General features: G+C 35.3%; 1 long non-coding RNA gene and 2 pseudogenes across 1 annotated transcript; all 3 read right to left on the minus strand.

The window, feature by feature from the left end:
• Positions 1-8,172: 8,172 nt before the first annotated feature.
• On the minus strand, positions 8,173-20,622 carry LOC118546174 (uncharacterized). The gene is made up of 3 exons (XR_004922476.2): positions 20,472-20,622; positions 8,661-8,714; positions 8,173-8,551 (listed from the first exon to the last, which is right to left on the minus strand). It is a non-coding gene; the product is annotated as an uncharacterized LOC118546174 (long non-coding RNA).
• Positions 20,623-40,683: 20,061 nt separating this feature from the next.
• Positions 40,684-41,388, minus strand: LOC118546167 (small nuclear ribonucleoprotein-associated protein N pseudogene; annotated as a pseudogene).
• A 182-nt stretch (positions 41,389-41,570) lies between these two features.
• LOC118546168 (SNRPN upstream reading frame protein pseudogene) lies at positions 41,571-41,789 on the minus strand (annotated as a pseudogene).
• Positions 41,790-72,089: the final 30,300 nt, after the last annotated feature.

The following is a 72,089-nucleotide window of genomic DNA, read 5'->3' on the forward strand; positions in this document are numbered from 1 at the left end:
TTTCCCATTGCATATTTTTGCCTCCTTTGTTGAAGATTAATTGACCATATAATCATGGTTTATTTCTGGAGTCTCTATTCTATTTCATTGTTCTATATGTCTATTTTTGTACCAATTCCGTACTGTTTTGATTACTACAGCTTTCTAGTATAACTTGAAATTTGGATTGTGATGCCTCCAGCTTTGTCTTTCTTTTGCAAGATCGTTTTGGCTATTTGGGGTCTCTTGTGGTTCCAGACAAATTTTACAATTGTTCTAATTCTGTGAAAAATGCTGTTTGTTGGTATTTTGATATAGATTGCATTAAATCTGTAGATTTCTTTGGGTAGTATGGACATTTTAATAATATTTGTCCTCCCTATATGTGAACATGAGATATCTTTCTATTTGTTAGCGTGATCTTTAATTTTTTTCCATCAGTGTTTTATAGTTTGCAGAGGACAGGTCTTTTAGCTCCTTGGTTAAGTTTAATTCCAGGTATTTTATTATTTTTGGTGCATTTGTAAATGAGATTATATTCTTAATTTCTCTTTCTGATGCTTCATTATTAGTGTACAGAAAGGCATTGGGTTTCTGTATATTGATTTCATGTCCTGTCACTTTACTGAATTCATTTATTCAGTTCTAGTAGTTTTTTGGTGGAGTTTTTTTTGGTTTTCTATATTGAATATCATGTCATCTGCAAAGAGTGACAGTTTAACTTCTTCCTTACTGATTTGGATGCATTTTATTTCTTTTTGTTTTCTGATCGCTGTGTCTAGGACTTCCAGTACCATGTTGAATACAAGTGGTGAAAGTGGACATTCTTGTCTTGTTTCTGACCTTTGGGGGAAAGCTTTCAGTTTTTCACCATTGAGTATGATGTTAGCTGTGGGGTTTTCCATATATGACCTTTTATTATATTGAGGTATGTTCTCTCTAAATCTATTTTGTTGAGGGTTTTTATCATGAATTGATGTTTTACCTTGGCAAATGCTTTCTCTGCATCAATTGAAATGATCATATGGCTTTTATCCTTTCCTTGTTGAGTGATGTTCAATATTCACAAATCAATCAGCATGATACAACCCTGCATCCCTGGAATAAATCCCACTCGATTGTGGTGAATTCAGTTTGCTAATATTTTGTTGAGGATTTTTACATTTATGTTCATTAGAGATTTTGGCATATAGTTCTCTTTTTTGTAATGTCTTAATCTGATTTGGGTATCAGGATAAGGCTGGCCTCATAGTGTGAATTTGGAAGCTTTCCTTCCTCTTCTATTTTTTGGAATAGTTTTGTGCTATGTTGTTTTGAAGTGGTTAGCCCAAACAACAAATACTGGTTATTTTTATAGCTTAATAGGAATTACTGATTTTTCAGCATGTATAGTGCTTTTGGAAATACTATTTAAGATCTTACAGCAAATGCTGCTAGTTTAACTCTAGCATTGTCAAGATGAAGCTTGAGATAATTTTGTAGATTAGTAATCTCTTTCTGATTTGATTTATATCCACCTTTTTCTGCTTTTGAAACTTGTTTTAGGCTTACTGTATATTCAGTTTACTGGAATGGTATCTTTACATTTTATTTAAAATTAAAAATTTAGTTAAATGTTAGTGAAGTTTCATACAGCCTCATACCTATATAATACAGTACTAGAAGCTTAAGAATGCATTGTGGTAAGAAACATATAGATTGGCTTTTTTTGAATGAACTAAGATGGACTACAAATTGAATATTAATAAAGAATAATGAATGTAAATGATTATATTTTTCATAATTGAATGGAATTAAAATATATTATTTAAATTAAAATTTAGATAGTTTGGATTTGGTTCTGAACAGATACAGATTAGAATAGACCAAATTTGGACAAAATTTCTAGATTATTTCTATTGGACTCTGTGATTCTAAGGTTGAGTATTTCTCATGACGCTGTGAATAGAACTGTGCTAGTAAATAGTAATAGCAAATATCATTTATTAAATGTATACAACTTACAGATTTGTACTCAGTGCTTTGCATAAGACATTTTGAAGTAGTTCAAGCAATGTTTAAGGAATGAATCTCTCTTTCTTTTTTTTTTTTAAAGAGAGAGTGAGAGTGCAAACAGAGAGGGGGGAGGGGCAGAAGGAAAGGGATAGAGAATCTCAAGTAGGCTCCATACCCAGCATGGTGCCCAACGTGGGGCCCAATCTGAGGACCCTGAGATCATGACCTGAGCTGAAATCAAGAGTCAGATGCTTAACTGAGCCACCCGGGTACCCTGGAATGAATCTCATTTTTATTGTCTTATTATTGAACTTCAAAATAACCGTGCCTGGGGCCTGAGGTATATGTATCTTTTCTAAACTTCTTAATTTCTTTTTGCAAGTAAAACCTTGCCAAGAATTTGTTTCAACTTTTGTTTTTGTTATATGGAAGGGTTTTTTTTTTCTTCTCATCCTAGATCACCACAGATATTTTTTATTATTTCTGTATATCAGTTGCTAAAAGTCATTTTAGCTTGAAGAATATTCTGCAGGCAAGAATATGCTGTACAATGGTGCTTATACTTTACTGTGTCTTACAGTTACCTGGAGGACTTGTTAAAACACAGACGTCTGGGCATTAACTTGAGAGCTTGTGATTTAGCAGGTGTGAGGTGAAATTTTTAGTTTCTCAGGTAATATGGATGCTGGTGGCCGAGGTTCCATACTTTGAGAACCTCTGCTTTATGAGTATCTAAAATGAATACAGAGGGAGGATTATGGCATCCTTAGCACTGTTAATTTTATTTCAGTGAGTTTTTGTAACATAGCTAAGTTATAGTTATGCATAATTTTAAACTATTAGGGACTTAAATGTTACAAGCACTTTACATGTATTAGCTCATCTATTCCTCATTATAAAACCAACATAGGTACTATTAGGAGCACAACTGAGGATGGAAGGGCACAGATGGCTAAGTAACTTGTCCAAAGTCACACTAATTAGAAGAACTGGAGCCAGGAATCAAACTCAGGTAATCTGACTCCAGAAACCATATTCTTAACCACTTATACCATGTCCCTATATCTAATATAAGAATTATCACAACAGGGTGGGGGGATGTGTTAGCCTGGTGATGGGTATTAAAGGGGGCACGTACTGAATGGAGCACTGGGTGTTATATACAAACAATCATGGAACACTACATCAAAAACTATTGATGTATGGTGATTAACATAACATAATAAAATTTAAAAAAAAAGAATTATCACAACATGTGGTCTAAGAGAAGATGAGGCCATGTGTTATACTTCCTCATACCTGATATAAGTAAGCACAGTGATTAGCCAAGATGGGTCGTGCCTTCACCTCTCCCTCATGTATAAAGCATCAATGTCACATATTCTATTAAATTCACATGTTAGGGCTAGCTGGAAAATGTCTCCAAGTCGTTTTCTGCTCTTTAGGGGAAAAGATACTATTTTTAATCACCAGTTAGTCATTTCCAGATGTCACATCAAGGTTTTCCATATTTATGACTCTTTGAAAATCAGCAGCTGGGAAGTGACACTAATTAAAAAGCTACTCTTGAAGAAACTATATGCTATGTGGTATAACTCTTGAGCTATTTCTCCTTTTTTGAGACACTGCCTAGAAAATGATTTCTGAGTTTTAAATAGGATTCCTTGGATTTATTTTAACAGATATTTTGGAAAATCATGTTCATATCATATATAGAATATATGCTAGAATGCTTCCTTTTTATTCAACTCTTAGAGTCTTCCAAGAATATTAAAAACCATGAATTAAAAAATTGATTTTTTTGTTGTTGATGAAAGTACAAATTGGAATCAAATAAGGATATTTGGTGAAATACATGGATGGATAATCACAGAGGTAAACCTATTTGTTAAATTACCAAGGTTTATAGAATACTCTCAGAACGTTAAGAAGGAGCAGGGAAATAAGTACTAATATGTGGATAAATTAAAAAACAATCTGTGGCTATTAAAAAAATAAGAATAATGTAGGCTGTATTAGCTAATTTTAATATATTCTTACATATAAATTTTTTATAGCTTAATGGACAAATATATAGGATATCAAAAAAAGAAATACATGTGATTTTGGTCAATTCTGAGGATATATGCGAAGATGCAATGTTGAAATGATGTGGCAATTTTTATCCTTTAATATTTAGTTCCTTTCCATTTAAATACAATGATTTTTTCCACGTTTCTCTTTCTTTTTTTTTATTATGTTCAGTTAGCCACTGTATAGTACACCATTAGTTTTTGATGTAGTGCTCAGTGATTCATTAGTTATGTATAACATCCAGTGCTCATCACAACACGTGCCCTCCTTAATACCCATCACCCTGTTACCCCCTCCCCCCACTTCCCTCCCCTCTGAAACCCTCAGTTTGTTTTCCAGGGTCCATAGTCTCTTATGGTTTGTCTCCCTCTCTGATTCCCCCCCCTTCAGATTTCCCTCCCTTCCCCTATGGTCTTCTGTGCTATCGCTTATGTGCCACATATGAGTGAAACCATTGTTTCTTTTGTCTTTCTCTGCTTGACTTATTTCACTTAGCATAATCCCCTCTAGTTCCATCCATGTAGATGCAAATGGTGGGTATTCATCCTTTCTGATGGCTGAATAATATTCCATTGTATATATGTACCACATCTTCTTTATCCATTCATCTGTTGAAGGGCATCTCGGCTCCTTCCACATGTTTCTCTCTCTCTTTTTTTAATTTTGTTATTGTTATGTTAATCACCACACATTACATCATTAGTTTTTGATGTAGTGTTCCATGATTCATTGCTTGTGCATAACACCCAGTGGTCCATGCAGAACGTGCCCTCTTTAATACCCATCACTAGGCTAACCCATCCTCCCACCCCCCCCCCAGAACCCTCAGTTTGGTTTTCAGAGCCCATCGTCTCTCATGGTTCGTCTCCCCCTCCGATTTCCCCCCCTTCATTCTTCCCCTCCTGCTATCTTCTTCTTTTTTCACATGTTTCTCTTTCTTAATGGGAGATGGGATCCTTGCGCTTCCTTCCTACACTGGGTGACTCTGAAATGTGGTGTGAAAGCTTCCAGAGACCTCTGTGGGATCTGACACAAAGTTACCCTCTGTGAGACTTTGCTTGCCATTGCAAAATGGCTTTGTCTCTCTTTTCCTGCCTGACCCCTCACTTCTTTACCAGTAGTTCCTTGGACTATATCTTAATACTGTAATATTCACAACAATCCTGTACTCAGAATCTTCCTATACTATGACATAGGTAGATGACAGGTTGCTCTTTAGAATGAGCTGATTAGAATTTAGCAGGTAATTTTGGAACCCTTCTCACCATTAATGGAATTTTGAGCTATTTTTAGGTAGACAATACAACATGGCATCCAAGAATATAAAACTTAAAATGTATAATTATCTAGCTCCTAGTATTATGTTCTAAGTCTCACAAAAATGCCGACTCAAAAATTTTTTAATATCCATGTTAATCATGTCTCAGGTTCTGAGAAATTACAAATTTACCCAAACTGGTCACAAGCAATCAAATTATAAACAGAAGGAAGCTAAATATATTGATCTCTACAAAGTAGTACATGTATGAAATTCTTAGGGCTATTACTCTATGGACAGATAGAAAGACAGGAATATATCCTATGATATAAAATTAAGTGAAATTAAAAAAAATGAATCTTCATTTCTCAGAAATTGGCCTCTGTCAGAAAATATGACCTTTAGAATTAGAAATGAAAAGTCATCTATATTAGAACTAAAATAGTGGATGGTAGTTTGGCTATTGAAACAAAGCAATTGCATTTCTTCCTAAAAAAATGAGAAGGAAAGAAAAAATAACAAAAGATAAGCAATCAAAAGGAAAGCAACCAGGAGTATAATGTAATATGTGATTGAGAAAAATGAATGCTAAAATGACCAAGAGACCAAAATCACATTTCATGAAGAGCAATAATACTTAACGTTTGGATAACCACCAATTTCTCTCTGAAGAGGTATTTTCTGAATAATTAAAGATAACCTAAAATAGGGTGAAATCAGGTTCAAATTCCTCCTTTTCACACCTGATGCTTTTCTCGACAGGCTGAAGCAGAGTACGCTAAAAATATTTGTTGGTAACATTTTGAAAAAGCTATAGTCTCTCACAAAATACAAAGGCAACTTCTTTAGAAGACCTTTTTTTTCCAGCTTTATTGACCTATTACTAACATATACTTATGTCAATTTAAGATGTACAATGTGATGATTTGATACATGGATATATTGTGAAATGATGACCACAGTAAGGTTAAATGCCTCCATCCCCTCACATAATTGCTATTCGTTTGTGTGTGCTGATAACATTTAGTCTTTTAACAACTTTCAAGTATATAATACAGTACTCATAATCACAGTCACCATGCTATACATTAGATCTCCAGAATTTATTAATCTTACAGATGGAAGTTTATACTCTTTGACAAATATCTCTCCATTTTTCCCAACCACTGGCAACCACCATTCCATTCTCTTTTTCTAGAAGTTCAACTGTTTTAGATTCCACATAGAAGTGAGAACATAAAGTATTTATCTTTGTCTGACTTATTTGACTTAGTCTAATGCCTTCAGGGTCCATCCATGTTGTCACAAAAGGCAAAATTTCCTTTTTTACGACTGCATAATATTCGTGTGTGTGTGTGTGTGTGTGTGTGTGTGTGTGACATCTTCATCCATTCATTCCTGGATGGACACTTGGCTGTTTCCATGGCTGGGCTATTGTAAATAAAACTGCAATGAACATGGAGGTGTAAATATCTCTTTGAGGTAGATTTTATTACCTTTAGAAGACATTTTAATATTAATTTTGGCAAAGTAACTATGTAAGTTGCAGAATTTCCTCTTTGAAGTTCATATTTTCTTCTACCTAGAGTGACATAGAAATTATGTTCTCAGGAAATTCTAGCTTTACATGCTTATGATATGTTGCATCATTTGGGTCAAATCATGGAAGACAACATACTATAATAATTAGAAATGAGACCTCTGGAGCCAGACTTCCAATGCCTACTACTAAACGACTCTGTGCCTCTGTGTACTACTTTTTTGATCTGTAGTATTGGAAAAATAATAGTAATTACCATATAAGAAGTTGTGAGGATTGAATGAGCTGATTAATATAAAGTGCTTCAAACATTACCCAGCATGTATTGAGTAGTCTGTAATTCTTGGCTGTTGTAATAGTAACAGTTTTCCAGTGGCAGAAATGGACTTTTTCAATGTTCTTTCTGAGTTCAAAACCTCATATACTTTATCTGAAAATAAAAGTTCATTCTTCTAGCATAGAACCTTATATTATCTATGTACATAATATAGTTTGTTTATTGTCCTCAATTAGAAATACAATCACCTGACTTATCTCAGGCATTTCACTAAATAGTTTATATTCTTTATTACTAATATGGCAATAGCTCTGCCAGGTGAATATTAATATTTCCATTTTACTGATACAGAAACAGATTCAGAAAACTTGCCTAAAAGCTAAAATTCACACATCTAATACATATCGAAACCAAAATTTAAGCAAAGTTTGAGCTCATGTTGTTTCCTTATACTGTTTTGTGCAATAGAAAGAATAAAGAGGTCATTGTTAGATGGGAATCAGCCTTGCTTGATGGATAATCTGTCTTTTTTACTCTGAGGAACACAGGGGACAGTGCATTTAGCTTCTCAGACCTTTCATTTTCATGATGTCATTTTGACCTGGAAATTTTAAATGCAAAACAACCAATTTCTTTCCTGAACTACATGTATATGATGTTGTGTTTTCAAATTCTCCTTAAGCAGATTGAAAACATACCCATAGCTATGAATGTGACTAATCACCCACTGCTTATTTAATCACCAGACCCTTACAATTTTTATTCCACTTTCAGTGTTTGCATTGACCTTGCCAACATTTAATTGACGCCAATCCACATGAATGCTTAAACTTGAATCACCTAATTGCTAGAGATTTCTCTTACTTAAAGGAAATCCAGAGCACATTTATTGACAACATTAAAGTTCTTACTAATTTCCTGCTTAGAGAATAGTATGAAAGAGCTGCTTCATCTAGGAGAATATTAACTTAGAAACTTTAAGATGAGAGAAGTATGATTTAGAAGTAATGAGAAATAAAACCAAAATTCACAGATTATATTTATGCTTGCTATTTTATTTCTATCTACTTAGACTTTTTATTAAGGATGTTGGTAGGATTTTATCCAGTATCTTCCGGAACCTCTATGAATAAACAGTTCTGGTTTTCTTCTTTAACTTGATATAAATTACAGTTGTATTTTTTTCTAAGCTTTATTTGATTTTTGTTTTCTTGTCTTATTCTTTTTTTGTCTTAAAATATAGCACTTCTATCATGTTTTATATATAGCAGAGGAAATTGCTGACTTCATGGAATCCAAAGTATAATAAGATATTTAATGTGATGATGGTGAAGATTGAGGGTCCATCCAGTTGAAAAAGAAATGCTGTGTATATTATTAGACTTGCTGAATGATTTCCAAATCCTCTTCTTCCCTTCTGTCATTATCACTGGTTTCAATAGGAAAACAATGTATGAAGACAATTTTTAAGGGAATTTTCTGACCTTAAGTCAAATAAGGGACACTTGGATTTGAGGTTACCGTGAACATAGCTTTACCTGAGGGTCTGGAGTTGGAAATTCACACAGGCCAGTGTTCAACTCCCCAGGCCCCTGTAGAAAACAGAGTGAAAGAATGATGGCTTTGCCTTTGATGTTAAAGCAAGGAGGGAGGGTGGTCATGGAAACAGATTTGCATGATCACTTGTGGTGGGGAAAGGGTGTGTATTTCCATGGGCCAAGCCTAAACTGTAGGTTGGAACTGAGAGGTACTTGCAAGTGGATTGGCAGGGCCAGGTATCAGTGCAATGCAGAAGCTTCCAGCGTATTGTGCATTGCTCAGATCTCCTCTTCTGGACCATGATACTTATTTCCCCCACTGCTTGGAGTATTGCTTGCTAACAACCAATAGCCGAGTTCCTCACTAGGAACTGCCATGGCCAAAAGGAGCAGCATTTCTTAAGGGTAATGCCTCCTGGCTGTCAGCAGTTTGCATTCAATAACTGGTCTGTGTTGGGGCATAAAAATCGAGCCTTCTTACATCAAATGAAAATATGTCCAAAGGGCATCCCAGTATCAAGATTTCCCTGTGAGACTGGCTGAAGCCTCATTGCAGCTGCATCACAATTCAGCTTCTTCTTTGTCCTATCCTGCTGCCGTCACATCCTTACACACAGTGTTCCTGAGATCACATCCCTTCTCCTCCTCTTCCCATCTCTGCAATCATCTGCAAATTTCCATCTCAGAATCTCCGGGAATCCAACCTATGGCAGATGCTGCTGAGAATGTTCCTAGGAGCAAAGTCTAAGAACTCTAAAATAGGATTTTGGAGCTGAACTACATGTTGGCTGGCCATGAGATGGAGTACTAATAGCCCTGGCATAGGGTGGTCATGTCATTGTTCAAACTGTCACAGGCCTTTGAGAGGTACCAGGGAAGTTGTAATTATAACAACTGATTCTCTTCTTAAGCCCTCACAGCCAGCTGAATACACCTTCCCTGTCCCTGAGAAGAAAGGTTTGTTCTCAAGATAAGAGTAAGTTTCTTGGTTTGGATACCAGCATGGGGGAGAATAGTTCGATTGTGCTTCACTTAAATCATGAGGATTAAATAAAAGTTTCTGTAAAGTAGAATGAGTTCAGTCTCCCTCACCATTATCATACAAAATTCTTCTGCTAGGCTGCTGCTTGGCTTCTAGAATGTTGGGTAACTTCCTTATGTCACCCAGACAGGAAAGTAGAATATTTCTTTCTGGAGAAACTATCTGTCCCAGGGAAAGGATCTATAAATACTGACATTTAACAAAACAGCCATCTTGTATCAGGTACACTATAGAGAATTCTACCAGTCCATATAGTCCATATATGACACAATTGCTTTTTTTAAAAAAAAAAAAAAGATTATTTATTTGAGAGAAAGTGAGGGAGAGAGAGAGAGAAGGAGCAGGGGGAGGGGCAGAGGGAGAGGGAGAAGCAGACTCCCCGCTGATCAGGAAGCCCAATGTGGGGCTCCATTCCAGGACTCTGGGATCATGACCTGAGCTGAAGACAGACGCTTAACTGACTGAGCCACCCAGGCGCCCCAGCACAATTTCTAAACCAGGCTTTGTAGAGTTTCATTCAAATATGAACAAACAGAAGTTAGCAGAAGAGTTCTAATTTAAGAATTCACCAAAATACAGCAATAACATAAAGTACCTTGGAGAAATCCATGATCGTACAGGAAGTAAAACAAACCATTTAATTAATATCCTTAGAGAATTAAGAGAAAGTAGTGCATCCATGACACAATAAGATGCTGAGGGGAAATTATATTCAACTAAGAATTATAAACACAGGCAAACTCCCAATAAAGTGTGAGAGTAGAATAAATTTTGTTTTCAAAAATATACATTCTTTTTTAGGAAAGCTACTGCTCTCCCAGAACAAGGTTATAGGGCAAAACAATTAAAGATGGGTACCTGGAAACCAAATCTCAAAAGAGGCTGAGAATGCCCAGGAAAATGGTAAAGAGCTATCCCAGGATAGTGTCTATGTTACAGATCTAGAGAGCGATTAGTCCTCATTAGAGCAGGACACAAGGCATTTTGCATACAAAAATAGGAAAATTCCCATAGGTATTTCTCAAAAATAGTAAGTGGATCAATGTGTTTGACCTTATTTAGAGGTGTTTTAGAGTTATGCCAGACAAAGTAAGGAGGAACAATAATAGATGCATAGAAAGCTAACAAAAATTAGAACAAGGCAGTTTATTAACCCAGGTAACAAACAAAAACCCCACAAGTAAAATTATAGTATACTCTGTGAGCCTCTAAGCATCAGTATTTACATACTCAAAGTATTGGTTTCGATATTTGATATGCCTACAGTATATTGAGAGTGAGGATGAGGGTAGTATAGGCATGTGAATGGTAAAAGAATAAAATTGTTCTTTGCAGGAGGTCAATAATGACTGAAATTTAAAAAAGCAAAATAGCTTGCACCTATTAAAAACATAGAGGTAACTACTAGAAGAAATACCTTCAATAGTTGCTTTTGGCTAAAGGTCTTGGAAAATGAAATGGAGCTTACATTATCTTTATAAACTGAGTAGTACTTTTTAAGTTTCTAAATTATGTGCAAATATTCTTTGATAAGAGAGTAAACCTATCTATTTGAAAGATGAAATTGTGCTTTAGAACTATTGCAAATAGTACTCCAGGCTGATTTGCCTTGGCTGTAATCAGATTATAGCAATGGAACTAAGCATTAAACACACTTAAAATATGATCCTCATTACAACAAAGACTGGTTTAGCTTTGATATCTATATGGCAGAGATCCCAAACCCAGCATGGTTCATAATATTATATCAAAACAAATTAAACATGTTTAAAGATGCAATTAATTTGTAAGCATATATAATCATGTTTGATTATAATACATGCATCATCCATCTGAATATATTAAATAATGTCAGCTAAGATGCAGTGTATAGACGTTATGTATAAGGCAATCATTAAATACTAACAAATCTAATGAAGTAATTGCAAGTGTTTTAATATGATGTATTTTGAACATAATCATTTTTACTTTTCATGAAATTAAGTTAGAATAACCATTTTTTTCCTGACAAAATAAGGAACTAAAATATATCTTGAAATTGGTATACTGGTAAACTTCATTAGACTTTTGACATTACACTTGTAGTGGAATTTAGATATTGTTTTGGTATAGTAATTTATGGATGCAGTTTAGGAAGGTTTTCAAGTATATGATTTTAAGTAACATTTAGTTCTAGTTAAAACACTGTGAATTCTAAAGTGTTTGGCATTATATATTCATTGCAGTTAACTGCTTTTCCCTAGGAGACCACATGCCCTGGTTTGCCTGAGACTTTCCCACTCACTGCCTTCCTGTTTTCCTATCCTAATTATTAATATCATCTCCTTTAACTGACAACATAGTGCTAGTTCAAATGGGAAATTATATTGTCACCTTACTTCTCTGGCACTTAGGGAATTATTCAAAAGGCCAAAAAGGAATTCAAATTCTAAAATACCAATTTCGATTTTTTTAGTATTACTTACTGTGATAAAGTATTGATGAGTATACACTTTTGTGTCCTTTTCCTTTCTCCATGTGGTAAGACACTTAAGTCAGAAAGTGTGACTCATACTCTGTAGGTGAACTAATGTGTACCTCCATAAAAGACTTCATGTTCTGGACAACCTTGACCTTATACCATGAATTTCTTAGTGCTGTTGTCACTCTATAGTGCATTTGCATTTGTTTATGGATATGTGTTTTTATTATAATGCAAGCTCTTTGCAAAGTCTAGTGTCTTCCACTGGAGACCAGTAATGTCTAAGTGCCTGAATATAGTTATTCCAAACTGAAGCCAGATTATTAAGACATTTTAACATCAGCTGGATGAATTATCTATTTAATGTGAAGTAAATGGTTTGAATAGTTTCTCACTAACCTGGTAATCCTGTTTATTTCTGTTCTCTATACATCTCGTCTAACGGAGCTATAACTATAGGTTCTTCAGGTCCTAGTTTAGGTAGGACGTCCTCTGGGAAGCATTTCCTAACTTCCCAAAACTTCTCTAGTACTGTCACATGATCTAGTGAATTCCTGTTTAGTAATCTGTATCCCCTGATAACCGATAAATGCTACCACGGTCCACGGCTCTCGTGCTGAGTGCTGGTTTATTGAGTGAATTGATTTATGTGGCCACATCAGAACGTATAGTGTAATTTTGAATTCTACAGAGAGAAGTCTTATCCATTTGGTAAATTCACTTTGAACTGCAGTACAGGTTTTGATGTGGAAGGCAGAACAAGAGAGCCTGGCAGGAACAGTGGTTCATCTGGTAGTTGATGCACCAGTGGAATGTTCAAAGTAGCTTGCCAGAGTGAGTCTCTAAACCAGCAGACATGTCCGTTCCACAGATATCACTGCTGCTTTATCCCTGTGCAAATCAGGGAGTATAGGAAGACTGGGTATATGTATCTCTGTAGCTTTCCTTGGTTTATAAATCTAATTTTCCTTTGTTTATAAATTCGAATTAAGACTCAAAATGAGATAAGAGAAATGCCTATCTCTTAAGTGCAAGGAATGATTAAGGCCTGCTCTCAAAGGAAGCTACCTGCTCAGAATGGCACAAAATCTCCTCTTCCTTTTGTCTCATGGTTTTCCTCACCATGCTTCTGTGCCTTTGTGCATTGTGATCCTTTCACTTAGACTGTCTTTACCCTCTTTAGCTACCTGTCATATTCCTATTCATCCTCCAAGACTCAGTTTAATTGTTTTGGAGTCTCCCTACAATCCCTATCAAGTTTGAGACTCTCTCTTCTGTTTTTCTCTTGCTCTTTTATTCATATACTTTTTAAAATTCACAATGTATTGTGAACTTGTATTTTAGTTTGTTGGCTTCTATAACTCTACTGTGAACTTATGTAAGGCAGGAGAATGTCTTTTTCTTCCTTTTTTCTCTCCATTTATATAAATAGCTCATAAAATGCCTCCTAATTTGTGAATAGATTCAAACCCACCAGTGGAAATAATTTAAAAATGTAGAAGTATTGGAAATTGAAGAGACACCTACTTGAATTCTATGACCTTGACATTAAAATCCTTGCCATGAGAAACTCTTCTTAAAGATTTGGATATCTAATCATTTTTATAATACAAAAGGTATTGGGGAGAATTGAGACTGAGAAAAATATATGTGTTCATTTGACAAATGAAAATTTAAATTAACATCAGGAATTTTTAAAATAGTGAAATTTTGAGGGGATTGGTAGTATAAATAGTGACTGTTGCATGCAATAAATATAAAAATTAAAAAAATGAATCTTGTCATATTTCAGCAAGACATTTCACTTCCTTTTATTGAAAAACTTGGAACTTTTATGTTGCATTTCAATTATACATTTAAGTACAACAGTAGAATATGGAATTGTGACCTGAGAATTGGCCTCTGAAATTTGTATTGCCTCCTTCAGGTGGTTGCTTTGAAATATCAAAAGATAGCTCTTGTATAGAAGAAATGCTTATCTGGTTCAAATATTATTCAGTAGTCACATACTGAGCAGAATTCACGGCAAAAAAAAAAAAAATTACAAAGATGAACATGACCATGTCTTTGCTTTCACTGAGCTCATGATCTAGTGAGAAAGAGAAATAAACCAGAAAGTTATAACTCAGTGATTTAGGTGCTTGATATAGGAGATGAGGTGACTATCGTGCTTTGGGGGACTATGTTGGTGGCTTATTTCCATTCTTCCTTTGACCCTGTGCATGATTGCAGAAGTTGTAACCTAATTTCTTCTTTCATTAGTACGCCCATAGCTTCAATTCAAACTCTCAGTTTACCATTTACTAGCTTTGTGATCTTGGGCAAGCTACTTAATCCTCTGAGTCTTAGGTTCCTCATTTATTAAATAGGAAAGTTTCTTTGTTAAATAAGAATGATCTCTGTCTTGCAATGTTGTTATAACTATTAATTGAAATACTTAAACTACTTAGCATGGTCTTAGCATATAGCAATTCTCAACTATATATATATATATATATATATTTTTTTTTTTTTTACCTTCTTCACTATTTTATCACTGGGATGGAAGAGAAAGCTTTAGGCTATTTGTATGCTTACACTACAGTTTGCACTGGAAAACATTCTATGATCCCTTTCTCCATCTCATTCTGTTCATGCCATGATGCCATGAGTGACTCCAGGGTAAGCATTGTGGTTTCCCTCATTTTGTAGTCACAGAGCCTAGTCCTGTGTTCAATTTAAGTGCTCAGTAATTTGTTCAGGGATTGGATAATTCCTGAATTCTATTTATTTATTTATTTATTTAATTTTTTATTGTTATGTTAATCCCCATACATTACATCATTAGTTTTAGATGTAGTGTTCCATGATTCATTGTTTGTGCATAACACCCGGTGCTCCATGCCAAACGTGCCCTCCTCAATACCCATCACCAGGCTAACCCATCCTCCCACCCCCCTCCCCTCTAGAACCCTCAATTTGCTTTTCAGAGTCCATCGTCTCTCATGGTTCATCTACCCCTCTGATTTCCCCCCCTTCATTCTTCCCCTCCTGCTTCTTTTTTTTTTTTTTTCCTTAACATATATTGCATTATTTGTTTCAGAGGTACAGATCTGAGATTCAACAGTCTTGCACAATTCACAGCACTCACCATAGCACATACCCTCCCCAATGTCTATCACCCAGCCACCCCATCTCTCCCACCCCCACCACTCCAGCAACCCTAAGTTTGTTTCCTGAGTTTAAGAATTCCTCATATCAGTGAGATCATATGATACATGTCTTTCTTTCTTTGACTTATTTCGCTCAGCATAACTGAGCAAAGCCGTGGATGATATCATAATCTAAGCAGTATAAGATCCATATAGTTTCAGTTTCTGATTCCTCCAATTGCAGTTTACTGACAATTATTACCGATAATTGCCATTGTGTCAGTCAGTATCAGCACATGGTGGCAAAATAGGCTCCGATTTGATTTAATCAATAGCGGGATTACTGAGAGGCTCTGATCCTAGAAGCTTTCAAGTGGTGCAGTGATACAGAGAAAACTCAATTTAATTACCAGAAACTAGGTCAAGGAGGAAAAAAAAAAAACATACTTCTGGAGGGCAAGTGCAATAAAAGAGACAATAATAATGGATATATGAGCAACATGGATAACACAGCATTTTTTTAGAAACTCTAAATCATTTTTGAACATTCTGAGTAAGGGCCAGTCTGCCCTGGTCAGTAGTGGATTTTAATTTTTTCTGTGTGAACCAAAGTTCATCCATTTGCTTGAGTGTGGCTTACAAATGTCTTTATAAGTGATTGGTATGGTTATTTAATAAATAGGATTTAAAATAGGGAAATGTTGCAGACATCCTTATTCATCAGAAATGGATTGGTAAAAGCCAACCAAAACTTCATCCTATTACCTTAAAAAAAAGCTAATGCTATACACTGAAAACCATTTTCTCTGAAAAAGAAACTTGAGACTTCTAAGTGTTGCTCTTTTATCAAGATAAATATTAACAGACTGAAAAAATATGCCTATCTTCTTTGCTTCAACAGAACATTTTACAGCCTCTTAATAAAAATGGTTATTTTTTTTTTTTGTGGTATATAGATAAAAGTTATTGAGTGTTTAGTCTATTCTAACTACCATGATAATTGTTATATATTTTATGTTAATATTTTCATGTTAAAGGAGATTAGCTATTTGGCCTTTTACAGGACTTCAAGAGGTTAAATAACTTTTTCTAGCTTGTCAGTTATAGATCCAGAGGACTTGAATCCAAATCTATTTGATATCATTATAGAGACTATGGGTGGGAAAGTCCATGCACCCCCAACCTGCAGTAAAAATTTTAGTTTTTTTTTTTAAAGATTGTATTTATTTGACAGAGAGAGAGCAAGAGCACAAGCACAACAGAGGGAGCCGCAGAGGGAAAGGGAGAAGCAGGATACCCTCAGAGCAGGGGGAGCCCAGTGTGGGGCTCGATCCCAGGATCCCGGGATCATGACCTGAACCAAAGGCAGTCGCCCAACCAACTGAGCCACCCAGGCACCTGTAAAAATTTTAGTCTTATAAGTAAACTCAAATTCTCTCTGATTCATACACCCACAAAATAATAACTAAAGGAACTTAATAGATGTTAAGACCTGTCTTACTGACTGATTTAACAGACTTTAAGTCCAGCTGGTTTTGCCAAAAGTTTAGATAGATATTTGGAAATCTTTTTTTTTTTTTTTTTAATTTTATTTATTTATTTGAGTGAGAGAGAGAGAGCAAGAGAGAGCAAGCACAAGCAGGGTGAGGGGCAGAGGAGGAAGCAGACTCCCTGCTGAGCAGGGATCCTGATGCAGGGCTCAATCCCAGGACTCTGGGATCATGACCTGAGCCAAAGGCAGAGGTTTAACTGACTGAGCCACCCAGGCACCCCAACATTTGGAAACAGGGGTGCAGAATTTACTGTTAATGGAGAAGTTGGATAAAACTAGGTAAGTGCAGAAGCGACAAATTTATATTTTTAAATTAAAAATATTTTAAAAGATATATCATTTTCTGTTAATGCATTGAGTTTCTGTATTTCAGAATAAGACTCTGCTTAGGAGGCTCATATATTAAAACTGTGGCAATCTCCAAAGTCATCCCTCAGAATGTGCATTTGGGTGAGTGAAAAGCCTACTTTTTATAGGTCAGTCAGTATTTGAAGACCAATCTATAAAATCCAAATTTTAATAAGCCTATAATGGGGCTAACACTCATTACACAGCAGCTGACAGATAACATTCAATTTCTATTCACATGCAAAACATCTTGATTTCTTCTCAAGTATTACTGTGAATTAATTACATTTTTATGCTTGATGTTTCTCCTGAGTTCATATCAATGACATTTCAATTATAAATGCCTTCCATGTACATGAAACAGAGCAAAATACTTTTTTAAAATATTCTTTATGTGTAATGGTGGATGAAATGTAATGGTGAATTTTTATTGTCTGCCTTGACCAGTGATTGCTTTTGAAGCTATCTCCCCTACACATACACCCCAGTGGTTCAAATTGATTAAAGTCAGGATGTGATGAAAGAAAAATGGAGAAGTATGCAGAAAAATTGAACACTTGATTTCACTGTCAATTTAATCTCCTTTTGTGTTTTAACTTTATTTTTAAAAAACAAACATGCATTTATTATAAAAATTTAGGAAAAACACATAAGCAAAAGTAAGAGTATATATATATCACTGATATCTCTGACACAGAAAAAATTACTGCTAACACAGTGATTTTTAACTTCCATTTTGCTTTTACTCGCATATGCGGGACACTTAAAAATATTCATAAATGTAGACAACAGTTAATATTAATTGGTGAGAAAATTACTTTTTCTTCCTCCCCTACTATTCTGGGGGGGGGGGAACAGAAGTGTACCCTTTTGAACTAATTAGTGCTGTTAACCAGATAATTTTGGTTCTCCTCACTTCTAAGCTTATGGGAGTATTTCACTTTATCTTTAGTCGGATGGGGTCATGTGTGAGAAAGTCTGAACAATTAGTTATGATTAGAAGTGATGCATGTCATTATGGAGTCAAATCATTTATTTGTATATGAGTGAGTTCCTTTCTCAACCTACTCAGTAAACCATAGCTTTCAAAATATGGCTGGGCCATTGGCTTGAGTAAGTAAGACCAACAGAGCCCCCTCCTGACCAGAAAAGGATCTATACCATGACCAAGAAATAAACCTGTTACTTTAAGCCATTAGGATTTTGAGGTTTGTTACCACAGCATAATTTAACATGTCATGACAAATATACAACCCAATTCTCATCTGTCACCAAAGGACTTCAATTTATCCTCAGGAAGGGAGGAAATCTGAGCCAAAGCTTATGGGAAATAATATACTTTTAGGTCAAAGCATGCAAATTTTATTAAAAATTATCTTTAAGGCAAATTTTTCAGTTGTAAGGAATATGTTATGTGAGTTAATAAAGTTTCAGTAAGGAATTTCAGTAAGGAATTTCTCCTTGTTTTATTACAAAAAACAGTGATAATATCTTTGTAGCAATGAAAATCTAGGAAACCAAGGGCTGTTCTCATGCAAATGATAAAATAGCAGTGTGTACATAAATATGTCCCTAAGAACAGGCAGAGTTGTATTGATAAAGAAAATTTAAAAAGCTGAAAAGTAAATAACATTAGTAAACCACTCATAAGACTCATGAAAAAGACCAGATACCAGTTACAAATATCTGGAAGGAAAAGGAAGACAACTGCAAAACCTATAGAGTTTAGATTAATACAAGAAGTTATTATAACAGTTTTTTTCCAATACATTTAAGTAGAAAATTCCCAAAATATGTATAAACCATCCATACAAATAAAGCTCACATAAGGACAAAATCTGAATTCTCTAGCAATTATTTTAAAAATCCAAAATTAAAAACTTTCCTAAGAATATGATTCAAAGGTCCTACTGAGAATTATACCAAACATTTAAGAAAGACCTAATAACCATACACAAAGCTTTCCTTCAAGAACCCAAGAACACTTGCAGGGTACACCCTTTCTATTCAATAATGCACTGATGATCTAACCAGCACAATAAATAAAAATAAAGGAATGATATACAAAAAGGAAGAAATAAAATTAGTATTCAAAGAAATGATTTTGTACATAAACTAATCTACACAATAACTTATTATATATGCATTCTTTAAGTTTAGCAAGATTATTTAGTACAAGGTCAACATGCAAAAAATTCATTGTATTTTGACATGCCAATGACAAATATTTAAGAAACACACTATTACAATATTTTTAAAAATATCAATTTCCTACTACTTGAGAGAAAGTTGACCTATGTAAATTGAAGAATATTTATGGGTTGGAACATTCAATCGTCTAAATATGTTAATCTGAAATTGAGCAATGGGTCTGCTGTGGTCCTATACACACACACACACACACACACACACACACACACACACACAATGGAATATTATGCAGCCATCAAAAAAAATGAAATCTTGCCATTTGCAATGATGTGGATGGAGCTAGAGGGTTTATGCTAAGTGAAATAAGTCAATCAGAGAAAGACAAGTATCATATGATTTCACTGATATGAGGAATTTGAGAAACAAGACAGAGGATCATAGGGGAAGGGAGGGAAAAAATGAAACAAGATGAAACCAGAGAGGGAGACAAACCATAAGAGACTCTTAATCTCAGGAAACAAACTGAGGGTTGCTGGAGTGGAGGGGGATGAGAGGGATAGGTGGCTGGGTGATGGACATTGGGGAGGGTATGTGCTATGGTGAGCGCTGTGAATTGTATAAGACTGATGAATCACAGACCTGTACCTCTGAAACAAATAATACATTATATGTTTAAAAAAAATTAAAAATGCTAATAGTAGATTCAGCAGAATTGGGAAAGCAACTGAACAAAAAGATTTGGGTAGAATTAAAGTGTGTGGAGTCAGTGATTTCAAGGGACATGGGCAAGTTACCAGGACCTTATAAAAACAGGCAAAATAAGAAGACTCTGCAGATTGTCTGCATTCTTACAAGGGTGGAACTAACCAACACAGTTGGAGTTTGATCTAAAAGAGTTAGAAGGTCCAACTCTGTGACTTTAACCATAGAATTCATTTTCATAATAAATATAGAATGTGAAAATGAAAGTCATTTGAGGCAAGTACAGATGTCTAGTGATATCTCTCTTGGATGAAGTTCTGGAGAGGTTCATGGGAAGGGTTTATGTAACAAAGAATGAGGTAATTAAAAGATTTTTAGTTAAGAATAAAAGGATTAAATCGAGGCTAGGCTCTTAAGAACTTACAGATTTCGGGGCATCTGGGTGGCTCAGTCCTTAAGCGTCTGCCTTCGGCTCAGGTCATGATCCCAGGGTCCTGGGATCGAGCCCCGCATCGGGCTCCCTGCTCAGCGGGAAGCCTGCTTCTCCCTCTCCCACTCCCCCTGCTTGTGTTCCCTCTCTCGCTGTCTCTCTCTCTGTCAAATAAATAAAATCTTAAAAAAAAAAAAAAGAACTTATTGATTACCATATTGCAGACCTGTTTTATCATTTGTGAAATTTGGACCTAGATAATCTAGAAAAGAGATTAAATATTTACTTATCCACTTTGCCTTCTCTGTGCTGATCGATTGTTTCATGGAAGGAAATACTTTGTGTGTGAGAGCGTGCGTGAGCCTGTGCAAGCGCACATGGAAGGGGAGGGGCAAAGGGAGAGGGAGAGAATTTTTAGCAGGCTCTACCCCCAGCACAGAGCCCAACATGGGGCTCTACCTCACCACCCTGAGATCATGGCCTGAGCTGAAATCAAGAGTTGGGCACTTAAAGGACTGAGCCACCCAGGCACCCCTCATGGAAGGAAATCTTAAAGAGTAGATTTTAAATAAAACCTAACATTTATCATATTAAAAAAGTAGTTGTCTAAAGTAATACAACTTACTTTTTTTCTTTTATGGATCATGTTTTTGGTGTTGAATCCAAGAAATCTTTGGCAAACCAAAGTCACAAAAATTTTCTCCTATGTTAAAACATTTTTAAAGTTTTAATTTTTACATTTAGGTCTATGATCCATTTTGAGTTACTTTTTATATTTGGTGCTAGGTATCAAAGTGAATTTTTTGCATATGGATATCTAATTTTTAAACACAATTTGTTAAAAAGAGCATTATTTCTCCACAGAATTTTATTTGTACTTTGGTAAAAAAAATTAGTTGAACTTATATTTGTCAGTTTATTTTCTCTGTTTCATTGATCAACTTATCTGTGTTATATCAATACCACATTGTCTCAATTACTGTAGATTTATTATATCTTGAAATTGGATAGTATTAGTCCTTCAACTTTGTTCTTAAAGTTATTTTGGTCATATTAGGTCTTTTGTATTTCCAAATGAATTTTAGAATCACTTTGTGATTCTAAAAGTGCTTGCTGGGTTTTTTTGGGGTTTTTTGTTTGTTTGTTTTAGGATTGAGTTGATTATATAGATAAATTTAGGGACAGTTGACATCTTCACAATATTAATTCATGAATGTAGTACATCTCTCCATTTAAGTATTTTATCATTTCTTTTTAACAATGTTTCGTGGGTTTGGGTGTGCATATATTGTACATCTTATCAGATCTATTCCTAAGTATTTCACATTTCTCAATGTTATTATGCATGATGTTTCTCAAATTTCAATTTCTAGTTATTTGTTGGTAGTGATAGAAATAAAATGGATTTTTGTATAGAATTGCTGTTTACACCTTATAAACATGCTAATTAGCTTTAGTAGCTTATTTGTAGATTCCATTGGATTTTCTATATATCCAGTCATGTTGTCAGTAAATAGTTTCTTTCCAATATGAGTATCTTTTTTCCTTTGTCTTGCCTAATTGCACTGACCATATCTTCTAGTACAGTGTTGAATAGAACTTGCCTTGTTCTGATATTAGGGGGGCAACTTTCAATCTGTAACATTAACTGTTAACATTAAGTGATGAGAGTATTTCATTTGAGAAACTTGTGTTCCTAGTTTGCTGAGAATTTTTTTAAAAAATTTGGGATAGGTAGTGGATTTTATCAAATGCCTTTTCTGTTAAGATGATTATATGGCTTTTCTTTCAAAATTTGTTTCTATGGCAAACTACATTGATTTTCAATGTTAAACCATTCCTTAGATAAACCCCATTTGGTCATTTGGATGAAATGCTCTTTTTGTACATTGATGAGTTTGATACACTAAATATTATTAAATTTTTGTATTTATGGTCATGATTGATATTACTCTATAGTTGTCTTTGCGTGTAATTACTTTGTCTAATTTTGGTATTAGCATTATAAAAGCTGACCTCACGAATGCGTTGGGAAGTATGACCTCCTCTTTATTTTTGGAATGAGTTTTTGCAGATTTGGTTTTATTTCCTTCTTGAACATTTGGTAGAAATCACCAGTGAAGTCATCTGAAGTTTTCTCTGTGGGGATGTTTCTAAGTACAAATTTAATTTTGTAGTTATATAGGATTATTTAGGTTATCTGTATCTTCTTGTTTAAGCTCTGGTAGTTTGTCTTCCAAGGAATTTTCCTGTTTTATCTAAGCTGTCAGATTTACTGTCATTAAGTTTTCATAATAATTATATGTTTAACATCTGTAGAATGTATAATGATGTCACCTCTTAGTCTTGATATTGTGATTTTTGCCTTTTTTCTCCTTATCTTTGTGGCTAGAAGTTTATGAATTTATTGATCTTTACAAGCCAGCATTTGATTTCAGTGATTTTTCTCTATTTTCTCCTGTCTTTTAATTTTTATCAATTACTGCTCTTTTATTTTCTTTCTTCTGCTTACTTTGGGTTTAATTTGTTTCCCCTTTCCATTTTTTTAAATAGAAGCTTTTACCATTTTAGATCTTCTTTTCTAATAATATAAGCATTTAATGCAATAGTTTTACCTCTGATCATTGCTTTTAGAGCATCTGACAACTTCCGTTAGACTTTAAAAAAAATTAGGTCTCTCCAAAATATATTTTATTTTCTCCTATGATTTCTTTTTTGACTCGTGGATTATTTAGAATTATGTCATTTAATTTCTAAATATTGGAGAAATGTTCTAAATGCCTTTCTTACTGATTTCTAGTTTAATTCTGCTGTATCTAAGAACATTACTTTTAGTTTGAAATTTATTGAGAATTCTTTTATGGCTTAGAATATGTTGTGTCAGGGTACCTGGGTGGAACAGCTGGTTAAGTGGTCCAGCTTGATTTCAGCTTAGGTCATGATCTCGGGGCTGTGAGGTTGAGCCCTGTGTTGGGCTCTGGGCTCTGCACTAGGCATGGAGCCTGCTTAAGATTCTTGTTCTCCCTCTGCCTGCTGGCCTCTCTCTCTCTCTCAGAAGAATGTGTTGTATTTTAGTAAATGTTTTGTGTATTGTTGAAAATATGTGTTTTGCTGGATCAAGTATTCTATAATTAGTAATCAGATCAAGCTTTTTGATAGTATTATTCATGAAAATAAGATTTCTATTGTCTTCCTTATGTTTGTATCCCTGTACCTAGTATGCCTACCACCCCTTGGCTGCTTTTGAGATTTTCAAATTTTCACTGTTGTTCAGTAATTTAGGAAGTACTTCAATGTGATTTTCTCTGTGTTTATTCTGCTTATGGTTTGCTGACCACTTTGACCAGGGGGTTTATCCTTTTCATAAAGTTTGAAACAATTTTTGGAAATTATTTTTTCAAATATTTGTCTTGTCCCCTAACCTCTCCTCCTGGATTCCATTTGTACTATATTGTCAAACATCACTGAGTACTGTTCATTTTCTCTTTTTCCTAGTTGTGCTGCATTTTGGATGGTTTCTGTCACTATACATTCAAGTTGAATGATAGTTTTCCTGGTGTTATTAATTCCACACAATATATTTTTTTATTTCAGATTTTTTTTCATTCCTTGAAATTCTATTTGTGCCCTTTAAAAAATATTTTTCCTATGTCTTTCTTTATCATGTTGATATTTCCTCCACCTTCCTAAATATTTGGAGTATATTTTTCAAAGAATTGTCAGTGTACTTTTCTTATTTTTCTTTGCTCTTTTTTTTTTGTTTATAATAAATGATAAATATCAATTCAAAGATTAGGACAGAGCTAAGGGTCAAGTGTCCTACCAATCTCATCCTTCTCTTCTGACTTCTGACTCCTTTTTGATGTTGTTTTTTGTTTATTTCTTAAATTGTGGTAAAAAGCATAGCATGAAATATAATCCCTTAACAAATTTTAAGTATACAGTACACTTACCTGTATTATTACTTATGAGCACAATTATGTGCAGCAGAATTTTTTCATATAGCACAACTGAAATTTTATTTATGTTGAAGAGCAACTCCCCATTTCTCCCTCTCCCAGACTCTGGCAACCAACATTCTACTTTTGGGCTTCTACGAGTTTGACTACTTTAGCTATCTCATATAAGTGGAATCATGTAGTATTTGTTTTTCTGGGACTGGTTTATTTTACTTAGTATAATGTTCAAACATTTAATCCACGTTGTTGCATATGATATGATTTTCTTCCTTTATAAGGCTGAAGGATATTCCATTGTATGTATACACCACATTTTCTTTATCCATTCATCTGTCAATGGACATTTAAATTGCTTTGCACATCTTGACTATTGTTAATAATGCTGTAGTGAACACAAGAGTATAGATACCACCTTGGCATCCTGATTTAAATTATTTTGTACAAATACCCAGAGGTACGATTTCTGGCTCATGCAATAGTTCTATTTTTAATTTTTGAGGAAATTCCATACTATTTTCCATAGCAACCACAACTTTTTCATTCCCACCAACAGTGCACCACGGTCCCAATTTTTCCAAATTATTGCCAACATTTGTTATGTATTTAATGTTTTTGATACCGTCTATTCTAATTGGTAACTGAGGGGATATCTCATTGTAGTTTTGATTTGCATTTCTCTGATGATTAGTGATATCAAGCATCATTTTAGATACCTATTGGCTATTTGTATGTTTTCTTTGTATGCCTATTCAAGTCCTTTGCCTATTTTTAAATCAGGATGTTAGTTTTTTGCTTTGTTTTTTTCCTACTGTTGAGTTGTAGAAGTTTCTTAAGTATTTTGGATACCACCTTACTAGATAATGGTTTACAATTATTTTCTCCCATTATGTAGGTTGCCTTTTCACTCTTTTGATTGTTTCCTTTGCTGTGCATTTTTTTGAGACAAAATAATTATGGAATTTACCTCACAGATTCCTATGGAAAGCATCATTACCTGTTGTATATATTTTTAAAGGTTTTATTTATTAGAGAGAGAGAGAGAGAGCACAAGCAGGGGTAGCAGCAGAGGGAGAGGGAGAAGCAGACTTCCTGCTGAGCAGGGAACCTAATGCGGGGCTCAATCCCAGGACCTTTGGATCATGACCCAACCCAAAGGCAGACACTTGACCAACTGAACCACCCAGGCGCCCCTCCTGTTGTGTATTCTTATTTTTAAGACACATAGAACACAAGTGTGACAATAATAATACAAAAACTGTAAGGATCATCATTGTTCTTTGGTCACCAACAGTAACCAAACCAGTACTCAAAGTGTGGTCTGTGGTGCCAGTTTGTAGATTATTAGTTCCCAGCCCATGGCAAGGGAAGTATAGAAATTGAACATAAGCATTTACAAACTTTTATGGAAATTTGACTTGGCTGTGAAATATAAGTATCTGATTGTTTTTTCTAGAAATTTGTATTTATTGTATTTTACAAAAGTATTGATCTTAAAAGATTAAAAATTAAACTGGTCCTTCATTAAAAATAGTTTAAGAATTACTTATCTCTATCAGTTAATGTGGAGCTAATAATCTTACTTTGAAATCAATTACTAATATTTTCAGAGTATTTTTGAAAAAAATTATATTGCTCTAGATTGAAATTAATTACTAATATTTGCATTATTTTCAGAGTATTTTTGAAAAAATTATATTGCTCTAGAATTACATGATATTCTTAAACTATTCTCGAAGCCCTTTATCAAAGCGATGCCCCTTTCATCTACATAGATACTTCGATACTAGACGTTCTGGTGATATAGCCAACATAGCCAACATTTATTTAAATATTCATGTGATTATAATATTGAAGACTCAAAGGACCATGATTAAATAAGGAAACTAAAAGGAATCTATTATCATGAAGTTTCTTTTTTTCTCTGAATTGTTTGGGCAAAACTCTTGAATAACAATTATATTGCCTCAACTTTAGGCCACAGTTTTCTATTTTTGAATTTCTGATATAAAGATGTAACCTTTGATATCAAAAGGAGTCTCCAGACACTTGGCAAAGGAGTTCATTTGGCATAGTTGTCATTGCATAATATGAACAATTGTAATCTTAGTTATTTGCATTAAATTTTTGTCATATATTTAAATGTGAACCTCTAATTTTTGCTTGAAATGTCTTTACAAATTATTCTCTGATGCAAAGAAATGAAAATATTGTGTATAAAAAGATTGCTTTTCACAGAAAGTGCAATTAAAGACAGTGAAATTTGTCAAATCTATTGGAAAAAAGTCCCAGAATTTTCTATATCATTCAGTATACCTTGGAATTATGCTATCAGCTTGAATAGTACTAAAACAGGAGCATAGATTACAAAAATGTTATTTCAGAAGTTATTCAGAGTTATAATATTCAGAAATTATACTGTAAGTAGCCAGTCCACAACTGGTTGTTAGTGGTTTGCAAAATTATAAGAAGCTTGCACTAGAACATAAATCATCACCCTGCTTAGTTCAAGAAAGTCTTGCTATGACAAACCAACATGCTTAGGGATATAGATGATTTACATTCTGACACAAACTTATTATTTCATTACAAATCAATTAAATTTTAAACAGAACAGATTTAGATTCTTGTATTTGCTAAGACTGTTTTCAGCTCTAACAGACTGATTAATTTTGGTTTCATTGAATAGGCTTTTTTGTTTTTTTAATCTGCTTCCGCAAATAACAAGAAATCCAGAGGTTAGCATTTGCTTGCTGACATTGGTAAAACTACTCAACAGATCCAAACTCCTTTCCTTCTCTGCCCTCTGCCATCCTTTGCATGCTGATCTTTTGTCCTCATATTGTCATCTATGGTAAAAGGATGTTTACAATCAAGTCAGTAAAATGCAGAACCAGCTGCATCTGAGCTTTTTATAAGGAAAGTAAAAGTTTTCCCAGAAGCGTTCTATAGCTACTCTTTTAGCTTTCACTGGACAGAACCTTGACACTTAGCATAACTAGCTGCAGGAGTAGATATGAGAAGTTTAATGTATGGCAGAAGTAAAAGTGTTTTCAGGATTGGTAGCATATAAAAGATAAGCCGGGTTATAGTGAGTTAGCATATGACTCCAAATTCTCAGTAGCTTGACATAAGTTTATTTGTTGCTTACATAAAATATGTGAGTCTGCGTGATTACTAGTGTAGCTCTCTTCTATGTGGTGACTTCACTCTCCAGGCTGCTCTGATTTTATGGTTGATGGAGAGAGGGTAACCCTCTAGTGTGCTGATGGTTTCCTGCTCTTTTAGCTGCTTATCAAAATCAGTGTGTTCACACCCAAAACTGTTTATGCTGCTTATATTTTTATGCGTCTGGTAATTTACTTAAAATCCCTTGTAATCTGATACTATATAAAAAGGGTGATTTTATTGAAACTCAGTTGAATGCTTTGGGAAGTGATAAGGTGGAGTCACTAAAATTTGGTATAAGAAACCAAGGAAATCTAAAAGGATTCTGAACTCATGTTGTTTTGTAGGTGTCCAATTTCTTGCTCCACTTAAAAAAAAAAATGAAATTGGAAATTATAGACAACATATTATGAGGATCAACTATTCAAGAAAGACAGATCAGCATGGATCTCCAATCAGAGAAATTAGGTGTAAGGAAACTGCTGTGGGCTTATATCTAAAGACAAGAGGATCTCTATTGTATCTGTCAAATATTCATCACAATTTATGGTTTTGACCTTTTTCATTGAATAGTCTGTTTTCAATCTTTGTACTGTTTTGGGTTTTTTAAAAAAGATTTTATTTTATTTCATTTTATTATTTATTTATTTATTTATTTGAGAGAGAGAGAGCGCGCACACACACAGAACGAGAGGGAGAAGCAGATCCTCGCTGAGCCAGGAGCCGGATGCGGGCTCGATCCCAGGACCCTGGGATATTGACCTGAACTGAAGGCAGATGCTTAACTGACTGGGGAGTCACAGAGACGCCCCCTTTGTACTGATTTTGAATGGTTTAATAATGGAATGGAATAGAAACAGCTTTTACCTGCTATTGTTAACTGAATCCCTTGCTGCCTTTTAAAGGAACTTTAAAAAACAAAAGTCAAACTGACTCTGAACCTGATTTGCTTTTCTCTAAGACATAGAAAGTCAGAATGAGAATTGAGGCTGAAATCAATTATTGCAAAAACTAAAGAAAATTACAATAAATCATAGCTACCATTTTCTAGTATCATTATTTTTTCCCTCTTTATCACTTACATTCACTATATTCAATATGTTATCTGAATATCCAAGACTTGATGTTTGGATACCATAGTCTTGAATTCTGGTCTCTTGGCTATTCTAGGACATTTTCAGAATCATATTGAACTCCATGTACCTTCCTCTTAATGCCTAGCTCAAGAAAGTTTGCCATAGGGAATACATAATCAAAAACTTTGAGATAGATATTAACTTTGAACACTGTAAACCCCTTATTTATTGCCTAGAATATCTCTTTAGGTCAAAGCCATTTGGTTGCTTTCTTCTGCCTGTTTTGTTCACAAAGACATACTATATTTCTTTGATTCCTGCCCTCTGCTACAAGTTAATATTTCTTTGACTATCTTTCTCAGCTTCTGGGTGAGATTACTATCTTCAGATATCTCTCACACTAACATTCATTTTTGTCCTATCAAAATGTAGTTTGTCAACTTTTTTTCAAATGCTCTTGTTTTCCTATGACCAGAACTCTATTTCTTCATTCATTCTTTCCTATAGTTTTCCATTAGAGATCCAGGAATGCTTAAGATTGGCTTTGAGATAAATGTTTGTGGTTCATATCATGTATGTTTCTTTGCAGCTAGTAAACACTCTTACATCAACATTTCATTTATTCTTCACATGGTGCATTATTATCACCATATTTTTTTAATGGAAACTGAAGGCCAGAAAGTAACAGTTATATACTCAAGGATATGAAGAGTAAGCAGAAGAATTGGGACTAAAAGCTATTCTCCTGCTTTCTCCACATTGTTACACCTGAACACCAGACTAACATGTATATAACAAGTCTCCAAAGCTCCAAAGATTTTGGGGTGGGTCATGCAAAAGGAATAAAAGCAAGACTCATCCCAGTGTTGCAGTTTGGATCCTCCATGACGAACCCCTTGGCTCACTATATTTTGCATACTTCACTCTTTTCCCTGTGACCACTTCATTCCTATTAAAAGACTCTTTTCTTGGTTAATCACTAATTTCTCTTGCATCTTTTCTATCTCTCTGTTTCCTATGTTCTTTTATTTCCTTCTCTGGCCATTTTCTAGCAATGGATAGAGAAATTTCAGATTAGGTTTTATATATGAAGCAGACAACTTGTAGAATTATGGCAGAATCTGCCAGACATACTTTTGGAAGTGAAGCTTACCCAGACAGGTCATATTAACTTACTATTTAGATCAGACAACTGTTTATTGGAATATAAAAATTCACATAATGAAGAGTGGTCTGGCCATAGTTGTCAGTAAGTTTCACATTTTCAATATTTGGTTATTAGTTGATGAAGTGAATTCCTCTTAGATCCTCTTCATGAAAACCATTGTCATGAGATTTCCTGATTAAAGATCCTCGGGTTGTTTTTTTTTAAGATTTTATTTATTTGACAGAGAGAGAGAGAATGAGCTGGGGAAGGGGCAGAGGGAGAGAGAGAAGCACATTCCCTGTTGAGTGGGGAGCCCGACATGGGGCTAGATCCCAGGACCCTGAGATCAAGACCTGAGCCGAAGGCAGATGCTTAACCAACAGCCACCCAGGTGCCCCTCATTTTTTTGTTTGTTTGTTTGCTTGTTTATTTGTTTTAAGATTTCTAGATTGAGTTTTTCAGGATTCACTTCTCATTCTATGACTCCTGAAGGTGTGATCAGTTTAGAGGTCCCATTTACTTAAGACACCCTGTCATTGTTAAGAATAATGCTATTGGAATGAGATCAACAGTCAGTGGTGGGGAATAGAAAGTAGCTCTCAGCAACTCCTTGTTAATGTTCTGTTCAAATGTGTTTTTGGTCTTTTTAAAATCTAGTCTATGGCAATCCTTCTCTTCCAGTGGTTCAGGCCAATTGGACCCTACTCTTTCCCCCATAAATCTAATCCCTCAACAAATTTTGTAGACTCAGTCTCCAAAATGTCCAGAATCTGCCCATTTATTGCCATTTCCACTGCTACCATCTTGGTTCTAACCTCCATCCTATCTTCTATGTATCACTGCAACAGCCTCTTAGGTGGAGGCTTCCCCTTTAGATTATTCCTGGTACAGCAGCCAGAGTGTAAAATGTGAGTCAAAACATGTTCTACTCAAAACATTTTAATGGCTTATAAGGGTCTACAGACTCTGGCCTCCACTCTGAGTTTATCTTCTATCATTCTCCCCTTGCTCAATCCATTCAAGCCATATTGGCCTACCTGTTCCCTCTTTAAGATATTATATATACTGGAGTACTTTTTCCATCCATATCCATCTAGCTGGCTCCCTCATCTTCTGCATTTCTTTACTCATACTTAGTCATCTCAGTGAGACTTTGTTTGACTGTTCAATTCAGAATTAAAACTCCTTCTCCTACACTCCCTTTCTTTGCTTTGACTTTCCAGATAGCCCTTATCACCACTAACATATTTTTTCTGTGTGTCTACTTACTGGTTTATTGTCTGTTTCCCTTACTAAAATATAAGCCATGAGAGCAAGGATTTTTGTCAGTTTCATTCACTCTCATTCCCCCCAGAACTTAAAACAGTTCTTATAAAATAATGGGCACTCAAAACAAACTAAAAAAGACAAAAACATTGGACATAGTCAATGAACATAAGAATATAATAAAGATGCACTTATTTTTGTGGTACTCTGGGATATTTTAAGTAAATGGAAAAATATTAAAAGCAAACTTATGTAGGAATGATATGCCTTCTTTATCTTTCCTTCTTTCTACCCACCCACATGAGGCCCATGGTATAATTCAATTATATTCAATAGCGGGGACTACAGATACAAACCAGCCTCTGGGTAGCACATAGACCTATACTCCTTTGACACACTGAGTCACCAGGCCACACACACTGATGGTAATTCAGCTTGGTAGAATATTGACTGTTTTTTTAAATGTGCCTTGCCCTGAATGTGACTTTAAAGAGGAGACTGACTGTCTCTTTTTGGGCTGTGACTTACTAGACCTTTTATGAATGTCAGGTCCTCTGGTAAATTAATCAAGTTCTTAACCTTTGATCTGATGAATCTATTGATACTATGGCCTTTGTATATATTTTATGCCTTATTAAACTTTGGATATATAATCTTTGCCACCACTTTCATTAAATATTAAAAATACACATATTCACAATATGATTTCCCATAGTTTTGCCTTGCATAGTTTTCCTGCTGTTTGTATAGATCTTGTTTCCATTAAATTATACATTTCAAGTGTTTAGTAATAAATACTATAACTGTAAGTATAGCTTGGAGTTATTTTTATCTTCTCTACAAAATGTAGCTGGAAATGAAGATTCATTTTTTTTCTCAAAGGTTATCTGATGATAGCCAGTTCTTTTTTGTTTGTTTTTATCTTATTTAAATTAAATTAATTAACATATAGTGTATCACTAGTTTTAGATGTAGAATTCACTTATTCATCAATTGCATATAACACCCAGTGCTCATTACATCACTTATTCATGTTAGTTGTATCTTTTAAACCACTAGATGGGGCACTGGGTGGCTCAGTAGGTTGAACGTGTGACTCTTGATTTTAGCTCAGGTCATGATCTCAGGGTCGTGGGATCAAGCCCAAAGCCCAGCACTGGGCTCCACGCTGAGCATGAAGCCTGCTGGGATTCTCTCCCTCTCCCTCTGCCCCTCCCCACCGCTGGTCCCCTACCCAGCTTGAGTTCTCTCTTTAAAAAAAAAAAAAAAGCCACTAAAAGCTTATTTACATTTATAGTTTTATTCTTTTGACCTTATAGTACCATAATTTGCTTGCAAATTTCTATTGTTTTGAATACCATATAATTAATTTTTGTCCTAAACTTTTCTGGAACTCAGTCTGATGGGAAAAGTGTTCTGAATTTCTCTATAATTGTTATTACTATTGATTTATCTCTTAGTTCTATGTATGTACTCTCTAAGCTTTTTATTTTAGAAGAGTTTTTTTTTAAAGGTTTTTATTTGTCAGAGAGAGGGAGAGAGCGAGCAAGCACAAGCAGGGGGGAGCAGCAGGCAGAGGGAAAGAGCAAGGAGCCCAATGCGGAACTTCATTCCAGGACCTTGGGATCATGACCTGAGCAGAAGGCAGATGCTTAACCGACTGAGCCACCCAGCATCCTGAAGAGTTTTTGATTTACAAAAAATTATAAAAAGAGTACAGAGTTCCCATATTTCCTTAGTTTTTATCCAAGATCCCTTTTTTATTCAGGTATCCCATCCAGGGTAACTTACATTGAGTTGTCATTAAATTCTTCTTGGCTGTGACAATTCTTAAACTTTTCTAGTTTTTTATAGTATTGACACTTATGAGGAATAATAGTCCAGTATTTTGTAGAATGTCCCTCAGTTGGGATTCATCTGATAGTTTCTCATGATTACACTGAGGTTATGAATTTGGGTTGGAACATAACAAATAAAAAGTCATTTTCATCACATCATATCCAGGGTATATGTAATTAACATGATTTATCACTGTTAATGTTAACTTTAATCACTTGGTAGAGGTAGTATTTTAAAGGTTTGTCCACTATAAAGTTAATGTCCCCTCAAATCCTTTTCATACTGTGTTCTTTGGAAGGAAATCCATGTACACAGCCCACACTTACAGAGTAGGGACTTATGAGCCATCTCCTGAAGGATGATGAGTGTACACAAATTATTTAGGCTTCTGCATTAGAGATTTGCCTCTTCTTCCCTATGCATTTATTTATGCAGTCATTTATGTCAGCAGGGGCTCATGGACACTTATTTTACATCTTGTGTAATAATCCAATGCTATTTTATTTTGTTCCTCAGATTTCTCAGCTTTAGCTTTTAGGAGCTCTTTCACTTGGCTTCTGTATCCTATTGACAATACACCCTTCGGTGTGTATGGGTGGGTGTTAGGACTTCCTTACTTTCTGACACTACAAGATAGATGCTCTAGACTCCTATATTTCCCACCTCAGTAAGTAGAATCAGCCATTTCTACAAGAATGCTGCTTTTTTTTTAAATTGGAGAATGGTTTTTAGAATTGAAGATCTGATAGTCACTAAGTCTGGGTGCTTCTGAGCTCTCTCAACAAACAGAGGAAGTATATATGTGACACTGTATATGCACAGATCTATAAATATTTCTCTGTATAATAATCTGTATCTGTATTAAGCTAAACATGGGTTCACACAGATGTCTCCAACCTTAATAGTATATTAATTTTCACTGCTCTATACCCCAGGACTTCACAAAGCCTCTGTATATGATGTACAACAGACACTTACTGGATAATTGCATGAACAAAAATATTCTTTTTATCATCTTCCCACTTCTGGGCTCCTTTGTTGACTTTTCTTACACCCTAAATTTAAGTGTTCTTTAAAAATACTTTCTGTGTAAAAGAAACTGACGTATGATGCTTATTTGTGTGGATGTACCTGTGTCATCTGAGGATATGCATACCTGCCTCTCATAAAACCACCTGCTGCAAACTCTTTCATTCTTAATGTAAGAGGCCAGGTCTTCAAGGTCTGGCTTTACCTCTCATTTATAATTGGCTATCTATCTCTTCTTTCTTCTTTCAGCCTAGGGTAATCTATCCTACACTTGAATGTGGTGGTAACTTAGGTTCTACTTCTCCAACCCCAAGTTTTTGCCTAAATCTTAATGTCTTCTTTATTCCACTGAGAGTCTAGGCTTTTGACAAAATTCAGAAGGATGCGAACACTCTATCAACTCTGATGTATCCATTCAAAAGCAGTAGATGAAGAGCCTAATAAGAGAATGGGTAAAAGCACAAGGTTGGAAAAGAAAAAAATTGGTGGAAACACATTGCCACTCCATACATTTTGTTTCTAAACTACAAATTCCAGTATTGCTATATCTCTTCTATTCTTCCTTGACTTTTGTTTCCCACAGATGGTCTTCCCCGTTGCTGCCAGTTACATCTTCATTCTTATACTCGTAAAGCCTTTTGTGTTTTGCCGTGGTTTCCTGCAAAGGTTCTTGGCATTCAAGGTCTCGGTAATATGGTCCAATTACCCATGCCATCTTCTTTCCTATTGGTTGTCCTATGTAAACTATACAGTATTACACAAAATGCTTGATAATCTGAAAACTAGCCCTGCGCATTCCTGACCCTTTGTTTTTGCTTTTACACTTTCTTTCTCCTGGTGTTAGTTTGACAGTTATTCTTTTGACCATACTCTCTCTTTTCTCTCTGGTAGTTTCTAGGATTTTATAATTGAAGTACTCATTTCACTATGTATCAGAGAATTATTTTTGTCTGGTCGTAAATGAAACCTCTAAATCTGAGGACTCTCTTGAAGTTTCTAAACAGCCCCAATAAGTGGCTGACCTCCATCTCGCATGGGTTTTGAACAAGTTGCTCGAAGTAACAATTGAGCGCAAAATGTTATCTTTATTATATAAAAAGGCCAGGGTAGAAGTTAATTAATTTTATATTAGCCTAGTGTGTATGCTAATTATTGAACTCCAGAACTGGCCACATTTTTCCTTTTAGGCCCAGACAAGTGGACCTCGCCAGATGAAGAGTCCCTCCTGATAGCAAAGAACAGAGTTGCTGGCCTGAACATGCCTAGCGATTTTCCTCAAATACACTCAGTAGATAAATCACTGTACTTTGAGGTGGTGTGAATAGAGGGACAGAAAGAGGACAGAGAGAGGGAAAACCATTCCTACTCTGTGATCTCCTCCAAAAAAAAAAAAGAAAAAAAGGCTCCTGTGCTCTTGTGTCTCTTCACCTCCAGAAAAATCTCAATCTATCAAATGTTTTTTTTTTTCATATATCTCTTCCTTCTATTTTCTACTTCTGGGATGTCAGATGTATATTGGAGCCTCTCAATTCCTTCTACATATGTCTCAATTTGTATACTATTCTCTTACCTCTTTGCAATGCATTTAGGTAAATTCCCAATACTGTTTGCCCATACATTTTCTTACTTATTACCTGTTGAATAAAGATTATCCCATTATGGCAAACACTTATGAATAAATGTATCATCTTCCTTATGAATACAAATTGTATTTTTTGATTAAGCAGAAGGAAGCATGTGTCCACCTCCAGAGAGAGACTCATTTTCACGTCCTTTTTTATAGCTTGTGAGGATATTGAATTCTGGCCAATATAATGTAAGCAGAAGTCTGTTGGGGGCTTTGGGGAGATTTGTATTTATTAGTGAGTTGTTGGACCTAATTTCATTGATTACTGATCCAATTTTAAGAAACAACTACCTTTACACTTTTTAATGTGAAAACAAACCTGCTTTCTTTATTGGTCAATAACCTTTTAACTTCTGTGAATTGTCTTTTAATATTCTTTGTCAAATTTTCTTTAAAAATTATTTTTTGTCCTATTGATAAGCAGATACTCTATATGCACTTGGGATACCAATTCTTTGTTAGTTTTATGCATTGCAGCTAATCTCCCATTCTGCAGCTTGTGTTTCTGTTTTCATTTTTTTTTTTTAATTTATTTATTTTAGAGAGAGTGAGTGTGCGTGCGAATGGGGAGAGGGGCAGAGGGAGAGAATCTCAAGCAGGCTCCCTGCTGAGTGCAGAGCCCCACACGGGGCTTGATCTCAGGACCCTGAGATCATGACCAGAGCTGAAATCCAGAGTCGGCCACTTAACTGACTGAGCCACCCAGGCGCCCCATACATTTTCTATATAGTATTCTTTTTTCCAGAAATTTCACATTTGGTGCAGTTAAATATGTCAGTATTTTCCTTTTTGATTAGGCCTTTTGTGACTTCTCTAAGAATACCTTATTATTCTGATGATGGACATAAAAATATTCTATAGTTTTTCCCTCAGTTTAAAAGTTTTGCTTTTCTTTGGTTACTAGGCCATATAAGATGAATATTTGTGTTTGGTGTGAAGTAAGATTTATTTCTGGGCTCTGTTCCATTCTAATGATCATTTTGTCCATCTCCACAAGAATATTGCTTTAATTACTATAGATTAATTGTCAGTGTTGATCATCTTCAAAAAACTTTTTTCTACTGGACCTTTAATGTTTCCATATGAATTTTTAAGTTCATCTGTTATAAATTCATGTAAAGTTTTGTTGATCTTTTTATTGACATTTCATTGATTTCAGAGGTTGATTTGGAAAGAAGTTTTACAATATTGAGTCTTTTAATCTATGAGCATAGTATAGCTCTCCATTTCTTAAGATTTTTTTTGTTCTATAATTTTGGTAATTTTTTTTGGATGTTTCAAACATTCTTCTGTGATTTTATTCTACTTAGTTGATTTTATTCCAACATAACCATACCTTATTGCTATTGATGATGGATACTTTTTATATTACATTTCAAATATGTGTTACTTTTACATAAGTTTCCTATGTTGATCTTGTGTTCAGAGCTCTTAACAGATTCTCTTATTCTAATATTTAGTCCCTTGAGTATCTTTGATTTTTTTTTGTAGACAATTGTACAAATTAATTTAAGTTCTGCTACATTCTAAGATTATATTAAATTAAAGGATGTATTGTAATAAGGAGCTTGGAGGGAGACAGTGTAGGGCTGTTATAGTGGCTCAGTGGTTTCATTGAAGACCAGACTTCTAACTTCATGTCACTCATTGTCACAGCATTGCTTTCATCCTCATTATTACAAGATGGTCACTGTACCGTGAGGCATAAAGTCAGCATTTGGGTCAGTAAGAAGAGAGAAAGCTAAAACTACAACAATCTAGCTTGGGCCTCTAGGACCCCGACCCTTCTTCAGCCTGGAGGGACCGCACTTAAGCATAGTTCTCTGTAAGACCTTGCCTTTCCCACTCTGTACTAGGAAACAGTTTCTTGCCCTGTTGCAGGCAACTCCCTTTCCCAGGCAACACCAAATAACAGTTGCATTCAAGTCCCGTTTACCTGGTGTCCAAATCGTTCAATTATCCTTCAGAGGTTAGGGCTGCTCTTACATTTAGCCTTTGCCCTATGGAAAAGGAGATCTAAGAAGAAGATAGACTCAGTACAAATACAAAAAGTAAAAATGTTAGCTCTTTATTCCTTCCTCTCTACTAATGCATGCCTTTAAAATTTTCCTTTTCCCCAGTAGAGCTTACTCCTTAATTCAACTACAAATATATGACATTGTGGAGTATTTCCCAAATTCTGTTGTAAAGAGACAATGACCATGATGGGATATGTGTTACCTAACACTTTCTAATTCTCATAGCTCTTATTTGCCTTTTTTCGGAGGTGGGGGTGGAGGTCAGACATTCAGTGAAATTAAGAGTGGACATCATAATTTTTCCTGATCTTAGACAAAATGACTCCAACAGTTTTCTATTGAATATAATATTTTTCCGAATGTTCTCAGTATAAATCTTTAATAAACGAAGTTTCCTTCTTTTCCTCGTTTCTTATAAGTTTTTTCTTTTGCATAATAAGTATTAAACTGAATGAAATGTTTTTTACATTGATTGAGAAAATATGATTTTCCTATTAGGCTATTTAAAGTCCTGAAGTGCAGGGCACGTACTGAATGGAGCACTGGGTGTTATACGCAAACAATGAATCATGGAACACTACATCAAAAACTAATGATGTAATGTATGGTGATTAACGTAACATAATAAAAAAAAAAGAATATTAAAAAAAATAAAGTCCTGAATTGCAATGATCGCTTTTTTTCTTCCTAATCTGAACCATTCTTTGTTTCTAGGGATAATGCTATTGATAATGAAAATTATTTCTAAGATACTGCCACATTATATAGAGAGTATTTTATTTAGAACATTTGCATCTATATATATGTATGAAACAGGCCTATAATTTTTTTCTTAAATTGTTCTGATTTTAGAATCAAGAGTACACAAGCCTCATTAAATGAACTGAGCACCATTCATTTTTCTATTTTCTGAAACAGTTTGTAAAGGATAAAAATTAACTTCTGTTATAGCAAATGACATATTTTCTGAGTCACATTTCTCAAATACACTTACATTTTAAAGTAAATAACAGTTTGAATTACAGTAACTGTCTAGTTATTGACTGGAGTCGTATCTATCAATATTGTTAAACTCGCCTATTCCAACATTTTTTCTGTAAAAATTTTTTTGGTTTTCTCTGTTATAGCATCTGTAAATTATGACATTTTATTTCTTGAATTATTTTTATGCTCTTTAATTCCTTTTTCTAATCTTACTAAATTGGCTAGGATCTCCGGTACAGTGATAGAATTAAAACTTAGGTCCTTGTTACTGATTTTTACCATTGGCTGCAGTGTTTATGGCAGCTTTTGGTGGACACCCTTGATCATGTTAAGAGAGCTTTCTTACCCACATTTATAAAGACTTTTTCTTACTAATGTTGAATTTTATTAAATGGGTTTTGCAAGTTTTAACATGATTATGACTTTTCTACTTCTATATGTTAACCCAAATTTGTATTCCTTACAAAAATACAAATTGGTATGATACATTATCTCTTTTAAATGTTGCTGGCTTCAGCTTTTTAATATTTTATTTAGATAGTTATGTCTGTGAGTGACATTGGCCTGTAGTTTTATTATCTTGTACCACTTATATTACCATTTATGGTTATAGTAGTATATATTAGAGTTGAATAATCTTTTTTTTTTTGTATTCCCTAAAAGAGTGTTAAATTTGGAGTTAGGAGTTTCTTGATTTTTTAGTAAAATTTGTCTGTAAAACAGTTTGGGTTGATATTTTCTTAATTACTAATAATTTCAGTTTTAAGGCATTTTCCTATAAGAAGCTATATTCTGTTGAACTTTTCAAAGTTATTGATTATTATTTACATATCCTTTTACAAAATTTTTTGTTAGATAATACATGTTTGAATTTTCAAAGTGGGATCACAGGGTACACATTGTTGCATATTGCTTTTTTCACACATTATGTGTATAAGACTCATCCATGTTGATGTAGTGCAGATTAGTTTCTATATATAATGCTTTCCTTATGTTTCAAAGCAAAATCTTTCCTAATTTCCATTAGGATTTCTCTTTTGACCATGCATTCTTAGAAGTTTATTTCCTCAAACATGTGGCTGTTGTCTAGTTATATTTGTATTACTGAATTTTAGCAAAATTGCATTATGGTCAGAAAGCATGCATTGAATGATTTTGTCCTTTTAAATTTGTTTCTTTGTGTCCTATTTAAGGTCAATTTTTATAAACAGTTCCTTTTATGGTTGAAAGGAATGTATATACTGCAGTTATTGATGCAATGATTTACATATATTGTCAATTCATAACATTATATTATGATTCAACATAATATGATTAATTCATAACATATATGTTAATTCATCATATTTTAAAAATCTTTTAGGCCTATTCTGTCAATAACTGAAAGTGGTTTATTAAAATATCTCCAATTTAATTATAGATTTATCTATTTCTCCCTGCTTTTTGTCAATATTTATTTTTTATTTTTGTCAGTTTTCATAACTATTTTCATCATTATTTAGAAGAAATTTGATTAGGTGCATACAAATTTAAAATAGTTAAATCTTCCTGGTCCATAGGACTATTTATCTTTAAAAATAAATATCATTATGAACTCACTAATTCTAGCATATCTGATTTGCTGCAATCTACTGCACTTTTATTCTTTTTTCTCCTAGTTGATCTTGGTGAAAATGTTTTTCCCTTGCTCAGCATTTTATCTCACCTAGATGTGGAAGATCTATTTCCTTTTTAAAGTAAATTTTATGTTGAAAAATAACTTATGCATATAAAAGTCTCCAAATTATAAGTGCACAATTCGACAGCTTCTCAGAAGGGTAAGCTCACCTGGGTAACTAGTATCCAGATCCAGAAAGAGAATTTTAGCAGCATCCCAGAAGCTCCATCATATCCTCCTACATTCAGTAGCTCTCCAAGAGCAACCTGTCCTGACTTCTAACACTGCAGGTTACTCTTTCTTTTCCCAGTTTAATTGCTCTGTGCATTTGTGCATTTATTAGCTAATATTAATGCAGCAAAGAGGGAACAAAAGCTCACAAACACAGTTTCACAAGACACATTGCAGGGAAAAAAGTGACTTAAGGATCAACAGTATCCTAGGGTCTTGGTGGATGCATTCCGGGGGTGGTGAGCCTCTAATTCCTGGCAGAAGGGGTCTCATTCCTGGAGGGGAGATGCCTATTAGCATCCCTCCAGCAGGGGGGGCCCCAATTGGTGGGCCCATAGGTGGTCTCATACAGGATGGAGGAGCCATAATGCCTAGAGGTGGTGGTGTTTGGCCCGCAGGAGTGGGTGGGGTCCCTTGTCCTGGTGGGAATTGAGTTGGGGTTCCAGCAATGCTAATAGTAGCAGCAACTGCATCGGCTGCTAGCGTGCCTCTTCCCTGTGGAGTCATTAGCTGTTGGGATGACCCCCCAGCCCCTCAGACAGGTCCTGCTAATCCAGCAGGAGCCTGGGGAATTGGACCGCTAGCTGGCCCTCCTCTACCAGCTGCCCTGCCAACCCCAGGGCCTCCTGCAGCTCCAGCAAGTGGTACCTGAGCAATGGCAGTCTTTACACAGTCACGGACAACAAGTTCTTCCCACATAGCAACACCAGACCCAAAACCCACTTTTCTTCATGCTCTGGCTGCTTCACATTCTTTGGCTTGATCTTCCTGAATTCATCACAGTCACAGGGGATCAAGTTCATAGGCTTGTCAAAAACCTTAAAGGTGCCAGTGCAGATTCAGCCATCTTGCAGGTACATCTCATTCTGTGGTCAGTGTGCTGGGGCATCTTGCTGCTCTTTCCCACAGTCATGGTGGTGGTTTCACCAAATGCAATGTCCGGTTTCAGGATCCTTAAAACTGAAGGGGAGGCTGCAGATAAAGGTATGGCACAGGTTCTCCTATAAACAATGCAAGCTTGGGGCAGAAGCTTCAAACAATAGATGGAGCCTGGTTTTTCACTTGGAAATCAGCTAACACTGTTCCAATACTGCTTTAACCATCTCTTGGTGTCTCAGCTAAGAATGCCTGGCTCTGTTCTGCCTGGAAACCCAGCACAGGTACTTGCTCCTGCTGAGATCGCCTTGCATACAGCTGACACTCTCGGCTGCTGTGAGGCTGTCCTTCTGTGTTGGACTTGATCTTCCCCCTCTGGTACATGCTGTGCCGTTCTGTGGTCTGTCTCAGGTGTAAGCAGTCCCTGGCCTGCTCCATCGTGCCCCGCAGAACAGACCGTCAGGCATCTCCGGGGACCGCTCCACTCTGCCACCATAGGTTACTTTCGGCTCCAACTGTTTAGGGCAGCGAACTCTGGCTAATCACACAACTTGGATTCCAGCTCCCTGTTAGTGCCAAGGAAGGAGGCTAGCCCATACCTAGCCATGAACGTTGACACGGTAAATCCTGCAGCTTGCTTCTGTCACATTCAGCAGGAACGGCTGGTGTGGGACCGCAGCCGCTGATCACACCCAGGATGGGCTGGTTATCCTTCCAAAGGCAAATGTGGGGGTGTCAGGAGGAGCAGCTGGATCCACATTCTCTCACACTGTACAGATACGATATCACAACCTGCGATAACATCAGCGGGATGATTAGGGCTTTTTAAAGAGCTCTCTGGAAGCCCCATGGCCCAGCCGTCGGGCTACCCCTGGTGGAGGCCGATGACCGGTCCTGCCGGGTGGCCCTGCGCTGCCAGTCTTGTGACAGGCAGTGGAGGCCATGCAAGCCTGCTGCTGATCCTGACTTGCAGAGTTTTTCCCCCAGTGCATGCCCGTCCAGCAAGCCTTGTGTACCTGCCATCTGGTCATTTGTCCTTGTTTGTCGACACTACTAATTTATTGCTTCTTGATTAATTATCAAAAATGTAAAATGAACTATCTTGCTAGGATATTGATTAGTAAATTCCTCTTTACAGCGCACAATAAGGCTAAATAATCATGGCCTGGCATTACCGGCCCTGTGGTGATTTAGGCCTCTGGCAGAGGTACTCATGGAAGCAGCAAGTGGTTTGGCTCCGTCCCTAAAAGGTGAATTGCATATTGTCTGCCTGTCTAGCTGCTGTCAGTATCCTAGGGATCTGGCGAGACTTTTCACCCTTTTTAAAAAAAATTACAGATTTATTTATTTATTTACTTATTTGAGAGGGCACAAGCAGGGAGGAGAGGGAGAAAGAGAAGCAGACGCCCCACTAAGCAGGGAGCCCAATGTGGGACTCAGTCCCAGGACCCCAGGATCATGACCTGAGCCAAAGGCAGACACTTAACTGACTGGGCCACCCAGGCGCCCCAAGACTTTTCACCCTTTAACGTATTATGGTCTCACTTCTGGCTTCCTGTGTCTATTCCACCATTTCTTGCTGTGCTGTTTTGGTTCCTTTCACCTTCCAGAAGCCAAATTCTTTACTTTCTGCTTCTGTACTAACACTCTAGTAAAGCCACAATTTAGTTCCTGCTAGGCTATGTTACTATGTTTTCTTTTTTATCTCATTTATTCAACATTTTCATCAGTTTGTAACAGAGGTAGTGTTAATATTCCATGTTGACCTCTCTGTGAATTTCAGGCATACTTATTTTAAAGTCTCTTTTCTATTATTTGACTTTTGCAAGCTGCAATTATTTATATTGTTGCCCTATTAGATTTCCTTATGTGATTTGGAATTTTACTTAGGTCTTTAGTGGGAGGTTGGCCTCTTATCTTTTTTACTTTGTTTTTGTTCACCCTTCTCTGTCCTCACCAGTCTTCTGAGGCCATGGTCTAGGACAGGCTTTTTATCAGTGGTCCAAGACTTCCATCCTGCCTAAGATAGACACAGATGCTTACATATAGAAATACTGGCTCTTCAATATTACAAGAAAAATAGATTCTGAAAAATATTTTATAAGATATGATTACTATCTAGAGAAGCAAATAGAGATAACAAGAAAACCATTCAAGTTAAGGTAGTCATTTGTTAAATACCTAAACAAAAATCCATGCTATCCTCTATATATCCATTCATCATTTTGAAAACACATAGAAAAATAAACCCATAGTAAACATGGGATTTGACCTTGGAGTTATTGAGGAATTTTAACACGTTTTTGGAAGGTGCCAAACAGATGAAAACTTATTTTACAAATGAAATAAACTGAGCTGAGGAAGCCAGAGATATGAATACATACAGAAGTATTGCACTCAAATTTGGATTCAAGGGGTTCCTAGGTGGCTCAGTCAGTTGAGCCTCAGACTCTTGATTTTAGCTCAGGTCATGATCTTGGGTTCTGAGATCGAGCCCCGCGTAGGGCTCCCTGCTTAGTGTGGAGCCTGTTTGAGATTCTCTCTCCCTCTCCCCTTCCCCCTTTGCTCACATCTTTTTTTTTTTTAATTTTAGTATACACCTAAGGCTGAATTTTGCTTTTAGATGGTACATTATTATATTAAGTATGTAGCTTCTATTTCCACTTATCCAAGGTAGTTTTATTTTGTTTCAATTTTTTATTTAAATTTTAGTAAGTTAACATATAGTGTAATTCTACTCCTGGTTTCAGGAGTAGAAATGAGTGAATTTTAAAGATGTGGATGTTGAATATTGCCGAACATCCATTTGTTTAAAAATTTTTATCAGATCTATTGAGATGGTGTTGTGTGGATAAATTTTCTCTTTTAAATATATTTGACTTCTATTTATGTGCATATATTTCCTAATTTTGAACTCTTTTCATTCCTTGAGTCAACACAATTTGTAATAGTTTCAATATACTGTTTTTATACTATTTTGAAATAATTTCACACACACAAATGGTGCAAGAATAACACACAGAATGCCTATATATCTTTCATCCAAACTCTACAATTGTTAATATTTTTCTTAAAATTTATTTTTTAAAATTCCGGTATAATTAATGTAGTGTTATACTAGTTTCAAGTGTACAATATAGTGATTCAGTTTTATACCTCACTCAGTGCTCATCACAATAAGTGTACTCTTAATCCCCTTCACCTATTTTACACCCCACCAGTAACCACCAGTTTGGTCCCTATATTTAAGAGTTTATTTTTTTGTTTCCTTTTTTTCTCTGTTCATTTGTTTATTTCTTAAATGCCACGTATGAGTGCAATCATACAGTATTTGTCTATGACTCACTTATTTCACTTAGCATTATCCCTTCAGATCCACCCACGTTGTTGCAAATGGCAAGATTTCATTCCTTTTTATGGCTGAGTAATATTCCATTGTGTATGTATACCACATCTTTATCCATTCATCTATGGATGGACACTTGGGTTGCTTTGTATCTCGGCTATTGAAAATAATGCTGCGAAAAACATCAGGGTGCATGTATCCCTTTGAATTAGTGTTTTCATTTTCTTTGGGTAAATACTCAGTAGTCGAATTACTGGAACATATGGCAGTTCTATTTTTAATTTCTTTGAGGAACCTTCATACTGTTTTCCTCTGTGACTGAACCATTTTGCTTTCCCACCAACAGTGCATGAGGGTTTCTTTTCTCCACATCCTCAACACTTGTTTCTTGTGTTTTTGATTTTAGCCATTCTGACAGGTGGCTAAATGAGGTAATATCTCATGGTTTTGACTGGCATTTCCCTGCTGATGAGTGATGTTGAGCATGTTTTCATCTGTCTGTTCGCTCTCTGTATGTCTTTGGAGAAATGTCCATTTCTTCTGCCCATTTTTAAACTGGGTTATTTGTTTTTTGGTGTTGAATTGTATAAGTTCTTTGTGTATCTTGGATATGAAACCCTTATTAGATATGTCATTTGCAAATATCTTCTCCCATTCAGTAGGTTGTCTTTTACTTTTGTTGATGGTTTCCTTTGCTGTGCAGAAGACTTTTATTGTAATGTAGTCTCAATAGTTTATTTTTGCTTTTGTTTTCCTTGCCACAGGAGACCTTTCTAGAAAAATGTTGCTATGGCCAATGTCAGAGAAATTACTGTGTGTGCTCTCTTCTAGAATTTTTATGGTTTCATGTCTCACATTTAGGTCTTTTATCCAAGTTAATTTTTGTGTATGGTGTAAGAAAGTGGTCCAGTTTCATTTTTTCACATGTAGCTGTCCAGTTTTCCTGAAACCACTTGTTGAAGAGACTTTTTCCCATTGCGTATTCTTTCCTCCTTTGTCAAAGATTAATTGATCATAATGTCATGGGCTTATTTCTGGGGTCTCTATTCTGATCCATTGATCTATGAGTCTATTTTTGTGCCAGTAACATACTGTTTTGATTACTACAGCTTTGTAATATAACTTGAACTAGAATTGTGATGCCCCCAGTTTTGTTTTTCTTTTCAAGATTGCTTAGCTATTTGGAGTCTTTTGTGGTTTCATACAAATTTTAGTATTCTTTGTTCTAGTTCTGTGAAAAATGTTGTTGGTATTCTGATAGGGGTTGCATTAAATCTGTAGATTGCTTTGGGTAGTATGGACATTTTAACAATATTCTTCCAGTCCATGAGCATGTAATATCTTTCCATTTGTTTGTATCTTCAATTTCTTTCTTCAGTATTTTATAGTTTTCAGAGTATAGGTCTTTCACCACCTTAGTTAAGTTTGATCCTAGGTATTTTATTATTTTTGGTACAATTGTAAAGGGCTTGTTTTCTTAACTTCTCTTTCCACTGCTTCATTATCGGTGTACAGAAATGCAACAGATTTCTGTATATTGACTATGTATCCTGTGACCTAACTGAATTCATTTATTCTAGTTTTTTTGGTGAAGTCTTTAAGGTTTTCTATATAAATAGTATCATGTCATCTGCAAATGGTGACAGTTTTACTTGTTTTACCAATTTAGATGCCTTTTATTTCTTGTCTGATTGCTGTGGCTAGGATTTAGAGTACTATATTGAATAAAAGTGGTGAGAGTGGACATCCTTCTCCTATTCCTGATCTTAGGGGAAAACCTCGCTGTTTTTCCCATTGGAGTATGATGTTAGCTGTGGGTTCTTCATAAATGACCTTTATTATGTTGAGGTATATTTCCTCTAAACCTACTTTGTTGAGGGTTTTATCCTGAATGGATATTGTAGTTTGCAAGTGGTTTTTCTGCATATATTGAAATGATCATATGGTTTCTTTTATTAATGTGGTGTATCACGTTGGTTGATTTGAGAATATTGAACCATGCTTGCATAAGTCCCTCTTGAATGTGATGAATGATTCTTTTAATGTATTGTTGCATTTGGTTTACTAGTATTTTGTTGAGGATTTTTGCATTTATGTTCATCAGAGATATTGGCTTGTAATTCTTTTTTTTTTTTTTGTAGTGTCTTTATCTGGTTTTGGTATTGGGGTAATGCTAGCTTCATGGAATGAATTTGGTTGCTTTCCTTCCTCTTCTCTTCTTTGGAATAGTTTGAGAAGAATAGGGACCAAATTTTCTTTAAATGTTTGGTAGAATTCACCTGTGAAGTTGTCTGGTCCTGCACTTTGTTTTTTGGGAGTTTTTGATCATTGATTCAATTTCATTGCTGGCAATCCATCTGTTCAAAAATTCTATTTCTTCCTGATTCAGTTTTGGGAAGTTATTGTTTCTAGGAATTTACCCATTTCTTCTAGGTTGTTCAAATTGCCGACATACAATTTTTCATCATATTCTCTTATAATCCTTTGTATTTCTGTGGCACAGTTGTTAACATTTACTCTGTTTACTTTATATCTTCCAATTATGATGGGAATTTCATCATTCTTTCTACATTTATAGTTGGTAGCCTACCATTTACTTGTTCAAATTTCATTATTCTTTCTACATTTATAGTTGGTAGTCTACCATTTACTTGTTCATTTATTTATTGATATCAGTATAAACTCATGGATTTTTACTTTATTCAATGCTTTTAATTCATTAGTATAATTATTTATTTCAGTGCTTAAATTGTTCCAGCTTTGGCCATTGTGAACCACTTGAAGCTAGAGGTGAGATAGGAAATCTAGAGGGAGATGGAGTTGGGTAAATGCCCTTCCCCTTTGGTGGAATGAGGCTCTGGACTTATCTCCTAAAGAGAAAGTCCTCATTATGGAGATGGATATGGACATATTTCAAAATGATTATTTTTCTTCTCGCCATGCCAGACACATAAGATTTTATTTGGCTATTTACTGTGAGACCCCAGAATGTTTTCATTCACATGCTAATGCACACTCAGCCTCTTACAAGCAATTTAAATTACTATTTAAGTGCTCCTCTCCAGTTATGGCTCCAGTGGCTTTTGTTCTAGATAATTCTATCTCACTTGCGACTCTGTATTTTCCTGTCTCTTTATATTCTGGGATAGCAGTCTGCCAAGCAACCTTGAGTCTATGATGGGTCCAAGAAAAGTTGTTCAGAGTTTTCTTGTTGTAAGGATGGGAGTGACAACTTTGGAGCTTTTGACATATCAGAGCTGAAACCTGAGTCTGTGAATTGATTTTCTTTTAAAATTTTATTGAAGACTTTTTATTTTGTTACAGTAGTTTTAGGTTGTTTTTTTTTTAAGATTTTATTTATTCATTTGAGACAGAGATACAGAGAGAGAGAGAGAGAGCATGAGCAGGGAGAGAGGCAGAGGGAGAAGCAGGCTCCCCGCTGAGCCAGGAGCCCGATGTGGGGCTCGATCCCAGGACCCTGGGATCGTGACCTGAGCCGAAGGCAGACACTTAACCATCTGAGCCACCCAGGCACCCCAGTAGTTTTAGGTTTACATCATAATTGAGAGGAAAAGACAGAGATTCCCCATATACCTCTGACCCCTAATGGGTGCTTACCCATTATTAACATCATTTACCAGAGTGGTGATTTGTTACCAATTGAACTGTATACCTAATATCCAGGCACTTTAATGTATTTAAATTATTTATCACAAAAACAACAAATACAATATATGAAGGGAATAAAAGAACAGGTGAATCAAATATGAGTATACTTCCTGTCTTTTGTTTTTCTTTTCCCTCCTAAATGTGAATGCATTTTTAGATATAAAAATAAACTTTTTATAAAAAAAATAAGCACACAGAGCACACAAACACTATAGTGCAGCTCCTTTTATTGTCTCCATTTTACAAATGAGTCAGTCCAGAGGACAGTCCTGTGCTCATCATGCTGGATATTGGGTCACAAAAAAAAGATGGTAGGAAAAAGGTAATTGCATGAAGTAATGCAAAACAATAACTACAATAACAGATCCTCCTGCTTTGTAAACTTGACTTTTTCTCATACGAGCTGAGCTTCCTTTACTTAATTTGAGTGTAAAGAAATAAATTTAAACTGAAACAGTCAGATTTGACAAAATACTAAAGCCTAAACAATTTTGAATAAGCTGATACTCTCACAACACTTAAAAATTATACACTCACATTGTTACCTATTTGTTTTGATCAAGTTAAAGAATGGAATCATAGGGGTTGATTAAATATAGTACAATTCAATATTAAACCCAAGAAACTTGTTGACTTTATGAACCTTGTAAAAACATACCACATTATCAATAGACTAATCAATTGATTATCTTAGCTAATTTTTAATATACAATGGCTCAAGCAATTCCAACAAATTACAAGGAAGAGAAAGAAATTGAATCATAGTAAACTGAGTTTTCTGTTTTTATCTATGTTAACAGGTCTAATCGTGGCTAAATGTAAGGACGGTTAAATATTAACTTCAGTTAAATTCAAAATGAATTTTACTTTATTGTAATGTCAGAAGGTTCTAATGTCAATTTAAAAAATAACCTACAATTGTTATTTATATAAATTCTCAAATCTCTTTTGTTGCATACTTTTTATTTGGATTCCTTCCATCCATATTTTATAATAGTAAGATTATCTCATATTAATATTATAATACAAGTTTATCTTTATTTTCACTTTTTGTGAACTTTCACCTAGAATTCAAGTATACTTCCTTTGCTTTTTCTAATTCCTTCACTTAGCAAATCTTATTGTCTGGAAATAACATCTGGATGTAAAGGAAAAGACGAAGTTTAATTTTTTACTACTTCTGTTAAGACAGTATTTGTTTTGAAACAAGGAATGAGAAGCAGATATCTTAAGTTATGATATTGGTTCCAAGAATCTACTGAGGGAAATGTTTGTTACATAATACATGCTTGTTTTTGTTTTCTTTTGACAGTATAGTAATTGAGGAAAAGACACTAGACAAGGGGTCAAAGGTTTTAGTTGGGTTACTAACTAGGTTTGTCAAATTATACAAATCATTGAAAATACTTTGGGACTTAGTTTATTCATTTATAATAATCTTACATTATTAGGGTTGGTTTTTGTTTGTTTTGAGAGCGAGAGAGAGAGCAGGAGCGGGGGCACAGGGAGAGGGAAAAGCAGACTCCCCTCCCCGCTGAGCAGGGAGCCAGATGTGGGGCTCAATCCCAGGACTCTGAGATCATGATCTGAGCTGAAGGCAGACGCTTAACTGACTGAGCCACCCAGGTGTCCTATTAGGGTTTTTATATAAAATATTGTCTAGCTATCAATTTCTGATGGGATGTTTCACAACCTCCTAGCTAAACACAAAGTCAAAACCAGAAAACCTCAAAACATTGAAAAATAAAAATAAGGTAGAGATATTAAGTTGGTGGTCTTTAGATATCCTTCCAAATCAATTTTTCTGTTATATGATGTTTAATGGTCTAACAACATTGCAATTTCTTAGGGCTGCATTTAACCTTATTGTGTGCCATTATGATCCTTTAAAAAATTTCAGCTGATATTTGGTTGACTTATAAATCAATTTGAATTGGGTCATTTTCTTCTTTTTTTTTAAATTAATTTAATTTTTTATTATCTTTATTTTTTTATTAAGATCTAATGTTTATTTGTTTCAGGGGTACAGGTCTGTGATTCTTCAGTCTTACACAATTCACAGCGCTCACCATAGCACATACCCTCCCCAATGTCCATCACCCAGCCACCCCATCCCTCCCACCCCCCTCCACTCCAGCAACTCTCAGCTTGTTTCCTGAGATTAAGAGTCTCTTACAGTTTGTCTCCCTCTCTGGTTTCGTCTTGCTTTTCTTAAAAACTTTGATACATACATTCTAAAAAAGGTGTATGTGTGTAATTTCAAGCATTTCTGTGAAATTTTAAGCTGTGGGTATTATTAGGTATTACATTAACAGCAGGGTTTATTCAAATAATTTTCAATAACAAAATGGTATCATCGTATGTTCAAATTATCCTAATGTTCATCTAACTATAGGCTTATGGATAAGAAATGTTTTAGAGTTTATATGCATGATCCTCTGAATCAAAGCAACTAAAGTAGACTTAATACTTGGGGATTTCCTTCTGTACTATAATTTGAATGCATTTAGACATAATATGGTTTCTGAGGAAGCTATTATGAAATATAGCATTAAAATTTCACTGGCTTTTGGTTTCCAACCAAGTCGGATCAATTGGTATAGAAATTATTCTTCTCTGTAAAACAACTAAAAAACTGGACAAAATAAGACAGCTATTTTCAGACTTTGGACAGCAGGCAGTGAAAGACTGTGCTCACTGAGAGAAGGGGAATGAATAAGGTGAGTTCTACACTTACCCTAGCTTTCTGGCTAAAAAAATTTTTTTGGCCTGCAGCAGAAGGATATGGAAGCTGCTACACCTGGAAGTTAACTATTCTTTTCACAGCAAATGCTTTCCTGAAAAGAGATCTGAGTGGCACACCTCTATGACTACCACCGTCCACACCTTAGACATTATAATTCCATTTTTCCATAGATGTTCATCGAGCAGCTCCACATAGGTCTTTCTTTTGAAGGGGAACTTAGAAGAGAGGGCTTAGTGAACTAACTGCAGACTCTGTCATTGAGGTTGGTTTTGGGGCCCACAACAGTCCTCTCTCCCTCCACCACTATCCATTCTAAATCCTCCTCATTCTTAGGTTTTATCTGCATGTTTTGTTGGCTTACCTGTTGGTGTGAGCCAAACTGTCATTCCTGAAGAATCTCAGTCCTTGGAAACTATCCACCTTTTAGGCATGTGTCCATTCAGTTATAATTGGGCAAAGGGGTCCCAAGAGAGACTCAAGTGGATCAACTGACTTTTACACACTCTTTCCCGTTTTGTAAAACAGCACTACCTCTTCTTTGTGATCAAGGTAAATTATTCCTTCCAAGATTTTGGCTCCCTTTCTCACTTGCTGGTTTCCAAGCAAGAGAAGTTCAAAATGCCCAAGGGACAGCCTCAGCTTATAGTTCAAAAAGACCCTCACTATGTCTTTTGGCAAGGGTTCACCCTTCTTTAGGGATCAGAACCTCTAACTGTACAGAAACCAGAGATGTGGGATGAGAAGCACGAATTCCCCCAGTGAGTCATTGGGAGCGATGGTGAGTGGACCTACTGATACTTCCACCCTTTGGTTCCTGGACCCACAGTGTCTTCTAGAGAAACAGCCACATAGAGTTTTTAGCTGTAGTTCGTATACTGTATTCTGAAGGGTATTCTACCATTCTTGAAGCTATTGCCTCTGAGCTGGAGCTTTAGCTGCAGGTTCAGCAGGGTCACTCCAGTGTTTATTACAGCAACTGGTATGGTATGTCACAAAACCAATGGATCTCATAAATGTGGGCCCACTTTTTCAACTCTTTCATTGTGAAATGGGTGTCCTGGTCAAATGCTTTGTTTTGCAGGATTCTAGGCTTGTGAATTAGGCACTCTGTAAACCCATGGATAATGGTCCTGGCTCAAGTTCTACAGGCAGAGACAGTGAGCCTATACCTGCAAGTGTATTTTTTTTGTGAGGAAGAATTGCTTTTCCAGCATGGGAGAGGCCAAAAAGAATAAACTTACCACCAAGTAATGAGTAATGAGGAAAAGTGTCATATAGGGGACTCAGTGTTAGTGTTTATTGCTGACAAGTTGGACATTGAGACATGGCAGTGGCTAAATTGGCTTTATTAAATGAGGTTCATGCTGATGGTCCAATATGAAACCTAAGTTTCTACCACTGTGGCAAATATGTTCACTCATCATGTTAGTTCTGGGGTGGCCAATGGGAAAATATGGCTCACATCAACTGGCAAGTTCGTTGTTCAGTGGTTCTTCCATGACAGGTGCTTTCTAAAATATGTTAATATGTGATAGTAAACTCTTGGCACTTCGGGCATGTTACCATATGTCCACCATATGTTTCCACTTCAGAAGTCTTTGTGTCCAATATTCCAGTGTTTTCATTCCACGTTCCTGGCCAGCTGGCCAGGCTTCTGGTCACATTCCAGAAATTCATGTATAGTTTTCATCTCTGCCAACTTCTATGTCCACAAAGTGGATGCCAGATGCACCATTTAAAGTCTGTCCGTTGGGAATGTTTTCCTTATCATTGTCTCTCAAAGCCACCCTTGCATGTGGCTACAATTCAGCTGCCATTCATTTTTGGCTTACACCTATATACTTGAACTATCTGAAATCCAAACTCAGCGTTTTTCCTTCTTTTTTTCAGCTGGACCGATAGAACACTCCCACCCTCATGCCTATAGATAGGAGCTAAATGTGGGGTGCTGGTACAACTCTATGGGGTAAAATGGGGTCTGGGCTATCTACTCATGTATTCTTTTAATGGTCTACTGCTTACAATATCCATATTTATGACTTGGTTCATTTACTCCCCTGCTTTGGTGGAATGCAGCATCCAGAAGCTTCAAGAACAAGTGCAAAGGAGATAAATTTTTGAGAAATTTCATGTATAATTGATGCTTTTATTGCTCCTTGCACTTGATTGATATTTTGACTAGTAGAGCATTCTAAGTTGGAAATCATTTTCCTTCAGAATTTGGAGCCATTTGTTTCTTCTTTTTAGCTTCCAGTGATCTATGAGAATTCTGAAACCAAATTCCTGATCCCTTGTATGTGTATTTCCCTGATGATTAGTGATGTTGAGCACCTTTTCATGTTCCTGTTGGCCATCTTAGGAAAAATGTCTATTCACATCCTCTGCCCATTTTTTAATTGGATGTTTTTGGCTATTGAATTATAGAATTCTTTATATTCTTTATATATTTTGGATATTAACCTCTTAACAGGTATATGATTTGCAAATTTTCTCCAATTCTGTAGGCTGCCTTTTCATTTTGTTAACTGTTTTTTTTTTTTTCTTTTCTGTGCAGAAACTTTTTAATTTGATGTAGTTTAACTTTGTTTGTTTTTGATGTCAAATCCAAACTCATGTCCAAGACTGATGTCAAAGAGATTTTTCACTGGGGTGCCTGGCTGGCTCAGTTGCTGGAGCATGTGACTCTTGATCTCAGGGTCATGAGTTTGAGTCCCATGTTGGGTATGGAGATTATTTAAAAAAATCTTTAGGGGTGCCTGGGTGGTTCAGTCGTTAAGCGTCTGCCTTCGGCTCAGGTCATGATCTCAGGGTCCTGGGATCGAGCCTCGCATCGGGCTCCCTGCTCAGTGGGAAGCCTCTTCTCCCTCTCCCACTCCCCCTGATTGTGTTCCCTCTCTCACTGTCTCTCTCTCTCTGTCAAATAAATTAATTAAATCTTTTAAAAAAATTTTTAAAAATTTAAAAATCTTTAATAATAAGAGCTTTTCATCCATGATCCATTTCAAGGTAATTCTTGTTTATAATGTAAGGATCAAGTGGTTTTTTTTTTTTTCCCCACACATATATATGGTGTTGATCAAACAGTTGTTGAAATGACTACCTTAGCCCCACTGACACTTTACATTGGTACTTTTGTTAAAATCACTTGTCCATAATAGGTATGCTTATTTCTGGACTATATTCTGTTCCTGTGTCACTATGCCTATATTTTTTGCCAATATCACACCATCTTGATTATTATATCTTCACAGCTTTTCCACAAAGAGAACTATAAGTCATGGGCAAATTTTATCTTCTAAGAAACAAATATCAATGTTATGCAAATAAAAATTAAAAAAGGAAAAATACTAACTTGTTTTATGGAACCAGTATAATCCTTTTATTATAACCTAACAAAGGCACTACAAAAAAATTACTAATATTAATTATAAATACAGATGCAAAACATCCTTAACAAAATAGTAGCAAATTGAATTCACCAATATAATCTTAGTTAACAAATTTGGTTTGGGTTTTTTGTTTTGTTTTGTTTTTTAGCACTTCAAAAAATGCCATTTCATGGTGTTCTAGCTTATGTTGTTTCTTATGAGAAGTTGGCAAACTTTTTTTGTTTAGAAGAAGTGATTCTTTTACTCAGACATTTTTTTCTGGTTTTCCCTTTGTTACAGTTTGATTATGATGTGACTTGATCTCATATTCTCTGTTTATGTAGCTTAGAGTTCACTAAACTTTTGAATCTGAGTTTATAGTTTTTATAAAATTTAGAAAATTTTGGCTATAATTTTTTCAAAACTTTTTAATGCTTCTTTGTATCTCTCCTCTTCATCTAAAACTCCTATTAAAAGTATATTATTTGAAAATTATATATCTGATATGGGGTTAATATCCAAAATATATAAAGAACTTCTACAACTCAACACCAGAAAAACACAAACAATCTGATTAAAAAATGGGCAGAGGACCTGAAAAGATACTCTTCCAGAGAAGACATATAGGTGGCCAACAGACACATGAAAAGATACTCAACATCACTAATCATAAGGAAAATGCAAATGAAATAAAACCACAATGAAATATCACCTTACGTTGTCTGAATGACTAGAATCAAAAGACAGAATATTAGTGTTGGCAAGGATGTGGAGAAAAAGGAACACTTATGCACTGTTGGTGAGAATATAAGTTGGTGGGGCCACTATGGATAACTTTATGGAGGTTCCACAAAAACTTTAAAATAGAAATGCCATACAATTCCACTACTGTATATCCACCCACAGAAAACAAAACCACTAATTTGAAAAACTATATATGCCCCAATATTTGTTGACCCATTATTTACAATAGCCAAGATATGGAAGCAACCTAAATGTCCATTGATAGATGAGTGGATAAAGATGTTGTATATGTACACACACACACACATGCACACATACTGGAATATTATGCAACCATTAAAAAGATGAGATCATGCCATTTGGGACAACATGGATGGACCTAGACAGCATTATGTTACATGAAATAAGACTGAGAAAGACAAATACCATATAATTTCACTCATATATGGAATCTGAAAAACAAAACAGATGAATAAACAAATAGAATCGGACCTATAAATACAGATGAGAAACTGATGGTTGCCAGAGGGGAAGAAAGGTGGAGGGATGGGCAAAATGGCTTAAGAGGAGTGGGAAATACAGGCCTTCACCTATGGAATGAATACAGCACAGGAATAAAAGACACGGCATAGGGAATATAGTCAATGATAGTGTAATAGCATTGTTTGGTGACAGGCGATGGCTACACTTGCAGAGAACATAGCATAACATATAGAGAAGTTGAATTGCTGTTACACACCTGAAACTAATGTAACATTGTGTCAACTATATTCAAATTTGTTTGTTTATTTTTAAGATTTTATTTATTTGTCAGAGAGAGAGAGGGAGAGAGCACAAGCAGGGAGAGTTGCAGGCAGAGGGAGAAGCAGACTCCCAGCTGAGCAGGGAGCTCAATGTGGGACTCGATCCCAGGACCCTGGGATCATGACCCGAACTCAAGGCAGATGCTTAACTGACTGAGCCACCCAGGTGTCCCTATATTCAGATTTTAAAAATTAAGTATATTAGACTACTTGATTTTATCTCACAAGTCACAGAGGTTTCAATCATTTTTTACCTCTGTGCTTCAGTTAGGATAGTTTTTATTACCATATGCTCAAGGTCACTCGTCATTTTTTCAATAGTTTTTCATCTGCTCTTAATCCCACCCAAATGAGTTTTTCATTTCCAATCTTGTATTTTTCACCTCTAAAAATTCCATTTGTGTCTTTAGAAATTTTTTATATTTTCCATTTCTTGTCTCATTATGTTCAAGTTTTGCTTTAAATTTTTGAACATATATGTAATACTGATTTTAAAGTCCTTGTCTGTTAATTCCATTATGCCTTCATTTTTGTCTTTCTCCTGAATAATATTGCTCTGTGTTCTATATCCTGTTTTGCCACCTTTCTCATGTCTTGTAACTTTTTGAAGATATGAATGTTACACTTGTGAATGCTGGTTTTTGTTGTCTTCCTTTAAAGAGTGTTAAAGTTGTTTTAAAAAAAAGTTAATTTACTTTTTTGTCTTTGTAGTTCTAACATAGTCTTTACTTTAGGATTAGAGTAACCTTATTATAGAGGCACAGCCTTTTAGGATTCAGTACTGAATTCCTGTGTGTTCAGTGAGAGGTCTTTCTGATATGGTAGGGATTTTAATATCTCTCAGCAATGTATGAGGCCAGAATACTTTAGATTATAGTTATTCTTCGATTTTCCTTTGCTTAGTATGGCATTTAACCCTAAGCAGATTTATATTAAGTCAAAGACTTAATGGGAGTCCTATTCAGATTGCTGGTGTGCTTTCTCTAAAATTTCCTCCTTTTTGGTACTTTATTCACAAATTCCAGATGCCTAGCCCTTCCCATCTCCAATCCCCGTCTCTTAATTAAGTCAAACTTCTGTGCTGTAGTTGGGATCCCCCTCGGTGCACCAGGGCTCAGAAAGTGTCTTTAGGCATAAAGCCAGGGTAAATAAGGGGCTCACCTTTACCATTTTTCTTCTTTAAGGGCTAAGTCTTGCCACCCCTGTTAGCTGATATTGAAAAACAGTTGTTTTATTTATTTTTCCCAGTTGTCTAATTGTATATGGTTAGAGAGTAACCATATACAATTCCATCATGGCCTTAAGAGGAATTGCTTTTGCACTCAGTTCTGGTCCTAGGGACATATTCTCAATGTGGAATTTGGTTTAATCATCTAAAAAAGAGGGGCTGGAATTACTTAATATTGCAGATTACTGGGGTTTATTTAGCATCAGGAAAAGCTATAATGTTGCAATTTTAACAAGTTTATTGCCCAATTCTTGCACACTCAAGTGGAAAACCTGTACCTCCCTAAAATAGGGAATCCTCACTGTATTTCAAAAATTTCTTAGAGAGGGGCTCCTGGGTGGCTCAGATGGTTAAGCGTCTGCCTTCAGCTCAGGTCATAATCCCAGGACCCTGGGATCGAGCCCTGCATTGGGCTCCCTGCTTGGTGGGAAGCCTGCTTCTCCCTCTCCTTCTACTGCTCCCCCTGTTTGTGTTCTCTCACTCTCTCAGCAAAATAAATAAAATCTTTGAAAAAAATTTTCTTGGAGAGCTTTTAAATGCATTCATACCTGGGCCCCCCTTTGGAATATAGCAAGCATTTAAAAATATTTCTTGAATGAAATAATGAATGTATGAATGATTATATCCCTAAGACTAAGGGAATTTCAATGACTTCAGAATTAACTCTCAACAAATATAGCCAGATTTCATGAGTCAAATTTTGCTAGGATAGATTAAATATTTGCTTATATTATTAATATATTTTTCTATAATAATAATTATTAAATGAAGGAAAAACATATAATTTGGAAATTCTAAACATCTGCCAGCTTACTTCTATTGTTTATCTTAGTACCAGCTTACTTCTATTGTTTATCTTAGAATTGACCCAAATTGCACTTGAATTTTCAGATTCACTTGTTTTCTGTCCTAGTGTTGCTTTGTTCAAGTGTCCATTTATGCTTTGGTTTACTCTCCATATTTTCATAGAATTCTTACCTAGTTTTTTTTTTCCCAAAAAATTAACAATACTTGCTATGAAGCCCTAACCCTCAGTGGGTGTCACCTTTATTTGTATTCTTAGGGCAGTTATAAGCCAGTGATTTAGTGCAGGGTTGTGTGTTATGTTGTACTTTATTTTTTACATAATTTATAAGGCTTTTGTTCACCCCAAACAGTAGGCTCTTTGAAAGCAGGAATCATGGTTTCTTCATACTCTACATAGCTCCCAACCTGGAGGAGTGCTCAGTAGGGCAGCTCAAGGAAAACTTGTCAGATAATTGGCTGTTTCTTAAAACTGCAATTGGAAGTCAATAAGGCATTTTCTGGATGTCTCTCTTTTTAGGAGTATTTTTTTTCTTCTGGAGTATCTGAGATATGAGAAAAGCTATTTCTTCAGCTTCAGTATAAGCCCACTTATTACTGTAGAAGATAAAAAATTTTTGGTTTGTGTAGTTATAAGCATGGGTATTATGTGATAATATGTCAAAGTAATATTTTGGTAGAATATTATTTTACATTAATGTAATTAATGTAAAAAATTGTGTCATGTTCTCAGAAGCATACTTGAGATAATCATCCTAAGCTTGAAAAATATCCACTTTATTTTAATGTGACAGTGTTAATATATTTGGTTGCACTCTAGTGTCTCCCTTGGGCCGAAAGCATGTTGAACATTTTAAAACATTTTAGCTTTCTAACCTGTAAGCAACAACAACAAAATGTTTAATTCCCTAGGGAGACATTTTATTTCTGAAGTTTCATGAACTACTCTGCTTTCTCTTCAGGGCCCACAGCACTTAAGTGGCTAGTGCTATATAATCTATAATGTGGGGTAACTATGAGATAAGGAGATTCAAAGTGATTATTTCCTCATTCATTTTTCTTCTCTCTCTCTCTCGCTCTCTCTCTCATACACACACACACACACAGAGGAAGAGTCAACACTTTGCTTGACATTGAAAGTATATATATGGACCTTGTTTTTTGGGAGCTTACAATTTTTTGAGAGATCTCTTATTAAGAGATGAAATGAATGAGATCGAAACTAGAGATTTAAATCACATGTGACTAGTGCAAAAATTCCATAGTCAGATAGAGGCAGGGAGAGTGTTTCTAGCTTTACTTAACAGTGAAGATTTAATGGAACAATTGGCTGGCTCTTGGGAAGCAGAAGTGAAGAGAAAAATTCCTTCCAGAGGTTGCATTGTAGTAATGAAGGAAGGGCATGGTAAAGGAGGTGCTTTAACAATATTTAACTGGCAGTAGATTGAAAACTGTATTGGTAAAAGAGGTTGCAAACACAACTGTTATGTAAAATAAGGAGAGAGCATCAGCAGGAACAGCAAGGTTGAATTGGGTTAGATTCCACAATTAGAAATAGAATTTACAATTTAATGGTTCTAGCTGTTGACAGAGAAGGTGGACTTACTAGCAGCAGATTTAAGACTCAGATTCAGATGTATTCAGATATATTCAGCAGATTCAGACTCAGATTCTTAAGCATCTGGGAGTGTGGTTGTACCATCAACAAAAATAAGGGAAAGACTTATATTGGGACAGAAGATGAGTCCAAGTATACCAAATTCTTACAGGGAGAACATCTCAGAGACAGAAGTAAAGGAAAAGTGGATTCTTTGATTTGAGGAATGAAGAGGAGGAAATGGGATGAAGTTTCGATCAGATGAATTCAGTCTTATTAGTAAGATTGTGGCAAAGTCATCTGAGAGTCGATGGAAATAAAAAGATTTAACCCTGTATCAGTATTACTGATTTTTCTTTTGGCCTCAGGCATCAATATGGCTTGGTTTGGCATTTTTACTGATCTTGTCTTTATTTAAATGTTGATAATTCTGTTCATCATGGGATTTTCAGCATTAATTTTGATGTTTTTAAAAATAATGCATTAAATATTACTTATCATAATCACTGAGTTCTTTGACACCTCATTAAATTTTGCATCTAAGGCACTTGCCTTTATCCTAGTCCCAGCCTGGATAAAAAGCATGATTTCAGCACTGGAATGGATAGCAATTCATGCATAATAAATTAGCATATTATATGAGCACATGTTCCAAATGAACTTCAGGTAGAATAGGATTTTTAAAAATTGTGCTAAAATTTTTCACAGAGCTAGAACAAACAATCCTAAAATTTGTATGGAACCACAAAAGACCCCGAATAGCCAAAGCAATCCTGAAAAAGAAGAGTATAGCTGGCGGCATCACAATTGTGGACTTCAAGCTATATTGCAAAGCTGTAGCAATTAAGACAGTATGGTACTGGCACCAAAACAGACTCATCGATCAATGGGAACAGAATAGAAAACCCAGAAATGAACCCATAACTATATGATCAACTATCTTTGACAAAGCAGGAAAGCCTATCCAATGGAAAAAAGACAGTCTCTTCAGCAAATGGTTTTGGGAAAACTGGACAGCAACATGCAAAAGAATGAAACTAGACCACTTTCTTATACCATACACAAACATAAATTCAAAAAGGATGAAATACCTAAATGTGAAACAGGAAACCATTAGAATCCTAAAGAACACAGGCAGTAACCTCTTTGACATAGGCTGTAGCAACTTCTTTCTAGATATGTCTCCTGAGGCAAGGGAGACAAAAGCAAAAATAAACTATTGGTACTTCATCAAGATAAAAAGCTTGTATACAGCAAAGGAAATAATCAAAACTAAAAGGCAACCTATAGAATGGGAGAAGATATTTGCAACTGACATATCTGATAAAGGATTAGTATCTAAAATCTATAAAAGACTTCCCAAACTCAACACCAAAAAAACAAATAATCCAGTTCAGAAGTGGGCAGAAGACATGAACAGACATTTCTCCAAAGAAGACATACAGATGGCTAATAGACACATGAAAAGATGCTCAACATCACTTATCAGGGAAATACAAATCAAAACTATAATGAGATACCGCCTCACACCTGTTAGAATGGCTGAAATTAACACAGGAAGCAACAGGTGTTGGCAAGAATGCAGAGAAAGGGGAAACTTACACTGTTGGTGGGAATGCAAACTGGTACAGCCACTCTGTACTGAAGGGGTACATGCACCCCTATGTTTATAGCAGCATTATCAACAATGGCCTAATTATGGAAAGAGTCCAACTGTCCATTGACTGAAGAATGGATAAAGAAGATGTGGTGTATATATACACAATGGAATATTACTCAGCCATCAAAAGAATGAAATCTTGCTATTTGTAATGATGTGGATGGAGCTAGAGGGTATTATGCTAAGCAAAATAAGTCCAAGAAAGACAAATACCATATGATTTCACTCATATGTGGAATTTAGGAAACAAAACAGATGAACATGGGGGGGGGGGTGGAAAGGAGAGTCAAGCCAGAAAACAGACTCTTAACTATAAGGGAACAAACTGAGGGTTACTGGAGGGGAGGAGGACAGGGGATGGGTTAAATGAGGGATTGGTATTAAGGAGGGCACTTGTGCGGGACACCTGGGTGGCTCAGTCGTTAAGCGTCTGCCTTCGGCTCAGGTCATGATCCCAGGGTCCTGGGATCGAGTCCCACATTGGGCTCCTTGCTCACTGGGGAGCCTGCTTCTCCCTCTACTGCTCTGCCTGCCGCTCCCCCTCCTTGTGCTCTCTCTCTCTCTGACAAATAAATAAATAAAATCTTTAAAAAAAAAAAAAAAAAGGGAGGGCACTTGTGATGAGCCCAGGGTGTTGTATGTGTAAGTGATGAATCATTAAATTCCACACCTGAAACTAATATTATACTGTAAATTAACTAACTGGAATTTAAATAAAAACTTGAAAAAATTGTGCTAAATATATGTATAACATAAAATTTACCATCTTAACCATTTTTAAGTGTCCAGTTCAGAAGTGTTGAACTATATATTCACATTGTTGTGTAACATCTCCAGAACTTTTCTCATCTTGCAAAACTGAACTCTACAACATTTAATAAACTCCTGTTTCTTCCTCCTCCTAGCCCCTGGTACCTGTCCTTCTACTTTTTGTTTCTATGAATTTGACTACTTCAGATACCTCATATAAATGGAAGCATAGAATTTGTCCTTTTGTGACTTATTTCACTTAGCATAATGCCCTCAAGTTTCATTCATGTTGTAACATGTGACCAGATTTCTTTTACTTTTAAGACTGAAGAACATTCCATTATATTGTTCACCTTTGATGGGTATTTGGGTTGCTTCTATTTGGCTGTTGTGGATAATGCCATTATGAACATGGTGAGCAAATATCTCTTCAAGACCCTGCTTTCAATTCTTTTGTATATATATTTAGAAATGCTATTGCTGGATATCTTAAATTAATTCTATTCTTAGTTTTTTAAGGAACTGCAATACTATTTTAGTGTTATAATGGGGTTTGCCCTTTTACAATCCCACAAAAGTGCACAGGGGTTCCATTTTTTCTATTATCTTCAGCAGCACTAATATAGTCCTCCAAATGGGTGTGAGGTGGTTTTGGTATGCATTTCTCTAATGATTTGTGATGTTGAGCATCTTTTCATATGCTTGTATATTATCTTTGGAAAAACATCTATTCAGGTTTTTGGCCCAGTTTTTAGTCAGGTTATTTGCTTTTTTTGTAGTTGAGTTGTAGGAGTTCTTTGTATATTCTGGATATTAACCCCTTATCAGATACATTATTTGCAAATATTTTCTCCTACTCCATAGGTTGGTTGCCTTTTCATTCCATTGATTGTGTCCTTTGCACAGAAACATTTTAGTATAATGTCCCATTTCTCTATTTTTGCTTTTATTTCCTGTGCTCTTGGCATCATATCCAAGAAATCATTGCCATATCCAATGTCATGAAGCTTTTCTTGATGTTTTATTCTAGAATTTTATAGTTTATGGGTCTTTCATTTAGATTTCTAAACCATTTTGTTAATTTTAGTATATAGTTTGAGTCCAACTTTGTTTTGGTAATTTTTGGATGTGGATATCCAGTTTTCCCAGCATCCTTTGTAAAAAGACTGTTCTTTTCCCATTAAGTACTCTTGGCACATTTTGTCAAAAATTATGTGACTGTATACATGAGGGTTTGTTTCTGAGCTTTCTATTCTTTCCATTGGTCTATATGTTTGTCTTCATGCTAGTACCACACTTTTTTAATGACTGTGGCTTTGTAATATTTTTTGGAATCAGGAAATGTGAGACCTCCAACTTTGTTCTTTTTAATGCTTGTTTTTGTCCCTTGAAATTCCATATGAATTTTAGAATATATTTTTCTATTCAAAAAAATTTGATAGGGATTTCACTGATTCTGTAGATCACTTTGGTTAGTATGGACATCTTTTTTTTCTTTAATTTATTTAAAATCAACATATAGCGTATTACTAGTTTCAGAGGTAGAGTTTAGTGATTCATCAGTTGCATATAACACCCAGTGCTCATTACATCAAGTGCCCTCCTTAACACCCATCACCTGGTTACCCCCTACCCCTCCCAACCTCCAGCAACCCTGTTTGTTCCCTATATTTAAGAATCTCTTATGATTTGCCTCCCTCTCTGTTTTTATCTTATTTTTCCTTCCCTTCCCCTATGTTAATCTGTTTTGTTTCTTAAATTCCACATATGAATGAAATCATATGATATTTGTCTTTCTCTGGCCTATTTCACTTAGCATAATACCCTCTAGTTCCATCCACGATGTTGCAAATGGCAAGATTTTGTTTTTTGATGGCTAATATTCCATTGTATATATATACCACATCTTCTTTATCCATTCATCTGTCAGTGGACATCTGGGCTTTTTCCATAGTTTGGCTATTGTGGACATTGCTGCTATAAACATTGGGGTGCATTTGCCCCTTCGAATCACTATGTTTGTATCCTTTGGATAAATACCTAGCAGTGCAATTCCTGGGTTGTAGAGTAGCTCTATTTCTAACTTTTCAAGGAACCTCCATCTTGTTTTCCAGAGTGGCTGTACCAGTTTGCATTCCTACCAACAGTGTAAGAGGGTTCCCCTTTCTCTGCATCCTTGCCAACATCTGTTGTTTCCTGAGTTGTTAATTTTAGCCATTTTGACTGGTGTGAGGTGGTATGGACATCTTAACAATATTATGTTTTCCAATCCATAAACACAGGATGTCTTTCCATTAATTTGTGTCTTTTTAAACTTCTTTTATCAATGTCTTATGGTTTTCAGTGTTTGAGGCTTTTACCTTCTTGGTTAGGTTCATCTGTGAATATTTTATGCTTTTTAATGCTATTGTAAATGGCATTGTTTTCTTAATTTTCTTTTTGGATTATTGATTGTTAGTTTATAGAAACTCAATTGAGTTTTGTGTGTTGTTTTTATATCCTGCAGCTTTACTGAATTCATTTATTAGTGTACTGAGAGTACACTACAAAGTACTACAAAGTTAATATTTGATAGCAGTATGGTGCAGGGGATGATAATAGTCCTTTGGAACTTCACACTAGTCAGACTACATATGAAGGATTGTATCTGGTTATGCTTGCAACTTAAAAGGGACTCTGGCAAACTAAACATGTTCTGGGATTCCAGGATTATATTATCTGCTTTTATATAATGGCAGGCTGTTTTTATGATAGAAGAATCTGATTTTATATCTGTTACTATAAACGATAGGGGGCACATACTAGGTGGATATTTACCAGGAACAATTTCTACTTAAGAAATTCTCTCATTTTAAGAATTGTCTAATGAAATGAACTGACTCAAAAAACTCATTCGTTTCCAAACTTAGATTATAAAAATCTCATAATGTTAGAATATAATCAAGCTATAGAAATATTTTATTAATAATTTGCTAATAATATATCAATAAAACTGAAATTAGATCTGTCAGTGTTTTATTTTAGCATATATTAGATAAATCTATATTTTATTTTTTATGCTTTTTTAAAAAATATAGTTGACATACAATGTTACATTAGTTTCAGGTATACAACATAGTGATTCAACATCTCTATACATTATGCTGTGCTCACAAGTGTAGTTACCATCTGTCACTATACAACACTATAACCATATCATTGACAGTATTTCCTATGCTGTGCATTTTATTCCTGTGACTCATTCATTCCATAAATGGAAGCCTGTATCTCCCACTCTCCTTCCCTCAGGCAACCATCAGTTTCTCATCTGTATTTATAGGTCTGATTCTGCATTTTGTTAATTCGTTTTTGTTTTGTTTTGTTTTAAAGATTTTATTTATTTGAGAGGGTGTGCAAGAGAGCATGGGGGGAGAGGGATAGGGAGAGAGAGAATTTCAAGCAGACTCTGCCCTGAGCTCAGAGCCTGATGTGGGACTCTATCCCACATCCCTCAGATATGACTTGAGCTGAAATCAAGAGTCAGATGCTTAACCAACTGAGCCACCCAGGCACCTCCATTTTTAAAATCTACATTTGAGTGAAATCATATGATATTTGTATTTCTCAGTCTGACTTATTTCACTTAATATAATACCCTTTAGACTCATCCATGTTGTCTCAAATTGCATGATCTCACCCTTTTTTATGGCTGCATAATATTACATTGGGTTTATGTATATACATATATATGTGTATGTGTGTATCTATATAGATATATACACACATCTTTGCCCATTCATCTATCAGTAGATACTTAGGTTGCTTTCATATCTTGGCTATTGTAAATAATGCTGCAATAAATATGGGGCTGCATATATCTTTTCAAATTAGTGTTTTTGTTTTCTTTAGGTAAATACCCAGTAATGGAATCACTGGATCATATGGCATTTCTATTTTTAATTTTTTGAGGAACCTCTATACTGTTTTCCGTGGCTGCATCAATTTTTATTCTCACCAAGTGCATAAGGGTTCCTTTTTCTCCGCATTCTTGCCAACACTTATTTTTTGTCTTTTGGTTCTAGCCATTCTGACAGGTGTAAGGTAATATTTCACTGTGGTTTTGATCTGCATTTTCCTTATGGTTAATGATGAGTATCTTTTTATATGTCTGTTGGCCACTTACATATCTTCTCTGAAAAATTGTCTATTCAGGTCTCCTCTGTCCATTTTATTAATTGGATTGTTTTCATTTTGGGTGTTGAGTTATATAAGTTCTTTATATATTTTGGATATGAATCCCTTATTGGATATATCATGTGTAAATATCTTCTCCCATTCACCAGGTTGCCTTTTTGTTTTGTTGATGGTTTCCTTTGTTGTGCAAAATCTTTTATTTTCATGTAGTTCCAATAGTTTGTTTTTGCTTTTATTTCCCTTGCCTTAGGAGACCTATCTAGAAAAATGTTGCTATGGCTTATGTCAAAGAAATTACTGCCTATGTTCTCTTCTAGGAGTTTTACAGCTTCAGGTCTCACATTTAAGTCTAAAATTCATTTTGAGTTTATTTTTGTGTATGGTGTTAGAAAGTGGTTCAGTTTCATTCTTATGCAGGTAGCTTTCCAGTTTTCCTAGCACCATTTATTGAAGAGACTGTCTTTTCCCCATTTTATTTTTTTACCTCCTTTGTCATAGATTAAGTGACCATATAATTGTGGGTATATTTCTGGGCTCTCTATTCTGTTCTATTGATCTATGAGTCATTTTTATGCCAGTGTAATCGTGTTTTGATTACTACAGTTTTGTGGTATATCTTGAAAGCTGGGATTGTGATACCTTCAGCTTTGTTCTTTCTCAAGATTGTTTTCGCTATTTGGGGTCTTTTGTGGTTCCATATAAATTTTAGTATTATTTGTTCTAGTTCTTTGAAAAATGCTATTAGTATTTTGATAGGGATTGCATTGAACCTGTAGGTGATCTTTGAGTAATATGGAATTTTAGCAATATTCTTCTAATCCAAGAGCATGGAACAACTTTCCATTTGTTTGTATCATCTTCAATTTCTTTCATTATTGTTTTATAGTTTTCAGAGTGTAGGTCTATCAGCACTTGGTTAAGTTATTCCTAAATATTTTATTATTTTTGGTACAATTATAAACAAAATTGTTTTTTTTAATTTCTCCTTTTGCTACTTTGCTATTAGTGTACAGAAATGCTACTGATTTCTGTGTACTAATTTTATATCCTGCAACTTTACTGAATTCATTTATTACTTGTAGTTTTTGGTGGAGTCTTTTGGATTTTCTATATATAGTATTTTGTCATCTACAGTAGGACAGTATTCTTCTTTGTTAACAATATGGATGCCTCCTATTTCTTCTTGTCTGATTGCTGTAGTTAGGATGTATAGTACTATGTTGAATAAAAGTGGTGAGAGTGGACATCTTTGTCTTGTTCTTGATTTTAGAGGATAAAATCTCATTTTTTCAACATTAAGTAAGATGTTAGCCTTGGGTTTTTCATATATGACCTTTATTATGATCAGGTATATTCTCTCTAAACCCACTTTACTGAGAGTTTTAATCATGAATGGATGTTGAATTTTGTCAAATGATTTTTCTTCATCTATTGAGATCATATATTTTTTATCCATTTTGTTGATGTGGGATATCACATTGATTTGTGAATACTGAGCCATCCTTGCACTTCTGGAATAAATCCCACTTGATTGTGATGCATGATACTTTTAATGTATTGTTGTATGCAGTTTGCTAATATTTTGTTGAGGAGTTTTGCATCTATATTCATCAGATATATTGGCCTAAAATTTTCTTTTTGGGTGTGGTGTCTTTGTCTGGTTTTCGTATCAGGGCAATGCTGGCCTTGTAGAAGGTATTTGGAAGCTTTCCTTCCTCTTCTTGTTTGAGAAGCATAGATATTAACTCTTCTTTAAATGTTTAGTAGAATTCACATGTGAATCCTTCTGGTCCTGGACTTTCATTGTTTGGTAGTTTTTTGACTATCATTTCAATTTAATTACTTTTAATCTGTCTGTTCAGATTTTCTATTTCTTCCTGATCCAATTTTGGAAGACTGAATGTTTTTAGGAATTTATCCATTTCTCCTAGGATGTCCAGTTTGTTGGCATACAATTTTTCACAGTATTCTCTTACAATCCTTTGTATTTTTGTGATATCAGTTGTTACTTCTCATCTCTTGTTTCTGATTTTATTTGGGTCCTTTCTCTTTTTTCTTTATGAGTGTGGTTTATCCATTTTGTTTATCTTTTCAAATAAAGGTATGTTTTATTTTGGATATCAAAGTAATTTTAAGAGGTTCTTTCCTGCAATTATTATGAGTACAAATTTATATGTGCATGTAAAATATAATATTAAGAAAATAGCTATCTGAAAATTAGTGTTTCAAATGAAAAATTGAAGGTTTCTAATCTCTAACAGACAAAGCCTATAATGTTAGCTTTTATTTATTTTCAGACTGGTTAGAAAGAAATGAAATTTTATTTCTTTTACTATTATATAGATTTTCAAAAAACTTTCAAATGGTCAGTTAAAATTCACATTCATTTGGGTAATCATCTTGTTCTAAGTATAAAAGTAAAAGGCAAAGAGAAACAGCTCATGTGGCAATTGCTTTGTGATATTACTATGGACAACAGGCTGTTGGTTTATCACTGTCATAATTTGGAGTTATTTAGCTTGTAAAATGTCGATGTTTACTTCTGTATGGCAGCTGAGTAGTAATGTTTAATAAAATCCTGAAATACTGTAATGCTTATTCATATTCCAGTATTTCTGGTTTAAGTAATAAAAATTATGGCTTAGTGATTCTGCCTGAAATATTCACATAAACACTCTTCTCCCCAATTCCATTCTTCCCTCCCTGGCACCCATGACAGCTGTGTTGCCTTTACAGTTGGTGATTTTGAGAATGTGCTGGCGAGAGGAGCAGGGTAATAAAGGAGAAAATTTTCTCTGTTCACCCTGAGCAGATGTCTGGAGTCCATGCCCCGTAAACTTATACTCAGTGTAGGGAAATATCTCATCAAGAGGATAATTTTGTATTAGAGATTTAATAAATGTAGAGGGGAAAAGCCATCTACATGCTCTTTTTGCTGTGAAAGAATAGCATCTGCTTTATTGATGTTTAGACATTTCAGTGGTGGCCACCACAGTTACCAGATCTTTTTAGAGATGTCTTTTCTTTACCATTTCCTCATTGAGCTCCCTACTTCTGGCAGCTTGTTGTGATACTGAGAGTGGACTTTACTGGTCACCAGGTCTCCATTGTGTCTTATGAATGTGTTGTGTCCTCAGACACAGTGGCACAGTGGAATCCTCTTGCTGCATGGTAGCTTGCTTAGACCTGTGAAACCTGATCCCTTGAGATTTCCTTCCTGCTCCCACATTTTTCCCAACTGAAGATCTTCCCATACTTCACCAAAATCCTGAACTGCAACTACAGCTACACTGAAATATATGAAGCCTTAGGTACTTTCTGAGGACCAATAATTCTGCCATGTTCTTCTCACACACTGTTTTCTTGGATGTGTTTACATTCCAGGTCTTTAAGTTATGTGTTTATGGTACATGTTTTCTTTATAGTACATGTTTTCCACACTAGTTTACTTAAGTGATTTTGTTTTGTTTTGTTTTGCTATTCCCTTCTGCTGTTCCCCATTACTTCTGATACTTGTGAGAGGGTCAGTTGAATTTCTAATACTTTGATATGCTCCTTAAGTAGGTGTCTTTCTTTAACACTTTTAAGGCAGTTGATACTTTCTGGAATTTAGTGCTTTCTTTTTTCTTTTCTTGCATGCCTGTTTCTCTTATAAAATCTCTCATAGTGAGAGACATAAATCAACATGTTCCCCAATTCATCCATATATTCTGCTATAGATGGCTATTTGTGTCTTTTTTCAGTTTAGAGCTATTAATGGTGCTATGAATATTCTTGAATATTTTTTACACATTTGTATTGGTTATATACTGGGAGTGGAGCTACTGGGTCAAAGAATATGCAGGTGTTTTGTCTTTTGCAGATATTGATAAAATGCTTAACAATTTTGTTTCACAAATTTTGTTTCACTTCTTCCTGTACATGTGTGAGAGTTACAGCAGGGACTGGAGGATTTTGAGCAGAGGAGTGTCATGATCTGCTTTCAAAGCTTCAGTGTAGCTCCTCTGCTAAGGATGAATTATGTGGGTATAAAGGTAGAAGCAGGAAAAGCACTTAAGAGCAACTGTAGTCATCCAGGCTTTGACCAGAATGACAGCAGTGGAGATGAAGAGAAGTGGCTAGATTCTAGACACATTTTGAATGCATAGTCAATAGGCCTTGCTGAGAGGTTGGATATAGGGTATAAAAGAAAGAGCTGAGGCTGTATTTAATGATTTTGTCTGATCAACTAACAGCGATGAAGACTGAGGGTGACATTATAGGCATTGATGTGATGAGATATTCTGTTAAGGAGATATTAAAAGTGAGATGCCTATTTGATAGCAAAGGGAAATATAAGTAGTCCACTTGATATAAATCTAGAGTTCAAGGAAGTGATCCAGGCTAGAGACATAAATTCCCTTTATAATGACTGTATTATTTTAAAAACTTATCTAATAATACTTTGAGAATATTATGCTGATATTCTTTTCCTTTCACAGATCTGTTTGATGTTTTATAACCTCTTGTTATGACTTCCTCAGGCTTTGAAGGATGTCTTCCCCAAGAACTGGTATTATGGGCTCTATATGTGACTTCAAGAAGGCGATTTTCATCGTGTTCATGATTCTGACAGATGCTCTCAGATTTTGCTTCTTATCCTCTGTTAGCTTTATTTAGGCCTCCAATTATTTACTGGTCTGGTAAAAGAAGAAATAGTCTCCTTTACTAAAAGCTTAATTAAGACCAGTTTGTCCTAGTGCATTTCCTCTTCTCTATTTTATTTGCCTATCAGGTCTATCCTGGCATCCCACAACCTCATTGCCATCATCTAATGTGTTCCTTAAAATCTCAGGCTTTTTCCTAAAGAAAGATTTTCCTTCCTCTTTTAATTTTATTTTTTTCATTCTCTGTTTGGATAGTAAAACAAAAGCATGTTTTTAAAAACTACCAAAGAGATGGCATTTCAGGCAAAGGTTTGGAAACTGTCTTTGTATTTACAAAAGGAAATCGCAGATTCTTTTCAAAACAAAGGACTTCATTCTTTATTGTTTGTTTATTGATAAAATCATGCAGCCTTCTATGGGTAAAGACATTGTTGGATCTCAGAATTCTAGAACCATGTTCAGAGATTTTATAATTAACAAATCAAGAGCCAGTCTGTAATCAATGATAAGTGTGGCCCTTAAATCACTGGAATCCATAAGATAAGATGTTCTACTGTCCCCTTCTCTGGACCAGAGTATTCTTTGAAAGTAGTCACAAAGAGATGGGATTTGGGCAGCCTTTCTAGAACTCATTTCCAAGGCCTGGCAGTCATAGCCCACAGAGTAAGTCTCATATTTGCCAAAGTTTCAGTAGACCTGCTATTTTCTAAAAAGACTAGCAAGTTCAGTTCTGCCTCTAGAAAAACAGCTCTTGGTGGGCTGTCTGAAGTGCCAGCTCAGGGCATAAAATAAAAGCCAGAGTCACATCTGTGAAAAACAACCGTGAGGTACAAGATAAGCCTCTGTAAAAAGTGGAGGTAAAAATGTCCCACTTGTTATAAACTACTATCAAAACATAGGTTCCTGGGCACCTGGGTGGCTCAGTCAGTTAAGTGTCTGCCTTTAGCTCTGGGTCATGATCCCAGGGTCCTGGGATGGAGCACCACATTTTAGGGGTCCCTGCTCAGTGGGGAGCCTGCTTCTCTCTCTCCCTCTGCTCCTCTCCCTGTTTGGGTGCTCTCTCAAAGAAATAAAATCTTAAAAAAAAAACAAAAAACCCACATAGGGTTCTGCCAGGGGTCCCATTTTTTTTTCTCCCTAAATGCCAGTCCTTATCTGTCTCTTAATTTTGCTGGTGAAAATAACAAGTGTTGGGGCTTGATGG

This window comes from Halichoerus grypus, chromosome 3 (genome assembly GCF_964656455.1).
Source record: "Halichoerus grypus chromosome 3, mHalGry1.hap1.1, whole genome shotgun sequence".
Classification (NCBI taxonomy): Eukaryota; Metazoa; Chordata; class Mammalia; order Carnivora; family Phocidae; genus Halichoerus; species Halichoerus grypus.